This window comes from Cupressus sempervirens, chromosome 1, assembly GCF_028749045.1.
Source record: "Cupressus sempervirens isolate cs-2001-9-10 chromosome 1, ASM2874904v1, whole genome shotgun sequence".
Classification (NCBI taxonomy): Eukaryota; Viridiplantae; Streptophyta; class Pinopsida; order Cupressales; family Cupressaceae; genus Cupressus; species Cupressus sempervirens.
In genome coordinates, this window is record NC_143118.1 from 518,275,472 (window position 1) to 518,347,560 (window position 72,089).

The window sequence follows — 72,089 nt, forward strand, 5'->3', positions numbered from 1 at the left end:
CTCATCTTCATCAGATTCATCCTTCATGGCTACATAGACTACCTCATCATCATTTTCATCATAATCTTCTTCTTCAACAATGTAGCACCTTTTACCTTTATCTTTGTAATCTCTACCATCATCTTCTCTTCTGTTCTTGTTCTTGTTGCCTTCTCTGTAGTTCTTTTTCTATGTGCATCTTTCAGCAATATGCCCTACTTCATTGCAATTAAAACAAATTATAGGAAGCTTAAGCTTACCTTTGAATTTACCTTTTCCTCTATGAAATCTTCTAACTAGTAGTGCTTCCAATTGTTCCACATCTTCTTCATTTGTGTTGTTGTCACTAGATGCATACTTTACCTTTTTCTTCTTTTTCTTTGGTTTCACCTCCTCAGTGTCTTTCAATGATAGTTTGGCCTTGAAAGTAGATTCAAGGTTCTCAAGTCTGTAATTATCAAAATTGGACAACTCAAATGCAATGAGTCTTCCTACTATTCCTTTAAAAGTTAGTTGGTTTCCTGGTACACACCTTAACTCTTGGATGGCTAAAAATCTAATAGCATAGATAGGGAGCAGGGTTCTTAAGTTCTTAAGTATTTGCTATTAACAATGTCATCTTCTAAATGACCACCCAAACTTCTTATTGCACTTACTACTTCTTTCATTCTGGAGGCATACTGAGCAACATTCTCACCTTCCTCAATTTTCATGTCATCAAGCTTTCTTTTGAGGCTTTCTCTTTTTTCTCTTTAAACATTTTGATCTCCTCCATAGATATTAGTTAGGGCTTTCCACATCTTGAATGCAAAATCACATCCTTTGATGTCATCAAATTTAGCATAGTGGAGGGCAAAGGCAATCTCCAACATTACCTGATTGTGCTCCTTTTTCTTCATATCTTCTACAATGGGTATAGCTGGATCAACATGTTCTACTTCAATTGAGGTTTGTGCATGGTCACTTATTAATCCAAGGTGTAGCTTTATCAGCTTTTGCCATGTAGTGAAGTTATCTCTGTTGAGCTTGGGAACTTCTCTCTTGGACATCTTGATCTTCCTGCTTCTAGTACCTTTAAACTAAATCAACAGATGACTCTGATACCAATTGTTAGAAATGATTTAGAATAACTGAGAAGGGGGGGGTGAATCAATTATTCAAGGTCCACATATACAAATAAAACCTTTTCATCAAGTAAAGTGAGCCCATTGAACTGTTCATGCATCCAAGCTTTAACCTTCCTACTTAGTAAGTTATTGTAAATCAACATGCAAGCATAACACATGAAAAATTAACACATAACACAGTGATTTATGTGGAAACCCAAATTGGGAAAAACCACCAGTAACATGCTACTCAATTTTCACTCTTTTGAAGTGATGCCCTGTGAAAGGCTACAACACACTGTTAAATGTGACCTAGTTAAAGGATTTAACCACCCTATTAGAAGTGAGCCTAGTTAGAGGACTTTAGAACATTCACTTGGAATGCCACCTTGTTAAAGGATTTACAAATGGTTGTTAAAATAACCTAAGTCCATAGGATTTTACCCTAGTTGACACAACTGCTAAAGAGTAACAACAAGGGCTTTTGACCTAATACAACTCACAACTTAACTTGTAGATTTCAAATCTCTATTTAGCTCTTCACAATTTGCTTGGCTTTCAGTCTTTGTAGCTCTGATAGCTTGTCCTCCTTTCAAGCTTTCTCTCCTTGAGTCTTCATGCTCGATATACCAGTGTAATCTCCTATATGGCCACTTATCAAAGCAGAGTCTTTGTGCTCTGTTCTTCCTTCTCAATACCTTCTCCTTGACATCCTTTAGCAACTTCACATTTGGGCACCCCAGCTACTCTAACTTCTTGGCCTGTGACTCCTTAAATAGAAGTCTAGAATCCTTTTTCATGCTTAATTCTTTCCACTTTCGATTTCAGTTCAAATGGATTAGGTAGGATTCAATGAATCTACCCCATATCTTGTTTCTTCTAGAAACATTATGAAGAATCCTCTTGAATTTTCTCAAAAATAGTTTACTTAAAATTCTATGCCACTAGCTCATCATCCTTATCCTCCATCTGGTTCACAAAATTTAAGGTAATAGACTTGTCGGCTCAAATTTGGCAAATCTTTGACTTTTCTCATAATGCAGCAACTTAGCACTATTAAAATTTGGGTGCTCAACACATACTATGTTACTCAGCACCAACTATGTTTTACTCATGCTCGACACCTACTGTGGATTCACTTGGCATCCATGAAGTCTTCTGATGCTTGACACTTGAAGTTTGTTTGGCTCCTTCTATATCACTCAGCACACACTAGATTTTTCATTTTCTCCGCACTAACTGAAAATTTGCTTAGCATGAACTAGCTTGCTCGGCACCCACTAATGAACTTATTTAAGCTTTGCAGACAACCTTGTTATAACTTGTTTTTCTAAAGTTTCTAAGTGTGGTCAACCTTTGTATCTTTGAGTGTATTATCAATACATCATTTTACCATTATCTTAACTGATCTTTGCACTTCATTACAAAACCATAACTCAACCTTTCCCTTAGGTACTTTTGTTACATCTTGTTGATTAGATCATCTTCATCAATCAACTAAGTGATAGTGCTTGGATCTTATAAGCAATTTCCATTTCAACAAATAGCAACTTTGACATCAGTGACAAAACAATGATTGAAAACATTCTATCAACAATCTCCCTCTTTGTAAAAAATCTTCTTCATTCTTCAACAATGATTTTTTCAATCAGATTTCCAACATCATTTTCATCTGTTGTATGCAATTCTACATCTTTGCTATATCCATCCTATGAATTATTATCTCCTTCATCCAATACCTCTTGAAAATGCACTGATCCATCAACTTGCTCACCATGGTGAATTGAAAAAAAAATTGGACCATTTTTTTCTACATGCTTCTAATACTCTAGATCTAACAAGGATGAGATTTCTTCCACACTGAGAGAATACTCTTCCTTATTTTCACATTCACTAACATTTGAAGTCATACAAATATCATCATGGACTAATTCTCCTTCAAAATGTTCAAAATTTTCATTTCCATTTGAATCTTAAACTTCATTTGACTCATATGTTACTTCAGTCTCACATTTATTTTCTTCTCCAACTAGTTCATTATCCATGAGTTTGAGAAAGCTAAGAAACTAATGATCATACAAGAGACCTAGTTCTCTCACATCATGTTGAGAAGAGAAAATGATGGAGGTCTGTATTCTGAAGATATTTCCTTATAAGTATTAAACATCCTTATAAAAAATTGTGTTGCAGATTCATCTTCTTGCTTTTCTAAGTTAAAAAATGCATCCAAAGGAGATATATAACTGGGACTTTCATCCAATATTTGGAAGAGAAGCATCAAATTAGAATCTTTTGGTGAGATTTCCAACTCACAAAACTTTCTTATCAATTCCTTTCATGGAGATATGATGTCTAAAGGGACCTCCCGTAAAATATTCACCATCCTTATGAAAAAATATGTCGATGTCTCACCTTCATATCTTTCTAGATTGAAAAAGGCATCAAGTGGGTGTATATCTACTTCTTCCATGGTGTAACATAGATCCATTTCCTGATCATAGTACATATTCTCCATAGTACATGATCAAATCACTTCCCTCCGAGTCTTCTCCCTTAGCAAAGTTACCAACTGAGATTTTATTGAATAGAGTCACCACCTCTTTCAAGGAATATGTCAAGATCTTTTGGGTTCCTACTTCTAGCAGAGTACGCTTCCAATCAAACTAATGGAACTATCTTTTGATTTTGGTCTTACAAAATCTAAAACTCTGGGTAATTTTACAATGACTATTGCAAGAAACTCTCCCCAATAGAGTCACTAACCTGTTGGTTCCCAAAACTGTAGATTGAAAATCCAAGAGCCTGCCACTTCTTTGATAGGATTACACAATTAGTTCTGACCAATGAATGAGAATCACCTTGATTCCCCTACACTTTAGGCTCCACTACACCTAGGTTGGTAGACCTTCTTGAACGCGATCACTTGGTTCAAAGATTTTCTAAAGAAAATTTAAGCTTTGGAGTTCTCTGACTGGTAAGGTCCTTGAACTCGATCAAACTAAAATTGGATGTTGAATGTGAATTGTATAATATTTTAATAATAGATCTAATGCTTGTAGAAGGAATATATATATATTTTTTGACTTCAATAATAGAAACACCAATGCCTCTACTCATCTAGGCAATAGAGTCAACTTCAGTGAATTTTCACATACAACTTTATAAAGTTCTTATACACTTATGCTATCAACAATTAAATAATCAAGATGCGACAAATAAAATATTTATGCAATCTTAAATTAGTCTAGATTGAACTTTAACTCCTCTGGTAGGGAGACAAATTGGTCACAGATATGGAAACATTTAGATATTTCATTGTATCTATGATGATTGAATTTAAAATGCTAAATGACCATGTCTACTTATCTAACATTTAAATTGTATATAGAATCCCAAATAATAATTACAAAGGATGATTCATCTATAGTTTAAATCTCCATGTCATTTAAAAATTAAAAGAAGACTTTATTTTATCATTAAAATAAAATAATTGAATCTATATTAAAAAGCCATATTGATCCCTTATTCCTCCATACAAGTAGATATAAAATGCTTTTTTGTTGAATGTTTGAATATGTCTTACAATGTCCTTTTTCTTGGTTCTATATCTACCTTATATATCTAAATAATATGGAAGACATGACGTTTCAAATTTAAAAATCACATCTCTTCAATAATTCATACATTTTTTTTAAAAATAAAATGAATGACTCCCGATAACCAATCCTTTTTTAATATGCCAATCATTCTGATTGCAACTTTTAATCTTTTATCAATGTAAGTCTTAATACAATCATCGGGCCTCATCAATATCAATTATTTACGATATCATTCGAATGTCTTGACCTATGACTTGGAGAATAATTATAAATTTATATGTGCATTGGATATCCATCAATTTGCATATGTTGTACTATGCCAGTTAGTTATAAGATTTAAGAATACTTCCATATCTTATTGTCATGTCTTTCTTGGACTTCATGGTGCACTCTTTGTGTTTCATTTTGAAGGGCCTTTTTTTGTACAAGCATAACAAATTATTTTTCTCCTAACTTAGAGTACATTACCTTATGGTTTCTCATATCGTGTGCATTATTGGGAACTCATTGGTGTACATCAACCATATATTAATTCTTCAAACATTGGTTCTGAGTCTATAAATCTATCTTTGGTATTATGGTGTAACATTATCAATTTTCTTCAGAATCTGTATGGCTCCTCCAATCTCTGTTATAATGGATCCTTCCCAATTTTGGCTTAAGATATAAGTACCCTTTGATTTATATGATGTTTTCCTATTACTAATGATCATCATTCCATCTTTATATCCTTTTGCAAATGCATACTGGTAAAGAATACATTTCATTTTAAATAGGATGAAGAAAAAGAACTTTCTCTATGCTCAATACTGGACCTGTACTAAATCCATCTTTTTATATTTTCTTTGTATGTTTTAGTAGCCATCTATATATTCTAGTAAAAACTTGTTTCTTATCCTCCTTGGTTCTTCCTGATGTTGATGTCTCAACATCATAGGGAAAAGATGGTAAAGTAAAATCATTCACATAAGAACCTTCCTAATGATTGCATGGCTTCACACAAATATGAGATCCTGGTGAATTGGAATGATTGCATTCTTGATGGTATTATGCTTCAAAACATATATACTTCTCTTGTGATTTTTATATCTACCACAGTTGCACTGATTGCAAGAGTATTAAATATATGCCACACAACCAACAAGAAGGTTATTGCATATGGTTATGATCCAGTTGGCAAATGTCAAGCCTAAGTACCTCATTTTCATGCTTTAAAGCCAATGGCATAAATACAAATGACAACAAGAAAAATCAAATATATTAAATTAAATATGTGCATTTTTGTTTTGAGTTTTCTACTTAGATAGTTGGTATTAGCTTCTGGTGAAACTATGACAAAGAAGTCCTTTTATGATGCCAAGGTATTGAGTGCACAAACTACTAATGTATTAATTTGAGAGCATTAAACTTTTCATGTTGATTCAACTTAATTTGGCCAGTTATCAACATCGTTTGAACCTACTATCGACATTTTCTTGCTTGCACAAATTCAACTGCTTGTGATACTTTGGGATGCCTAAAATTATAGAAATGTAAATGATTAGTAGACATGACATAAATGGTATAAAGGATGGAAAAATGTCAAAAAATGGAGACTAGAAATTTTAGGCTCCATCACCTTTATCTGCTATTGAAACTATTGATTCGAATGTTGTCCCTCTAGCAGCTCTGGTTCAAAATGGTGTTGTTGTCTCTTCTTCTATTGTTGTCAAGAAGATGGGTATTAGTGTTGTTTCAACTATTTTATCTCCTACAATATGTTAGAGTAATTAGATATTTCCTAATTAACTCTAGTTGCTTAAGCTAAACTTTAGTCATCTAATAATTAATTTCTTTTATTAATTATTTTGATGCAACCTAGGTTAGTTGTTGTCATTTTTGTGCCCTCTTCCTTTTTCAAGTGAGCATCCCTTCCACAACATTAGCCCCATGATGTGTGACATGTGCCTTTATAGGTGTTTGTACCTCTTACTCAGTCTCACTATTCTTGGTTCCTCCTGCAAAGTTCTTGGGCCGACTTTCTTAGTTGCTTGTCATCTCACCCCATCTGCATTAAGGGGGGGTTATTCTATTGTTCTAATGCTTCCTTGGTTTGATGGTTCATTAGCATGAACTATGTATTTAGTACCTGATCCTATATATTAGGCGATTGTAGTGGCTAGCTACCTATACATTTCGGTGAGATGGATCATCTATCATATAGACACACTTGGTTCATGCCTTCTTCTTCCATGGAGGTTCTTCAAATTAGTAGTTTCTTTCTGATGACAAAGTTACAGCTTCTTCATGCTTCAGTGATGCTCTTCATGATCACTTTTTATTCTTGTTTTTTGGGCATCCCTCTAGTTGGAGGCTTCTTCAGTCCTTCACTGGATTTTTAGTTATCTCTTTTTGGAGAGGGGTTTTTCCCACTGGGTTTTCTCCTTTGTCTCCTCTTTACAGATATTTCCTTTTTCATGGGTTCCTAACATGGCCTCGTTGTCGGGACCCATTCTACATTTCATCTTAGATGTTGTGAGCTTAAGACATTTTCCTAAGTTGCACTTAAGGGGGGAGTGTTAGAATAAATAATTAATTTATTAATTATTTATTCTTTTACTTAAGTTTACTTAGATAAATGCATTTATTTATCATCAAGGATATTCCACCTTTTGTGGACATATGCTTAGTGCATCTTCCAACTTCTTCTAGAAGCTTCCTTGAGGCCTTTATATTCAAGCTCTCTCATCATATTGTACATCAATTCATTCTTTATAGAAATTTCTTGTTTGCTCATCAAAGATGTCTCATCTATGGATCTGGCAATTCTTGCCTCCATAGTTTTTTGCCTCTCTTTTCAGTGATAGGTGTTTGTAGGGAGATGATTCTTGGGAGTTTTGGGGTTGATCATTCATTGACTTCAACACAATAAGGGTGTTGGGGGTTGGTTGTGGGGCTGAATACCCTGATTAGCAGAAGGCTATTGGGAAGGTGGAGGAAGGATGGACATCAATAAAAGGAAAAAAAGTCAAGTCCTCCAAACTTTTGTTTGATATGTCTTTATGCTCTCAAAAGACAAGACCAAAATGTAAATCTTGATGGTCAGTATTGTATAAGGTTTTAGGTCCTTTCAAAACATGTTGCTCACCTACTCTTTAAAGGTTGTCCCTTTTTGTATTGCTCTCCTAGCCTTGTTTGGCCAATTTTTTGTTTGTTGTTTATTTTGATTCCAAACTTAATGCCTATTTCTTTTGTAAACTGATGGGTTTCAGGCAACCGTTAAAACCTATTTTACTTAATCAAAAATAATTATTGTATTTCATTATAATTGCCAGACCTAAATCAAATATATACATGAGTATTACCCATAAGCTTCATTATGATCAATAGGACATGCTTAAGATATTAAAATGTTTACTACATATTGTCGAAATAGGTAGAATGCCACACCCAAGACCAAAAGATGGAAACCCAAAATATTGATACCACTAATGAAATCGAAGCACCACAACACATTGTGGCTAACACAACTAATGATCTGAAAAATAGCTCAAATATTAAGGACATCTATGTATGCACTTCACAAGCGTAGTACCAACAAGGATAAGTAGGTGGAGTCATACATGACCCATGAATAAAACCATATATGTAGATCTATATGTACCAAGAAGTATGAGACGTTATTTTAATGAAAGATTCTTATATGTAGGCAAAAAAAATTGTCTTGCTACTAGCATTGAAAGTTTACTAAATACAATAAAACTCCAAAACCTATAAAGAACCAACCAATATCAGTAAAGTTGTATGAAGGTTTTGACATAAATGAAAACTAATTCCAACTCCAAGAAGCCAAGTCTAACAATTTCCTCCTTTTAATTTGATGGTAAATTTTTAAAAATATAAAGATAAGAAAAATTGTCTTGCTAAAACCTCCAAGCATAGATCAACACTCCCTAGACTAGATGGTATCTTTTTGTTTCAACCAAAAACTCTCCCCTTTTTTTGCATAATGGAAAAGAGTCAAGAAGAAAAACTAGAGAAATATATCTATGAAAAAAAAAAAAAAAAAAAAACTATAAATACATTATTATACTTTTTCTTCAAGACTTGAAATTCATCTTCCATTTTGTAGCAACCTCCTCCAAGAGAGCACATAGGAAATCACACTCCACTAGTTTATCAAATGATCCTATCTAAATTGAAACTAGAAACCTTTTGTCAAATATTTTGACATTGGCAATTATGCCAACACCATGCACCATTCTAATCTTCATTGCATCCTTTACAATCTAGAATGTCTTGATCGAGTCTTCTCTCTACCTTTGTTGAGATAACAACTCAACTTGGAACTCTCATACTATTATCCTTTTCTTGCCTTTATTGTCTTTGAATATGTCATATATTTTCCCTATTTCATCAAGTAATGTCTCAATATCATCACTTTGACCTTAGAAGTTATCTACTACAAAAATTCATCAAAGGCAATATCGATAGACATTGGTGATTTTTCCAAGAGAGTTCTTGTCTGACTAACAAGAAGAGACAAATTTTGTTTGTCATTATCACACTTCTTTCCAATTTTCTCTATGTAGTCTAATAATTGATAGTAAACTATAAAAAGATTCTCAACTTGTTTGACCAAAACACTAGGAAGCATACCAAATATATTGGATACTACAATTATTATGTTAATCAAATGATCAATAAGCATGTTCACTAAAAAGTTTTTGTCAATTGAAGAACACTTAGTCCACAAGTTTCCTAAGCTATTAAATTCTATGACATCCATCATGTTGGGACTCAAAATTGCAAGAGGATTTTGAGTACCAAATTTGAAAAACTTTTCTAAAATACCCCTATAAATGTTTTTAATATATGTGTACCTAGCTATCATTTTGAGGCTTTTGATATATTTTAAGTGTTCCATGCATTAAATTTAGTATGTTTCAAAATCATTTCATGAGATGCCATTTTGAGCACTCATTGAATCTATATTTTTGTGTAAGTGTCAAACAATGCTTGGAAGCCTACTTTACAATTGAATATCTTGCACTCAGTTTATTGCCATGACTCACCACTTTGGAGATGTTTAGTATGGATATCGAGAGCCTATGTTATAGTTTTTAAGTCATTATAGTATGTTTTGATAGGTTTTGTATCTCCCCAAACTTGGTTGTTTGTTGTCATTCTATTGATGCACTTTGCCCAAAAATCTGGAAAGCTTGGTTTGACCAATTATAACTTTGACCTAATTGACCCAAATGAGAACATTCCTTCACCACATTATTCTAGGGGTCAAAGAAAAGTTATGTTTCAAATTTGATCTTATGAAGAATCTGTTTGATTAGTTTGTAAATGTGATTCCAAATGCAATTTCTAACATGTTGATGCAGATCAGTTTCACAAATTGATTGATAGCCCTATTTGGGATGTTATAACTTGGAAAGTGTGATAGAAATGCCTAAACTCAATGAACCCCTATGTTCTATGCTGAAAATACTCCATGTATGCCAATTTTTAAGTTTTCACCTATCCATTTCTATACTTTCCCAAATCCATTCCATATGCAAAAATCATTGTTTTGTCAAGTTGTCCAGTTCTGCAAATTTCAATAGCCATCTTCGAGGACTTTGCATATTTTCCCAGTTATTTGTGATGAGCCTAAAATGAAAACACAATACTCTCCACATCAAAATCTACCAATTCTCCAAGGTGTAGATTCCTAAGTGACCATTTGACATATTTTTTAAGCCAAATCCAAAACTATTTTGTTGTTTTCTGACACATCACTTGAGGGAAAATTTTAAAAGAGTAGTTTCAACATTCAATATATTTTGACGTAGATGTCATGATGAGGTGATATTTTGTATACAAGATGTATGTAGAATAGGGATCAAGTGTGCCAAGTGTCAACTCCCAATCAGGTGCTTTGGTCAATTTTTAAGGCCTATTTAAGAGGTTCCTGGCAGGAAATGAACAGTTCTCAAGTAAGGTAAGAAATGAGTTTAATTGATCAAATAGTGACCAATTTTGAATTCAATCATGGAAATGGGATCAATGGATCAGATTGACATGTCAATTGCATGAAAATGGAAAAAAAATTAGTCAAACCTACTTTGGGGCCGACTGATTTTATCATAATGCTAAAGTGATGTCAAGAATAATGGTTTTTTAAATCAAGAAGGTGAAATCATTTTGGTCATGCAAAAAGAGTTTAAGAGTGTGCACATATCATTCATGGATCAATTGGATGTGAGGATTATAAAAAAAGTGAACAATAATGGAATGAATTGAATATACCAAGGAAGTCCTAAGGCTCACATTTGTTGAAGTTCACTCTAGCATTGGTTCCTTTATAAAGAGGTTGTCTAAAACCTATCTCATGAGGTAATGTATAAGACTTATTATCAATGGAAAGGAACTTGAATAGGAGAGATGTATGTGTTACCCTTGTTGTGACTGTAACCAAAGTTAAGAGTCCATATTGAATTCTCTTCCCAATTTTTTCATCGCTGAAACAAGGAAAACAAAGCGAACATTTCGAGTGGTCTCCACTTTTGTTGGAAAAACTTTGATGTGAATGACATGGGAGACTCAGTCACCATGCCCATTGAAAAATTCAAACAAACCTTCTACTAAGTAGTTTACTCCCTATGTGGGACATGCATTGATAAGTATGAAAGACACAATTCAAAGGTGAAAATACAAGAGTTGACTAGTTATAATGGCTAATTTTCAATTGAAAAATAGAAATTGAGAGAAATATTTTCCATTCATTGTATTCACATAAAATTGTATAGGTACATATACAATTGTGTGCCAAATGCATAAAGCTACAGGAAAGGAAACAGTTGTAGGAAAACTACAGGAAAAGAAAGAATAGTTTAGGAAACAGTTGTCGGAAAGCTACAAGAAAAGAAAGAATAGTTTAGGAAAGAAAGCTCTTTCAATATTAGAAACAATCTAATATTACAACACTCCACCTAAATTTGTTGCATAGATATCCCATATGCCCAACTTACCCAAAAACTTTGAGAACACTCGACTTGAAACCACTTTGGTAAGAATATCAGCCAGCTAATCTTCTGATTGAATCTTAGACAGCTCCACAATCTTCTCATCCAACTTCTCCTTAATAAAGAATCTATCTACCTCCACATGCTTTGTACAATCATGTTGAACTAGATTATGAGCAATATCGCATGCTGCTTTATTGTCACAATATAGTTGAATTGGCCACCTAGGCGAATAGCCCAAATCTCTCAGGAGAAGTCTTAGCCACAACACTTCACACACTCCAAGTGCCATACCTCAAAATTCTACCTCCACACTTGATTGTGCAACAAAATTCTATTTTTTTCTTCTCCATGTAACAAGATTACCTCCTACAAAGGTAAAATAGCCTAAACTAGAATGCCTATCATATATTGCTCTAGCCTAGTCAGCATTAGTATATGCATCCACACTTTGATGATCCTAATTTTAGTGAATAAAATTCCTTTTCCAAGAGAAAACTTAAAATACCTCAAAATGTGCATAATTGCATTCATATGTTGCTCTCCAGGATTATGCATAAACTAGCTAACAATACTTAATGCATAGGCAAGGTATGGCCTTGTGTGTGATAGGTACATCAATCTTCCTACGAGTCTCTGGTATCTTCCTTTATCAACTGGTACCTGATTAGACTCAATACATAACTTCAATCCTTCTTCCACGGGTGTATCAGTGGGTTGACATGCTGACATACCAGTTTCTTGTAACAAGTCTAAGGCATACTTTCTTTGAGACAGAAAGATCCCTTTATCAGATCGAGACACTTCGATCCTAAGGAAATATTTCAAGGGACCTAGATCTTTCATTTGAATTCTCTGAACAAGTAATCCTTGAGAGCCCTCCTTTCTTCAGGATCATTTCCTATAACTATCATGTCATCCACATACACAATAAGTGCATTGATCTTAACTGTTGATTCTTTATGAATAAAGTATGGTCTGAATTGCTTTGATGGTAACCAAAGGCTTTCATTGCCTTTGTTAATCTTCTGAACCATGCCCTTGGAGATTGTTTCAACCCATATAGTAACTTCTTTAATTTGCACACCTTCAGACTATGTATTTATGGTATCATGCAGCTAGGTGGGAGTTCCATGTAGACTTCTTCAGACAACTCTCCATGTAGAAAGGCATTTTTCACATAAAACTATTATAATAGCCAACCCAAGTTCGCAACTAGAGACAACAAGACTTGTACTATATTAATTTAAGCTATAGGTACAAATGTCTCTGTATAATCGATCCCATAGGTTTGGGTGTACCCTTTTACCACCAGTCTCACCTTAAAGCATTCAATTGTACCATCTTCTTTGTACTTAATAGTATAAACCCACCGACATCCAACTGGTTTCTTTCTTGGTGGACGGTCAACAAGTTCCCAAGTATTACTTTCCTGTAATGATTTCATCTCCTCATTTATAGCGTCTTTCCACCTTGGATCAGCTAAGGCTTCCTGTACATTGTTAGGAATAGATACATTAGATAATTGATTTACAAATGATTGATTTGATTCTAACAAATTATGGTTAGACACATAATGACTCATAGGATATTTAACTTTACTAGAAAGTTTGGGTTCATATGTGGATTTAGGAATGCCTCTGGTGAGACGTCGAGGTAGTAGTTTTCTAGATGGTTCAAGAATATCCTTGGTAAGCAATTGGTGTGGTGTCAGGGACTCAGATGGAGGTGGACCCACAGCTTCATTTTCTAAGTGTTCATCACTACTTTGATCCAAAGTTTCACCTACTTCTTGATTAACAATATCAGTTTTTGGGTGTTCATCACTGCTTTGATCCAAAGTTTCACCTACTTCTTGATTAACAATATCAGAGAGTTCCCCTTCTTTAGAGATTTCCAAGCTACCCACATCTTCAAGAATGTGAACATCCACATTTTCAAAGGTGTTATCCACATCTTCAAAGATGTTCAAGCTACCTACATCTTCAGAGATGTGATCATCATAGTCTAAATTTTGAATTTCCTTCTGGTACTCCCCTTGAAGTTCAAGCTTAGAGGAAAAATACATCGAGTCTTCATGAAAAACTACATCCAATTTCATAAACATTCGTTGAGTTGGAGGATGATAGCATCAATACCCCTTTTGATAAGCAACATATCCTAGAAAGACACATCGTAGTGCTCGAGGAGATAACTTGTTGCACTGATGCTTATGGAGGTGTACAAAAGCTACACAACCAAAGATGTGAGGAGGTAAATTTGGGACAGTAGGAGCAACAACTGCCTCAGCAAGAGACTAAGATGGTCTCTAGAAATCAATAGTGTTGGAGGGTACCCAATTGATCAAATATGTTGTAGAGGTAAGTGCTTTGCCCCAATAGGATAATGGCATATGGGCTTCTATCAAAGAAGCACAAACAAGCTCCAACAAGTGACAATTTTTCCTCTCAGCTACCCCATTATGCTAAGGTGAATTGGAACAAGTAGTTTGATGAATAGTTCTGTGTGCTTCCAGATACTGCTGAAGTTTAGAACTCAAATATTTGCCTCCATTGTCACTACGAAGAAGTTGAACTTGTGCATTGTACTGAGTACGAATCATGTTATAATTTTTTTGAAATAATAAGTTCACATCACTTTTAGACTTCATTAAGCATACCAAAGTCATCCTAGTACAATCATCAACAAAAGCAACAGACCAACATGATCCACCCAAGGTAGTGACTTTGGATGGACCCCAAACATCAGAATGTATGATCATAAATGGAACTGGACTTTTATTCAAAGTTAATGGAAAATAAGCACGATGAATTTTTGCAAGTTCAAAAACTTCACACCAAAAGCTAGAAACATCAAATTTTGCAAATAAACTAGGAAATAATTTCTTTAGATAACCAAAGGAAGCATGTCCCAGACGTCCATGCCATAACCAGATTTCAAATTTTTGCTTGTCCCCCTTAGAGCCATCCATTGCTAGAGCTTGATGTAGCTTGTATGAACTCTTTGACTCCAAGTCCAAGTAATACAACTTCCCTCGCCTAACACCAAAATCAATCATTTGCCTCATTTGGATGTCCTTAAACACACAAAAATTAGGCCAAAAAATTACAACACAAAGTAAAGTAGTGGTGATTTGGGAAACTAACAACTAATTTCAATCCAAAGATGGAACCACTAAAATAGAATGTAGATTCAACATATTAGTGAGAGGTAAGGATCCTTCTCCAATAACTGGGGTCGGAGAACAATTGGCAGTGGAAACAATTTTTTGTGAGGACAGTTTAAGGGATGAGACCTGTCTAGAATCAAATGTCATATGATCTATAGCACTGGAATCAATTATCCATGCACTATTAGAAACAAGTGTAAACATATTTAAAGACTTAGCACCATTACCTGCCACTGCTGTTAATGCCGAGATCTGTCCAACAATAGTTTGATTGCAATGGGTGCATTTGTAGGTGGATTTTTTGGAACCATTAATGATCCTTGCCTTGAACAATGAACCTTCAAAAAGAATAATAATGGGAGCATATTTGCTCTCAAATACTTTCGAATCTAAATCAGCCATAGTTCAATGAAGGGATACAAATAATTCAAGCTTCAAAGCTTTGATACCAAATTGAAAAATAAAAATTCAGAGAAATATTTTCCATTCATTGTATTCACATAAAACTATATAGGTACATATACAATTGTGTGCCAAATGCATAAAGCTACAGGAAAGGAAACAGCTGTAGGAAAGCTACAGGAAAAGAAAGAATAGTTTAGAAAAGAATAGTTTAGGAAATAGTTGTAGGAAAGCTACAGGAAAAGAAAGAATATTTTAGGAAAGAAAGCTCTTTCAATATTAGAAACAATCTAATATTGCAACATTTTCCGCATGGACTTCCTTTTCCAAAATGAGGAACTCATTTTATAAGAAGAGATGCGCATATAAAGAAGAATATGCACCCTCATGCAACTAGTTTGAAATATATTCCCTTAGTCTGGAGATGTACATATGTGATAAAAAGCATACAATGAATTATAAGAGGCATACAATAATTCTTGTGAGTTGAGCCAACTATGCATCACTGTTGTTGTGTCTAAACCAACAATAAGTGCTTCTAGCATTTTCAATTCTCTTTGCAATCTGTTCACAACGACACAAGAAAACAAGAAGATTATTCAAGATTTCATTATAAACCAAATCAGTTCAACCTAGATCAAGTTGTCATGTGCAAGTTTGGCGTGTTGCAAAACATGATCTACGAGTGGTTGGGAAGTGTTGTGTTGACCTCTTATGAGTTTTTAACTACACATGGAAGTATAGATTAAAGAAACAAAGATGAATCTTATTGTCAATATGAAGGATATTCTCATTATTTGGTGTAGAGTGTTAAATAATGAAGAGGTTGCATGAGTATGGAGAAGCACCATATCAAAGATGAATGGTTCATGCAAGCCGTAGGAGGCATGTGTGTTAGATTTAAACAAGAGTGAAGTTGTTTCAAGATAGGGCTAGTAGGTATCAGAGTGGATAAATTGTGCATCACCCTTATCGTGAATCAGTAAATGCATCCAAAGTTAGGAGTCTCCATTCTTTGAATTCTCCACCCATTCTACTCACACAATGCACCAGGAAATAAAGTTGTAGATCTTGCAAAGAACATCGTGAAAGCATCATTTATGTGATCCAACCAATGCCAAGTTGATTGACAACAGTGACGAGTCAAAAGTGCAAAAGATTCACCATTTCTACTATGGGTAGGAATGTTGGCATGAGAAATAGCCCTAGGATTTATCCCACATTCCTCACGTGCAAAGCTTATTTTGTATTTTTATATCAAGGAATACAGTTTTCAAATGTCTTTAGCTCTTTTTTCATGACAAAGAGATTCTCATGCATGTGGTGGGCCTCGGGGTCTAATAGAGTGATTGACTGAGTACATTTTGAATGATAATGCGCATAACAAGGATGGTGACATGAATCTAATGATGAATAGAATGGAATGATAACAAGGATGGTGACATGAACCTAACAATGAATAGAATGGTTTCATGTGGAACATAATTCAAGGAAATCACACCAAGGCTAGTGATGTGGTTACTCTCGTGATAAGGTTGCAACATCATTGGTCACATTGTAGTTGGTAGATGTATTTACCACATACTAGTCAGATTGGAACATCATTGGTCAAAATTGTAGATGTAATCCTCATGTTTGCTAAGTTTTTTAATTGTTGTCAAGTTGCAATGTCTTGCATTGCCAAGTTCTCTACATTCGTCAAGTTCTTAGTTGATGCTGATTTATCCTTTGGTTTTCGAGTCACAGTGGTTGTCGAGTTCCTTTCATTGCCGAGTGTTGTCGAGTTTGTTGAGTTGCAACATTTTCTTGGTCCTTCATGTACCAAGTTGTCTGTGTTTGGTTTCTTGTTGAAACTTATCTTTGCATTTAATTTTGTGATAGCTATTTCCTAAGAGTCTACTTGTGCCTTATTTTTGCATTTAATATAAGGGTTTAATTAGTTGGTATTTGCAATAGGCTGACTTGTGGCCATGCATGTATTTAAAGGGGTTTTGAGTAGAGTTTTAAGAAGAATAGAAGGTAGAAGGAATGGTAGAGTAGGAAGAGTAGAAGCAAGTTGGGAATGTGAAGTTTATCATTGTGAATGAATATGAATTGTAATGTTGGTCATAACTCAAAAGGCCTTACAATTGAGCATGTATTTTCTATTTTGATGAATCTCTAAAGCATTTTGCTCCTATATCTCCTGTGATTGGCTATTATTGGTATTTTTTTATGCTATGTTTACTCTTGCAAGTGGCTTGGATAGTTGGGTGTGCCTTTGACCATGGTTATTTCATCCCTCCTTATGTCAGGTGGTATCAAAGCTTGAGGTTCATCCTTGTGAAGATTCGATCATGTAGAACTCTAAGTGAATTTGGTTGTAGGTTTGCAGTTCTATAGATTTGACTTGTAACTTGCAAAGAGTTGCAATATTATAGGAATCTGATTGTAAAGATGGTTTGAGGTAGAGGAAATGTTGGCAATGTCATATTAGATACATTAAGACAAATTATAGCCAAATTAGATGATGTAGAGACAACCCAGAGAAGAGGAGTGCATCTTGATGATGTGAGTGATGATGAAGAAATAACACCAAACCCTAATCTGAAACTTGAAGAAGATCAAGATGAGGCAAGGTTTTTGAGAGTATTGTCTAGGGAAAATTCAAAGCCTATTGTAGAAGTTGTTCCTCATGATGGAAAATTGGATATCAATGTTGTGTTGGATTTGATCTTTGAAATGGAAAAGTTCTTTGACTGTGAAAACACTCCTGATAATAGGAAAGTGAATATCACAGTTACTAGGTTGAAAGGACATGCCTCACTGTGGTGGAAGCATTTACAAATTGATAGACAAAGGAAAGGAAAGGAGAAGATCATGACTTGGCTGAAAATGGTGAATAAGGTAAAGAAAAAATTCCTTCCTATTGACTACCAAGTTATCTTGTTAAGAAAGATGCAAAATTTGAGACAAAGAGACATGACTATGAAGGAGTATACAGGGGAATTTTATAAATTGGACATTAGATCTGGACATGGGGATGATGATGTTGAAAAAATTGTAAGGTACATAAATAGATTGAGATCTAGGATTCAAGATGAGATAAATTTTGTGAAATTGGAAAGTGTGGAAGAAGCATACCAATATGCCTTGAAAGCTAAAGAGATCTTGACAAAGAAGCATGAACAAAGACACAGAGGTGGAGGTGGTAGATTCTAGAGAGGCAGAGGTAGATCTTATAGAGAAGGTGGCAGATCTGACAATTTTATGCAAGATAAAGAAAAATCTAAATGGAAGAATGATGATATGGGCAAGACTGAGTGGAAAGGTGGTGATTCTCAAAACTCACTAAGTGAAGAGGCATGTTACATTAATTAATGTATGAATTGAAATATCTAACGAGTTGATGCATAATTGTTCACACTTTGGGAGCATTTTAGAAGTTGTGAAGTTGAATGTGATGAAACTGATGTAATCAATGTGTCCAAGGTATAAGGATAAGTACAAGGTTTTATAAGTTTCATAATGAAATTTATAATGACCTTTGGCATTTTTTCAAACAAGGTGAGAAATAGTGATGAGAGAAATAGTGAAAAGGAGGAGAAGTGTACATTTTGTAATGTTGACAATGCATACATTTGATTATCTTATGTAATATTTTGCAATGTAAAATCATATGTTATGTGTTGCCATCAATGCCAAAGGGGGAGATTGTTATCCCCAACTGATCATGTAACTAGTAATGCTATGAATGTATGAAAAATATTCATATCAGTTATTATATTATCATTGATGTCAAAGCTTTAATTGGCTAGACATTATGCTAACTCAGTAGAGTATCATATCATTAGATTGATGAAGAGAATTTAAAGAAAGAATTAGTAGGTATTTAATTGGTACTTCAATGAGTTGGGTAGTGATAATGTATTATTGGCTTGATTATTTTACAATCATAAATTATTGCAATGTATTTAAGAACATAAGCTTAACTGAGTGGCAAGGTTAATGAAGGGAGATTGTATTCATCATGTGACTGTAGTATTGCCATAGTGATTATCAAAGCAAAAGAGAAACATAGTGTTTCCTGAGAGAGTTAGTAATGATTGATTTCTATACTAACCAAGTAAATTTCATGCTTATCGAGTAACAACTAGATAAACAAGTTTGGAGTACTGGAATCTATGACTAACTTTTGATGGAAACTTGGAAAGCTCAAGATGGTCTAAGCCATGAGCCAAAGTTTGTTACAAGATCAATGACTAGGAAATTTCAAGAAGGATATGATGATGGAGATTGAAGAAGGATAAGGATGTGAACAAAGTTCTCTGAAAGTTATATAAATATGAGTGTCTAGATTCATTATATGAAGTTTTGAGTTTGAAAATTAGGTATGAACCTAAGATCAACGAATGTGATTAAGAAACAAAAGATAGAAGGATATGGAAGCTTGGAGATGACTATTTAAGGAGGAGATAAAGATAGTCTTCATTTTATTATTGGTGTACTAGTTAGATGTTGATAAGGAGTGGTATTTTTTTGTGAGTGTGAAGTTGAAGAAGGTGGAAGAAGATTTTTGAGCCAGGAGAATCAAGTAGAGTTGGAGAAAGAAAAGGTGTTAATCAGCCAACTCAAAAGTACATAATGAAAGGAGATCCAAGAGAGATATCATATAGAGAAAGAGAAAGGAATAGAGAGTTGAACAAGCAAAGGTAGTTCCTATTCTTAATAGATCATTTCTACTGTTATTTTTTAACCATTGTAGAAAAAAATCTCGAAAGTACCGAGTGGACCTAACAAGTGTGTGAAATCCTATATGGTAACAATGATTAGTGATGTTTGTAAGTACTTTGAATTAGGTCACTTGTTTGTTAGGAACAAGGGGTGATAAGGTCTAGATGATCTTTTGGAGAAATCCTCTAACAAGTTCACATTAATAATGTGTATGTAACCTTTAACAATGTTGTCTCCTAACAGATCTCACTTAAGAAGAGTAAAAATTTTGGGTTGTCGGTCCCAAGTGGTCTTTCCTTTCATAGGGTTGCCACATTAAAATCGTGGTGTCAAATGTGTGAATGTTATTTGTGTTGAAAGTTTTTTTACATGTTCTACAATTTACTATAACTCAATAATAAGTAAGTTTATAATCAATAATCACTGAGTAATTTTACTGACAGTCAGTAATGCAAAGAACAATAAGTTAACAGTTTGGAATAAAGTGAATAAAAAAGTTAAATGATAATTTTAATTGTTACATTGAGTGATTTTTTGTTAAAGTGTATGAAGCTTATTTGGTACTGAAATAGTTTGAAGGGACAATATGATAACTCAACATAAGTGGTTCAACCCCCTATCCCCCCCCCCGCCCCCACTTATCTAACAATGACTTGGGAAGCATTTTGTATGGAGCTAGTGGAAGGTAGGGTCAAGGTGGCAAGATTTTTTGGAGTGGAAGCTACCAAAGATGATGAAAATATTACATACTCTATGAGGGTGGATACATTAAATGAAGGAGGCAATTTTCCACCCTTTTGCACAAGTTTTATAAGGTATTCATTAAATATAAAAAGAGTATACAATATACCGATTACAATAATTATCTATCAAGTAGATTTGTGTTAACAAGGTTAGTTATCTCAGTGACCATTTATAATTCTATTGTAATATTAGGTGGGTTATCAATTATTGTTCTCTCATGTATCAACATTATTTTAGGATCATTATAGTTCAGTGATAAAGTTCTCAGTGTAAAATCCATGTTGTTAGGTTGATATTGACTAGGAATCATCCTATCTTTGGTCAAGGAATAAGAAGATGACATATTCAAGACTAAGGAATCTTTTCTTTTTGGTTTTGGAATATTTGGATGCTAAAGTAATAAATGACTAAGATGAAATCTAAGGTAGAGATATTCTGGGGCTTCAAAAGAAAGTTCTTTGCAAAAAATCCTAAAAGGTATTATGGACTATCTTGATTTCAAGAATAGGACATTAAGGTGCTAAGAATATCTATGAAAAATAAATTCTACGTGTCTAAGTCAAGGCAAGTGAATAAAAATGATGCTATGAAAATCAAGACAATATGTAGAATCACTAAAGGAATACCCTAGATAATTGTGACTTCTACTTTGGGAAATATGCAAGCTATGTTTTGTATTACTTTTCTAGGCTAAAATTATGACTGTGAAAAGCAAGTAAAGGTTCTAAATATGTGATAATGATTACCTATGTATGTCAACCACAAGGAACTAGGAAGAAAGATTAATTTATTCTCAGTAGGATAAAGTACTCTTTAGTTTTTCTATTTTGGAAAAATGTTGGTAGTTCTCAATTTTTTGCTAGTAAGAATGTTCAGTTTTTTAATAGGATTCAATTTGTAAGTACTTAATTTTGGTTATGGTGTTCAAAAAAAAAAAATCACAATTAGTGTTTAAATGTTTGTGTATGTTCAAAAAATGTTTTAAGATACAAAGTTTCCACAAGGTTAATCACAAATGAAGACAATTAAGAAAGATCTAACCAAGGAGTCAATTTAGTCATCAAAACCTTTTCCCACAACTTGGATATCTTGATATCTCACTTAGAGGGTGCCCATGTTTTTCCCTTATTTGAGAGATAACCAAAATATAGTCAGGGGAGACTATGAAATGAGACCTCTTATGTCATATTAGTCACCTTCAAATGCTCAAGGGGATACTTATGGTGAGAATCTTTACTAGAGATTATTTTGCCTCCTTACACAAAGATTATGATACATTTTATAGGTGAGTTGGGTGGGCTACTAGTTATCAAGGTTCTAATAAGATTTGTGGCATCTCCCCAAATTGTTTGTATGTATGCAACTCATTTAAGAACCTAATTGACCATGTTGGATAATTAGGGATAATTCACCCAATCTGAACTATTGTCAATGCAGCTCGTTTAATCATAAGGAGATAAGGCCAATATTATACATATCCTTTATGTATATACTAACTAAAGGGATTTGTTGGTTTGCGATAATTATTTTGAGGTTAAATGTATCTTAGCCACATTTTTAACTTGGCCATATTTAAAATTTGAAATCCTAACTTTCAAAATTTTCTAACTTAGTGACTTTCAAAAGTCTCTCACTAAGAAACTTTAACAAATCTTTCACTTAGCAACTTTCAAAAGTCTCTGACTAGGTGACTTTCAAAAGTCTTTGATTTCTCAATAGTACTCATATAAGCCCAAAATGTATCCAAATAAGAAGTTACAAATTTCTATGCAAGAGCCTACAATGCAACAATAAATTGCGAGCCTCTCATTAGGGAAGTCTTGGGTTCGAATCTATGCAAAATTCACATATAATAATAATTAATCTTAACAATAATAATAAAAATCCAAGCTTCAGTTAATTATCGATCAAAAAAAAGTTACAAATTTCTTATAATTGAGGAAAACCCACTTAATATGTTAGCCTCAAATGTTCCTAGAAATAATTTTATGATCACAATATGATGAGTTATATTAATATTTTCTCAATGCAACAATATGATTGGAAATGCCAATTTACAAAAGAAGTTCCCTCAATTAATGAGTTGCTAAGAATTCATTAAAAAATTGCTTGCAGTTTCAAATATTAGAACTAATCACAAAATTTCATGGCCCTAGGATGCACGGTTAACCTATGGTGAATTAGATAAAGAGTGGTCACATGGGAATTTAAAGGTTTTTACACCCATTTATGTGGAGTAATATTAAAATTTATTTTAAAATGTTTTATATCATTTTGAGAACATCAATTAAAGAGAAATAATTCTCTTTATAAATAATTATCAAAAGGAGAAAGCCATCAAGGATGAGATAAAAGTGGAAAGATCTTAATTAAGAATATTCCCAAGAAACACTTATGAAAATTGAAAGAAGATTCTTAAAAAGGGAGAATTTTGGCAAGAGAATGACTTCTTCTTATTTTTTTGGTAATCTATGGGCTACAGTGAGGGGAAAATTCTGAGTTTTTAATTTTATCAAGGAAGGGCATATTTTCTTTTTATGTAGTAGGAATATACAAAAGTTCGAGTTTGTGAACTTCGGGTACACAGTAATGCCATGCCTTTGCAAAGGAGCCAACTATAGTATTTTTCATATTGAAATAATGGAGGAAGTAGTTATGGATCTTTGAATTCATTATCATTTCACTCAGATTTTATCAATCTTTGCCCCATCAAAACCATTTTCAACATCAGATTTTATCATTTTAGTTGTGCATGTTCTTAACTTTGGAACTTTGTTTTTGGATTAGTCACATTTTGGAAATAATATGCAATCTTCATCTCACTAGTTGTTGACTATAAGTTTGAGGGAAGAGGGCTTTGTATCATTGACTTTATTTAATAATCAATCCTTCTACATCTACTTGTATGGAAGGGTATACTTTAAGAACCCCCCCACCCTCAAAAAAGGTGTAAAAATGTGGCGAAAGGTGTAAAACTCCTAACTAAAAAAGTAATTTTTTTTGCAAAAAATTTCAGTTTATAGAGAAAAAATAATAATCTCCATTGGCAAATCATTCATAGTATCTCAAACAATGTGTAAAATCTGGACAAATTGTGTTATATTTTAAACCACAAAGATATATCTATTGGCAAATTTAAAAAAATCATAGTAAAATATTAATGTTGTGTGTGAATTATTTCATTGTACTAGCCATAATATATATATATATATATATATATATATATATATATATATATATACACATTGATTAATCATTTTTTTTCTTCAAAATTAAACATTAATTTTGTAGACAAATTAATTCATTGTGCTAGATAGAAAATATATGCATTACAATTATATGGTTAAATTTATAATAATAATACAATAAATTAAATTAAATTAAATTATTATAAAATTAGTAAATTAGAAAATTTATGATCTAAAATCAAATTCAATGCACAAACATAAGGCCTTATGTGATTAATAGCAAACCACATCAACAGTTTAGCTTATCCACGATCAAGACCTAACATGAAAGGAACCATGGGGTCAACCCTATGATCTTTTCACAATCATAGCATACAAGGGACTTTGATCAAGAGAAGATAATTTATCTCAATATTTTTATATTGTTTGGTGGATCACAAAAGGCACATCAATACTACCATACACCATTCCCACATATTCTCCAAAAAGATAATATACTTATCACTTTGTGCACTCCTACAAATGACCAAGTCATAAGTTGTTGATAAGACATTTGTAATACCAAAAATATTCAAACAAATTCTTATGAAATATAGCTAAGACCATACTTGTGGTTTGTCATAGCAAAGACAACACTCGTGATTTATACTCAAAATCTCACTCTAAAACACACCAAAGTCTCAACACAAAGAGTAAAACTTGAGTGTGGTAAAAAAATACAAGTTATCTTCAATGTTACAATTAATATTTGGTAAAGTTAAAGAACCCAAAATATGAAACTATAAATTTCTACAAGAAATTTATCATCTTTGCAACAAAATTGGGCATTTTTCAAGGTGTAAAGGACTTGGGCATAAAATTGAAGGTAAACATAATAAAGGCATTACCAAAGTTCTTGACTTTTTTCAAAAAATAAACACTCAAATAAACACCTTGTTAATAATTGAAAGAATATTCATCCTACATAGAATGAATGACAAAACATCCCTATCTAGAATTGGTCCAATCAAAGGTATCCATGTTATTTTCTAGATATATTTTTTGTGGAGAAGAGTGTAAGAAAATATATACATTTAAATATGGTAAAGACTTATCTATGGAAGGAAACCACTACTATTACCTCTATGAAATTGGAAAGAAAATTATATAAGAGACACAATGCCACTCAAAAACATATTTCGCTAATAGTTTAAGGGTTTTGAATGAAAGAATTCTTTAGGATCCCCACAATAAGAAGGGGAGAATTCTTTCCTCAACATGCCAATCACTTGTCCATAAACAAGTTAGTTATTCTTAAAAAGTTTAATAAAAATTACCTACTAGAAGTGTATGGATGGTATTAGATGTGTTAAAACAATTTTATCCAAATTGTGCATAAGCATATTGAAATTCAAACTAGTAGCATGTATTACCAAACCTTCAACCATGTTAGAAAATAATTTTTTTAACTTGAGAAAAGAAAAATGAATAATTTCAAAACAAAATCTCCACTTGTAAAACAACCACCGCTTTTATAGAATTCCCAAAAGAAGACTAAAATACACTTGCAATGCAAACCATTTTAAATTCATTGTAATTTTCATTTGTCATAAGAAAGGCCTAAAGCACCTTATTCCTTGAAGAGCTTATCCTCTAAGAGCTTCTACTTGAAGAGCTTGATTACAAATGGTCATAAGCCTTGCTTAAATAGGCACTTACCACCCAAAATATTACAAACACAACCAATGTGATAGGAACTTACCACCCAAGATATTACAAACACAACCAATGTGGGATAAAAGGTAAATGCAACTACCTTAAAACAAATATTTAATTCCCACCCAAATACAACTAAGCACCACCATGTGGCCCAATTAGAAAATTACATTTCTTTTGTGGATCACAACAAATATTAAATGCATGATTTAAGGAACTTTCCACAAACTTCTAAGATGCCACCTACACACTTCAATAAATGGAATGACAACTATTTTCTTATTTTTCTATTTATGCCACCTATGCACCTTGAAAATAGAAATTCCTCTTTCCCCTCTTTTTCCCTTTTTTTATTTTTTTAATTATTTTTCTTTCTATTTTAGTCACTTTCTCTCTCCTCCTGTTTTTGTTTTTGTTTTTGTTTTTTGTTTCTTTTTTTTTTATCACACCCCCTTTTTGATAATGCAAGATGCTCTTGCATTAGGCACCCATGGTAGGAAAAATTTTGTGGATATGAATTCACAAAATAAAGTAGCCACTACTAACATTTTTTTTTTCCTCTTCTTCTAATACATATTTAGAATAAGTATCTGCTACTGATATATTTCCTTCTTTCTTCTTTTCCAACACCTAGCTGGAACAAACATTTGCTTCTGAAAATACTCCTCTGCAATGAACTTTGTCCAAGTATAACTCTCATCCTCCTCCAATCTTATTGAATTAAACTCAACAACACCATACCAATATTCATTTTCATACCACACATCACTAACAAGATTCTCATGCAAACCATCATTAATATCTTTCAAACTCATCTCAAAGACAACATCCCATGATTTGTAAGAATTTACCTCTTTCACATCTTCATATTTTATTTCTTCTTCCATGTCATCAACAATGCATGTAATTGCTTCATTTGCTTGATCTCCAACTAAGCCATTATACTCTTCCTCCATTTTTGCAATCTTCAAATCATCTTGATTTACTTCAGGTTAGCAAATATTTTCATCTTCATGCTCTTCCTCTTCATCTTCTTCAACTTTAGGTTCACAAATATTTTCCTCTTCATCCTCTTGCTCTTCCACTAGATCATCTTTCTTTTCTACATCCAAAGAATTATTAGCATCTCTTTTTTGGTGACATGCTCTTCTCTTGCATAACTCTACTTCAAATTCATTTACTTGCTTCTATAAATCAAAGAATTCAACTCGCAATGCCTCTTGATTTCTTGCTCTAATTTTTTCAAGTCTAGGAATCCTTAGAATCCATCCAATCACAAAAGTCATCTTCTTCTTTCTCTTGTCCATGATCAAGTCTTCATAAGACAAATATTAGCCAACACAAGTAACACATGAAAAATGCCTCACAATTGGTGATTTGTCTACACAATCAAGAACTCCTTCTTGACAAACTTCACCCAACCCAAGGTCTTGGTGCAAACTACCTCATATTTGGCAATCTATACGCACGCTCAGGAACTCCTACTCTAATACCACTGATGAAGGGCCACACCACCCTTAACAACTCACAACCAAGAACACAACAATATGGAGACAAAGAGAAGATAAAATGCTTCATAAAGCATGCTTTTATTATACTTGAAAATCCTTACAATATTCTCCAAATGAGAGAACTCAAAACTCTTACAATATAAGAGAGCTTCCACACTAAGAGCTTCACTACAAAAGCTTACATATGAAGAGCTTATCCTTGAAGAGCTTCTACTCAAAGAGCTTGATTACAAATGGTCATAAGCCTTGCTTAAATAGGCACTTACCACCCAAGATATTACAAACACAACCAATGTGGGATAAAAGGTAAATGCAACTACCTTAAAACAAATATTTAATTCACATTCAAATACAACCAAGAATTACCATGTGGCCCAATTAGGAAATTACATTTCTTTTGTGGATCACAATAAATATTAAATGCATGATTTAAGGAACTTTCCACAAACTTCTAAGATGCCACCTACACATTTTGATAAATGGAATGACAACTATTTTCTTATTTTTCTATTTATGTCACCTATGCACCTTGAAAATAGAAATTCTTCTTTCCCCTCTTTTTCCTTTTTTTTATTTTATTATTATTTTTCTTTCTATCTTCGTCACTTTCTCTCTCCTCCAATTTTTTTTAAAAAGTTTTGATTACACCCCCTCTTTGATGTAGGAGAATCTTGCATCAACATGTTGACACCCCTAAGACTCTAGAAGCTGAGCAGTCAAGGCTTACAAATAAAGAGGTATAAACTAGGGCAAAAGACACAAGTACATATAGTAAGATTGTTTTAGCATCTCATATTGAGGAAAACAAAGAAATAAGTGGATTTGAATTTAGTGCAACCATTTTTTTCTCGAGCATCGATGCACAAGCTTTGCCAACTCCCAAAGTAGTTTTGAGTAGTAGCACTCCTTCATCAAGAAAAAGGAGATCAATAAAAGATGTTTCACTAGATATTGAAGTTAGTTTGGATGAAATAATTGAGATGCCGCAGTTGCATTTGGAAAATCTCATCTTGGAGAAAACAATTTTGTTGTAAGAAGTTTTGGCAAAGAAGAAACAATAAGAAGAGTTAATAAGAGAGCTTAAGAAAAAGCTAGTACTTTATGATGTGAAGCATATTTTTCTTGATGCTTTTGATATTCAAAATTTTGATGAAGAAATTCCAATTGTCAACTAGCTTGTAAATATAGTTGATCAAATCAATGCTGGAAATATAGAATCGACTAAAAAATTGATGGATTGGATTGCAAGAAGATTTGAGAATAAGGTTGTGGACAAGGTTTCCATAACCATTGTTGAGTAGAAAGTGCAATTGCAAGAACAAGTACAGGTTATGACAAAACTAATTCATAAGGTACAACATTTTATCATATGGGCCAAGATTCACAAATGATATTTAGGCACAAGTAAATCAAATTCAAGCTAAGATGAAAAAGATCCTACAATATTATTTTAGAGTAATTAGGATCAAGCATATATCATTACAATAATCTACTAAATGCAGAAGGCACATTGGTTGAGCTTCAGTCAGCTAACAACAATATGTGATCCAAGTTGATCTCTATTCAAGAAATGATGATACCTCATTTGGAGTTCATGCAGAGGGAAACTTAAGCAACCTAAGATCTTATCAAAGAAGATCATAATCTATTAGTGGCTTACAGTTTAATTGATTTAGCTACAAAATTATAGTTTTGGAATCATATTTGGAGGTAGCAAGAACCACATGGGATCATAATCTGTCCATGATCACCTGAGTTCATAAGACATTCATTGAAAAATATGGATTGCTTCCACCCATTCCACCCGAGGAGCTCTGACATAAGTGTTCAAAAAGAAAGGGGAAATTATTTTTTTTAAGGGAGAAATAAAGGGAAATGAATTTTTTATCATTCATTTTTACATTGTTTATTCATTATACATTGGCATAATTCATAAGACTTAGGGGGATTATCAAATTGTATTGTAATGATGTAAATATGACAAAGTATTTTTTCTACTAATGTCAAACGAGGATATTGTTGGTATCTCTAACTATTGTTGTTTATTAGTGTCAAACACTTAGTCATGTACAAGGAAGAGTTAGATGGTCCTCACTGTGACCGAGCTATCTATATAGGTTGAGTCATGTACATAAGTAACTATGTACCAAGCCCATAGGAGTTGAGTAAATTAATGGTCACCAAGTATTTTCTATGCGAGCCAAGCTCAACATGACCAAGCAAGTTTCAAGCATACAAGTGTCAAGTTACATAGTATGTGTTGAGCATAATACATATCAAGTAATAGTAATGTCGAATGTCAAAAAATAGTAAACATCGAGCAATGTAGAGTTTTCATAAAAGTCAGGAATGGAACAAATTTTGAGGTAAAGCATTTTCAAGCCAATATGGAAGGAACATTGAATGTTTGTTGAGGTTATTACAGAGAGTTTACGAATGAATGGCATAGATTACATATCCCTATGTTGTGTGATCAACTATTTAGATGGAGAGGCTATTATGGAAGGATCTGCAAAACTCTTTACGAAACTCTTTAAATAGAAAAGATCTTAACCTAGATCAAAGTGTGAGAGAAAGAAAGAGTGGAGAAGAGTATACATGTGAACAAGGAGTAATATGTGAGTGAATAAGAAGTCAATGAAAAGGTTACATTATTACTTAACAAAAAAAGTGACCTATTCAAAATAGTGATTGAAAAGGGAAGAAAAGTATTATCAGATCAAACGAGAGGATCAGTTAGTAAGGAGAAGACTTGAAATCAACTTATAGAGCAGACTGAGAGTCAGGTGCTGAATTAGTTCTAACCGACTTAAATCAAGGTAAATCTCTTAACAGAGTAGCCTTAAAAAATCTTTTTAAATCTCATAACAAAGTCTTTACTTTGTTGTAAGTGTTAAATCCTCTAACAAGGTGAGACCTAGCAATCTCTCAAGCTTTTAACAGGGTAGACCCCTCACAAGGTATATCATTTTTATGATCAAACATTGTAACCATAATAGGTTTAAATTTATTATTGTAGTAGTGAATATTTATGGGTGTCATCCCCACCCCAATTTTACCTCCACCTTGGAGGGTTTTTAGGTAACAAATATTGTGTTATATGTTTATTTTCATGCATGTGATAGATCAAATTTACATGTTACGGTAAGCTTATCATTAGAAGTTTTACATGCATAGGATAATGTGTGAATGTGTGATTGAATTAGTGAAATTTTTTAAGTGCTTAAGATTCTAATTCACAACCCCCCCAACCCCTCAATATCTTGTTATCCTCTTTATACCTTCATCGGTCAATAGTTTGCCTTTGGATTTTGCATTCCTTTGTTCTCCACTTTTGGATGATTCTCTTTCTTTAGTGGATGAAGATTTCTTGTTTTATCCAAGTCTGGAGGTGTCTTTTTTTCTAGGTGACTCCATCATGTCTTCAAAGTGCTTGATTGCTTCATTTGGTGTATTCAATCTCTCCATAAGTTCCCTTTTCATGTCTTAATTTACTTTTCAATTGCTCATTCTGTATCTTTAGATTTGTGATCTCCAAATATTTTCTATTTACTTCCTAATTAGTAATTACTAATTGATTTATCATGTACAAATGGTTATTTGCAATATTTTATACCTGAAATGATCTTTCTTCAAGTCTACTAGCCATCTATATTTTGTCTTCTTCAACCATGAGCTTGTCTTCCATCACTTTCTTCTTTTGTTCGATTTCTTCACAAAGTGTAACTAATTTAATTTCTTGTTTTTTCTTGAGATATTTTAATTCTTTCACTAGGTCACTATTCTTCTCTAGAAATTATGTCATTGCTTCATCATTTTTACCAGCCTTTCCATTGTCCAATAGTCCTTCTATGTCAACTTCTTTGTATTGAGTATCATTTAGCTGAATGGCTATCTCTTTTCTTCTTTTAAAGGTTTTCCTTAACTCCTCTTTTGTTGCTTCTAATTGTTACAATATGATCTAGATTTCAATCATCTGATTCTCAATGATCATACCCATCTCATACACTTCCATCTTCATGATCTTATCCTCTCAAGTTGTTACGCTTTCTGACAAGAGAAATGGGCTCTGAAACCAATTTATACAATAATTATATGGGAAACAAGATAATAAGGGGGGGTGAATCAAGGACTTAAACTTTAAGCTTCAATACCAATAAGATAAATCTACACCTAATTCATCTCATAGATCTATCAAAAACTAAAATATTGAAACATAAATGAAATAGATCACATCCGTAAATAGTTCAACATATAACACAATGATTTGCTTACCCAAAAACACTTCAAGATAAAGGTAAAACTAGGGTGGGGATAAAATCTACAAATCTTCATTGTTGCAACAATAAAGTTAACCTCTTAGGGTTACAATTTTTCATCATAAAATATTATCAAAATGTACAAGATACCCTATGCTTCAAATGTAGGAAACTTGATGTATGTTATGGTATGTACTAAGCTAGATATTGAACATGTAGTGGGAGATGTTAGTGGATTTATGATTCAGCCAAGGCTTGAGCATTGGAATGCAATTAATTGGATTCTCAAATATTTAAGAGAAACATCTAGTACGTGTTTACATTTTGGGGGCTCTATTATTGATTTACAGGGCTATGTTGACTTGAATTTGGTAGGGGATATTGATACCAAAAGAATTAATTCAAGTTATGTATTTACTATTGGGAAACCTCCTAAGGTGTCTTACCAAGGAGTATGGGCAGAATTGGAAACAATTCATACCTCAAGTAGAGTTTGCCTATAATTATAGAAAGAACAGAACAAATGGTCCAAGTACTTTTAAAGTAGTAAATGCCACACATCTTAGGGGCATCATGGAGTTGAAATACCTACTAGCACATGACACCATCAATGGTCATTCTAATGATTTTGTTCAATCTATGAAGGAGATACATGATTAGGTTAAGAAGAACTTGATGGATGCAAATCAGAAGTTGAAGGAAAAGAGGGATGAAAGGAGGAGAGAGTTACAATTTCAAATAGGATATTTGTTCATGGTCTACTTGAACAAGGCTAGAGTACAAAAATTTATTCCAAGAAAGTTTCAAATGAAGAGAATCGAGCCATGCAATGTGTTAGAGAAATATGGTTTTAATGCCTATATTGTTGACCTACTAAAAGACATGTCTATCTCTCCTTTTCAATATTAAAGACTAGAAATTTTACAAGGGTCCAGATATTGATGAAGAGGAGTATCAAAAAGAGCTACAAAAAGATATCTCAGACTTGCAGGTACTTGAGAAGAAGCAACCACAAGTGGAGAAGATATTGGATTCTAGGGTGAAAAAGACCACAAGAAAGAAGGTGTACAAAAAACATCTAGTGAAATGAAAAGATACTCCTGAAGCTGGGGCAACTTGGGTGGCTAGGATTGACTTCAATAAGCATGGAATCACAAGGATTTCCTCTCCCCATAGGTTTCTTAGGCTTCTTCTTGGAGGGGGAGTAAGGTGCAAGAGCAAGAGCACCTTGGGGTAAGGCAAAACCCTAACACAATTTTGGCTTGTAAATGCTCTAGCCAACCATTTAGTGAATAAGGAATAAGTATAAAGTCTCAAGGTAGGTTTAGAATGTATGGTTAAGTAGGAGTTAGGGTTGAGTTATGTTTTAAGCAATTAGGTCATGTTAAGCCTAGAAATGCTCAAAATTGCTCTAAAGGGAAAAATTTGGAAAAATGCCTAAAATGGGACAAGAAGTGATTTGGAGAGATCCTTAGATTTTCTAGGATCAATTTATGTTGGTTGAAACCAAACTTGATAGGTTTGGAGGCTTAAAGTGAAAAATTGTAAAAAGTTGTCAAATTGCTCAATGACAACTTTGCAATTTTTGCAAAGTTGCACTGGCAATTTTTGCACTTTTCTAGGAAAAAGGAAGGTGGTTTTTTATAACTCAACCTAAGGGTATGAGTAATTTTAATTCTATATAATCATGTTCCAACTCATTGGAAGGGGTTGGTTGTGTGGATGTATGGACAATTGATGAAATAATAAGAGATTAATGATAGAAAATGGGTTTTTGAAGGATTTCTTGGATAGTTTGATTGGTGTGCTTACTATTTTTGATGGATTAGTTGGTTTTTATCATGTAAAGATTCTATGAAAACTTTTTTTGATCATTAGTCTCCATTTTAGTAGGTTTTCAAAATTATTTAGTTTTTTTCTTCTTGTTGTCTAGTTTTGAGCAGTTACAACAAATATGGCTAAAAGCTTGACTTCCCGTGGTTAAAAATCCATAACCTTTGGGAATCAAGTAATGGTCTTTGTATACTATGTATATACCATTTTTTTAGGTTGGCAAAGGTGGTCTACTAATTTTGCAAGCAAGCCCTAGGCAAGCTAGTAGAAGTTTGGCAAGGTGCATAGATGCTTGCAAGTGGATTTAAACATGAACAGTGGATTGGCATGTGCCAATATTGAATGGTCAATGGTAGATTAGGGTATTAGGTTTCCACAAAGTAGAGTATAATTTTAATGCAAGTTTTATAAAATTTGGTAAGTGTTTTATTACCATTACCCTTGAAACCCCCAAAATAGTGGTTTTCTGAAAACATACTATATGGACATCATGGAGGCATGAGACCTAGAAAAATCTTGAGCTAGGTCAATTGAAAATAAAGTCTAGAAGGAGTCAATAGGCCTTGTTAAGAGGTTTTTCAAGTTAATTAAGGTTCCTTGTTTCTAGGAGGGCTAATAGGATCTCTTAGGGTTGGAAGGAGAAACAAAGCAATATTGGGTTGTGGGTATGTGAAACTTAGCAAGATGATGCAGAATGAAATGGAATATGTCAAGAACCTAAAAAGGAAGGTTTAAACTTGATATAGACCTAATATTAGCATTTGGTGGAGTTTTGGCTTGATTAGGCCAAAATATGCATAGTTAGTGTTCTTGGAGTCAGAGGAGTGGAAATTGAATTGATTGGAGAGTTTCTAGGTGAATTCTAGGTTAAAGAGGATTAGGAGAGAGTCCTCTAAGTTAGGGTTAGAAAAGAGACCCTAATAAGGATAAGAAGTAGCCTTGATAGATAAAAAAGGCTCTAAGTGAAGAAGCTCCCCATCACAACCTTAGGTTGAAGGTGGCCAAATATGTGATCTCACAAGGAATGTTGTATAAAAAAGGAATTGATGGAACTCTCCTTAGGTGTGTTGATACTGAGTAGCAAGGGGAATTTTTAAAACTTTATCATTTTGATGCTTGGGGTGGACATTTCTCATCCACGGCAACAACTTTCAAAATTCTCAAGAATTGTTTCTATTGACCAAGGTTGTTCAAAGTCATCTGTCATCCTCAACTCACAACTCTATGTTCAAAGTCATCTGTCATCCTCAACTCACAAATCTATCTTTAAAATTTGTGGTAATAGATGAGCCTTTCAGGATAATGGGGCATAGATTTCACAGGACCTTTGAACCTAACCTCTAGTGTCGATCATGCTTACATTTTGACTACGACTAGTTAATTTACTAAATGGATGGAGGCAATTCCTATGAAGAAAGAAAACTCTCAAGTGGTGTGTGATTTCCTGATGAATTTTATTTTTGTTAGCTTTGGGATTCCTTCAAAAATACTTGTAGAGAATACTTCATATTTTTCTTCTGAAGAGATCTCAATGTTCTGTTATGAGCATGGAATATCTTTGGCCCACTCTTTAGACTACTTTCCTCAAGGAAATGGATAGGTAGAATCCATCAATAAAAATATGATTGCAATAATGAAGAAACTAGTGAATAACAATGTCCAAAATTGGCATAAGAAATTGTATGAAGCCTTATGGGCCGATAGGATTACACCAAAAAGAGCTATAGGAATAGCACCTTTTGAACTCGTCTATGGAGTAGGAGTACAAGTGTCCTTACCTTTGGAATTATCAGTTTCAAAGTTACAATCAGTGATTGAAGATCCATTTTTTTAGAGTTCTTTAGAGAAAAGAGTAATGTACATCAGCAAACTTGAAGAGGAGAGGGAAAAATTAGTGGATCATATTACTAAACATCAGATGAAAGTCAAATAGATTTTTGATATGAGGGCCTGGGCTCATAATTTCATAAAAGGCTATGAATTTATGTTATGGGATAGAAGAAGAGAATAAAAAGGAGAGCATGGGAAGTTTGATTCTTTATGGAAAGGCCCTTTCATTATTTTAGAAGTAATTGGCACAAATTCTTTCTACTTGAGATATCCATATGGTACTTTCTTGCTCTTCACCTACAATGAGCAGGATCTGAAATTATTCAATCTATAATGCTTCTGTCAGGATCTTCCCTCATATTTAGTAGTTAGTTTCTTTTCTCTTTCTACTTTCATGTCTTTTCATTTTTGTTTCTTTTCCTTGTGACTAATTTATTTTTCCCAGTGATCTGAGTTCTCAGTGCAACTCATGCATGTAGTCCCCAGTTAGAGCCCATGTTAGTCTAAGTTTTTGAGTCATCATTATTACTCTTTTCCCTCTTTGCTTATCTCTCTAAACTCATTTTTTTTTAGTTTTATCACCTCGTCTATATTATTGTCTCACCTGCCAAAGTTTATATTTCATAAGTCATGTTGATTCCTCCAAGTTGTTGTGTTGTCCTAGGTGTATAGGTTTGAATCTATTGTGAAATTCTTATGATCGAGTCTTTTGAACCACTTTGAATCTTTTCAAACCTAGGTTTAAAGGAATTTAAACTGATTCCATCAAAGGTTTTGGACTAACCTTTATTTTTTAGGAGGGATCTATCAAATATGTCATAGCATGCACCCAAACCACTTTGTACCAAGGTTCAAAGAGGTTCAAATGAGTTCCATCATTAAAATCAGCATTGGGAGGTGAAATCAATGGTTGATGTAACGCTTGTACTTAAAGCGTGAAGGGTGACATCCTAATGATAATGTAACTCCTTGTAATTAGTACTACCAAGTACATATGGTGAGTTGGCAGTGTAAGCCAAAAAGCTAAATCTTCTAAATGAAATCTAAACCCAGACTGTTAGAAGAATATTAATGATGATTAAGACATTTTTATCAAGTGAGCATTTAATGAAAGGACATCATAACTTCTTGAAGTGTGTGTATTGCCTCGAGATAATCTTGCCATTAAAACCCAAATTTTTAGAAGTACTTCTCTCATTATGCAAACTATTATAAAACCTATTCTAAGCTTATTTTCATTCTATTTTTCAAAGTTGAAAGTAAGCAGCAGAAAGAGAAAGGGAGGTTTTTTTGGGGTTTTAGCTATTTGCAGGTGAGGGTTGTAAGCTTTTCTTCCTACTTCTTTTATGTCATTTTTCTTCAAGAATGAAGAATTTGGAAAGTCCATGTTCTTGCTGTGAGTATGAAATATGTTATGCATTTCTTTGGAAATACTTCTAGTCTTGAATGTCAAAGACCAATAATTTCTTATACAAATTTAATGGGAGTCAAGGTTGAGAAGTTGCAAAAAATGTTTTTAGAGCAAGAAGAGGTTAAAGGATGTCTCAAAGTTTTGACAAGTGGGCTCCTTGAGGATATTGCTTTCCCCCCTGTACTACAAATTCTAGAAATTCTTCAATACTCTATTAACCATTATGATGTCAAATCTAAGAGCATACTGAATAAAGATGGTGAACCTTTACTGTCTATTACCAGAGAGACCATTTCATCTGTTCTAAAATTATGTGACTCCTCCTTTGCTAGTTTTAGCCCCAATCAGTCCTTGGTCTAATTTAGAGAAGACCCCCTAAAGAATCATAACTAGATAGCTAGAAAGTGGACTGAGACCTTTTACAGGGGAGGTTCAAGGCTATCAAAAATACTAACTAAATATCATATGAAGCCTCATATACATGATCTGATGGTTTGGTTGCATAGAACTAAAGGTCTAGTTGATGTCCTTATTTTTGAAGAATGCATGTTTCATTACATAGATATCATTTTGACTAGTAAATAATTCCTTGATTTGGTTGAGTTGATAGCTAGCTCATTAAGAAACCAACTCAAGTATTCACAAGATACTAGATACAAATTTTATATGTCCTCCTACTTAACCTATTGTCTTGCATGCATGTGTAATCTCATCGCAATTCCTCATGAACCTTAGAGTGAGGACATCATATTGTATTAATATTGTCCTCTACTGAGAAAAGACAAAGTGTTGGAAGATTTAAGGAAAGTGCATGATGCTTTCTTGGGAAATTTACATCTCAACCTTGCCAAAACCCTGATGTAAAGAATGGCTTCAAAAACCCACATTTTAGTTAAAATCTGTGAGATTTTCTACATCCAATTCCCTAGGTTTGCCTACTTAAGAATAGGGGGTTTTGAGGAGGAATCAATCAAGTTGCTAAGGTATGTGTTAGATTGGTTTTTTCTTGTTGAATTATGTAGGCAGATATTTTTTGTGATCAAAGACAATCTCCCTAAGGAAAAATAGGAGTCCATGTTCCCCATTAAGCTTGGTTCTTTGGCTTGCAATACAATGATTAATGCTTCAACAATTGAAAGTTATTTATTAAACTTCAATTTGGGGTTTTATCACAAAAGAAGGAATTTTGACAACAAAAACTATTCAAAACTGGTACTTGGCCTAGGGGACCGGATTCAATCAGCACCTCACCTTGAAGACCTATGGGAAGATTGCAATAGAGAGCAAGAAGTCACAAAAATGGATCACTCAAGGTTGACCATTCCTCAAATCACATTGCTGAAGTTGAAAGTCAAAACATAAGGGCTTCTTGAAGACAGTTTAGAAGTCATTGAACCAAGATGGAAGGGAGAAATTAAATAGGTCATTCTAGAGATTGATTGGGATAGAAATGAAGAAGATGACATAAACCTTAGGTCCAGATTCATATTAGAATGCACGAATAGTTGGTTGCAAAAAAAAAGGATCAAATCAGCCAGGTCAATGCAAATTGAAAAACCTACAAAGGGTGTTTCTTTCTCTAAATCTTCTCCTTCTAACATTTCCCTTTTATTTGATGATGTAGGTAACAGTTCCATAGCTAAGAAGAAAAAGATAGTAACCTAATGTAAACCAGCAACCAAGGTACTACCATTTCATTGGATGACTCCTAGGACGAGATCTAAGACTAGGTTTGAGGCACTGATTTAGACAATAGTTCAAGAACCTGAATTTGTGGATCTAGAATTGGATTAGGAGGACAACCTTATATTACCAAAAAATCAATAAATGGATACAAAAGTGGTGGTAGTACAAATGTGATTCAATCAAGTTTCATGACTCCTACTAAATAGAATGAAGGGGTGATAGTTGCAAGCACTATATCTCCCTAGTTATCTAGCTTAGTGAACAAAAAATGTAGCCTAGAGCCAGTCTCTTTGCTAGTGAAGGACATAGTCACTAAGTACACTTCATGTGCCCCAAATATAAGAAGATGGAAAATAATGCTCACCTAACCAAGGATCCTACTACGGGGAAATTGACTGCATAAATAGCCACTTAGAAATAGAAAGAACGTGTACATGAAATGTAAGTTGAAGATTTTGAGGTCAAAACTATGGATTTGGGAGTCCTCGATCGGGATACTAGTAATCATCTTTTTTTAATTTTTGGTCAATCATATGTTAAATCAATCTGAGAAAGATAGCCAAGAGAACAGGGAACTAAAGCAATTGGTCATCATTATGGCTAAATATATTGGCTTCCTGATGAACATTGGCACATTTCCCTTGATATAGGCCCTTCAATCATTTTATCCTAATTCTTTTGGCAGCCAATAGTTGGTCAAGGAAATTCAAAGATGAAAGTTATTTTTAGAGGCAATAAATAGTTGGATCAATTATGTCATAGAGGAAGGAAGTAAGTACATTATGGAATTTATTACTATGTATACAAAAGGGGAGGTGTTGCTTGGAGAAATCTAGATCCTTATGCCTATGTGGGAAGAAGATGAAGCTCGATGCCATGCAATATTTTTTTAGGTACAAGAAGTTGAGAAGTATGGAGTGGTGAACTTAGTTATTGAAAATCCTGTGAAGATTGTGAGCCCTTGCATGCTTTTTATACTGAAAAGCAATATGAATTGAGAAAAATCCTTATTTAAAGCCACTTTACAAGAAATACAGGCAATTGAGAATAAAATAAAAGGAAAGCATGAGGAGGTCCTGAAAGACATACAAATAATCAATCCCACTAGTATTTTGTAGTTTGAAGATGGAAATACAAATTCAAAAACTTTAGTTAAAAGTTTCTAAGATGCCATGTTTAAGATCATAAAGAATGATACTCCAACCCCTCAAAGTTTTACCACGATGGCCCATGTGGAGTCTATGTTGTATTTGAACTAGGAACATCTACCAAGGCAAAGAAAAATAATTAAAGAACTCAAGTGGCAAAAGGACACCTTCAAAGAAAAGTTGTTAAGTCTGAAGAATTTGCATCCTCGTGCAGTCAGGAATTTGCGAGTGCTTTTAGGAGTTGGAAGTTGGTCAAGCAAATCACATCAAAAGAGGACAAGCTTGATGGAGCAAATTAGTTTCATGGTGGTTATATTTTTGAAAAATTTCATTCCAAAGATTGTTTTGTTTAGTTAATTTTTATAACTGCTTCGTAACTGAGATGGCTAGGTTTTGATGGAGGCCTCTCGGGATTTGAAAGTATATATGCTAGAGCATAAGACTATTTAGGGGTTAAATTTTAGACAGAGAAATTAGCCTAATAGTAGTTTGAATTAAATATTTACCTTTTAGGATTAGTTAGAAAAGAAATTTTTGATAATCCGAATGTTTATTTTGAGACTTTGAGCTCAAAAACTTATTTATATATACATAGCGTAATTTGAAACTTTGTATTTGAACTTGGATAATAGTAACTTTGTGGGGTATAATATTAGTTGCTTCATGATATTGATTTTTGTTCATCTCAAGTTATCATTCTTTCACTATATTTTGTAGTATCTCTGAATTTTTTCCTATTTTTCAAGTATTGTATGATTTGAGAAAAATTTGCATTTCTCAATTTGTTCAAGATTTTGTATTTCCTAAATTCTTCCTTCATACCTAAGAGTATGTGAGTGTTCCTTTAGTACTTTCTGGTAAATGTATGCATGTATGTTCTTCCTATTTAGTAGAAATGCATTAAAATTTTATCAAGAGGGAGTTGTTTACTTAGAAACTCTATATTTAGTAGAAATGCATTAAAATTAATATATGTTTACCCACCTATTGTGAACTTTATTTATTTTCCAACCCAGATATAGAGTTGTTCTTTTCAAAAAATTTAAAGGAAAACAAATATGTTCGCCAACACTGTAGTAATAAAGTTGGCCTCTTAGTTCTTACAATTGATCACTTCTGGTGCTCTACTTAGTTGTGAGTATCAAGGACTATTAGGTCTACCTTGTAAAAGGATTTTGCAATACAATGAAGTATCTACTCTATTAAGAGATTTAGAAAAGGACTATTAGATCCACCTGGTTAGAGGATTTGACTAGTGCACTTGTTAGGATGAATTTAAAAGAATGATCTCTTCTTTGCAACTTTATTTGCTAAATTAGATCCTTTGAATAATATAATCACCTAAATATGATCAATGAGTCTCTACTCTGCCCTTTATATTGCTTTGTAGCCTGATTACTTAAACTGCACCATATTCACTTTGTGTCTTCATATATCTCACATACTTCTCTTTTTATATCACATTTCTTGTCTTACATACATAGACAAATGAATTTATCTTCCTTATATGCCCTTCAAACAATAACTTCATCAAGTCAACTCCCACAATAGATATCTTCTTTAAAAATCAATTATACCTTTAAGTCAGCTCAAGTACTGATGCTCAGGAAATACAACACTTTTGATGATCTACTAATTCTTGGACAATACAGTGAGCTCGGGTGACACTATTGTTTGGTTAGCACTGATTGCTTGGATGGAACTATGGAAATTGGGTGATATAGGATCTCAGTTCACATAGTGGAATTGGTTAACACTGTGAACTCAGTTCAGACATGTAACTTATTTTCGACTAATGATGTTGAACAACTTGGTTTATAATATGAGCTCAGTTAACATAGTACACCTTCATCTACTCGGGCTACACTAAAATATACTCCCTGATGGAAAGCTTAGTTTTAGTATAAGCCAACCTTCTTGGAAAGCTTAAGTGGTTTCTCAATGTATTGCCATAGGGTCAACACTTAGCACCTAACATTATAAGTTTTTCCTTCACATCTCTAATTATGCAACCTACCCCACACCTCACTCAACTTCCTTTGGAGTTCATATCAAAGTTTACCTTTAACCATCCCTTGCCTAAGCATTCCTCCAACTCAAACTACTCATTCCTCTTGGAGAAAGGATTAATCCTTATAGGTCCATGAAGGTGCCATGAATGTCAATAATATTATTGCATATGAGAAATAAGTTATTTTTTAATGTCTATAATTACTGATGAAAATATACATCATCTAAACAAACAACATATTGTTTCCTCAATTGCATTTGAACTAAAACAAAAAAGACAAAAACCTAAATAATTTAAAGGAATGGTTTTATTTTTCATCGCAACTATAACTAAACTATAGCTCAAAAGATAGACACACAAAAGATATAATTAGAAACATATAAATTGTTTAAAGATGTGGTTAAAATTTTTACCACGAGTTACTGTTGAAATAATTAAAAGAGAATAATTGATTTTTTGGAACTTAGCCAAAGGAGCAATCCTTAGGTGAAGTTGACCGAAAAAAATTCTTTACCACGTAAATTAAGTGAATCATGCAAATCTACAACAAAATTGATAGAAAAGTGCCACTTCAGTGTAGAAGGATGTCTTCAATGCCAAAAGAGATGCACTTGTCATTGCAACCATTCTATAGGAACAGGTGCATTGGTTTCACAAGAAAGGTGCAAGTTCAAGCATGCAAATCAAGAAATAGTATATGGAAAAGGATAAAATTGTGTAATTTGTAAGTAGACGGCTTCCACAACATGACCAACTCCTTTTTTCGCTCCTTACAATTACTCCTACCAAATAAATGACATGGATTTACTTCTTGTGCAAGATCAATTTTGAAGGTTCTTAAATGTTTCCTCCATTATTCGCTCTTTCTCCCAAAGTTTTCTCACACCACTTTCTACAAAATTTCTCTAGAAAAGATGTCCACATCGCTAGAAATTTTAGCCAATCAAAATAAAAATAATTTATTTTTAAACTTACATCTAGAGAAATATTTTTTAAAACATATGAAGTCTCATTTGTCTTTTATATATGTTAATTATGTTGAAGGCATTCTTCTTTATGAGATGGAAGACCTAATTATGTCCATCAATGACTTATGAGTGTTTAAAAAACTTGGACGACCATGCAATACATCTTGGTCACTTTTCTTTACTCATCAACACTGTAATATGGGTGAATGTGTGTCATCACTGTCATAGAACAACCCTTGATGTTCATCATTATTTGGCTCTTCCGCCATAGTGGCGATGAGGAACAAGTGTTGAGGTCGACCAGAATACCATGTTTTGTGTAGGTAAGAGTTTAATGAAGAAGATGCCAATGTGAAATACAATTAGAGTTTCTGAGAAGTCAAACTTGTGGGCATTCCAGCTCAGCAACATAATCACAAATCAGAAACGATGGTCTTGTTTCATGTAGGTTAGAGTTTGGAAAACTAGACACCAGTGTGTAATATAGTTATAGATTTTGCTCCCTTTCTCTTTCTTCCTAAGTTTTTAGAAACTATTTTCCCTGCTCACAATTTTCCTTTTTTTTATCTCATTCAATTCGTCTACATTTTATTTTCTCAATCTTTTCCAAATATTAAAACATTCCATTGATATAATTAATATAATTTTTTTGATTTTAGAGTTCACAATCAAATGATATCTCGTCAAAATTGACTTAATTAGGAGTATTTTGTCGCAAACTGATGAAACCAGAATCAGGGAGGCGTGGGTCGATAATTTAGAAAAGGAGACTGCTTTGATCTAGGAGATAGTAGACAATTATCCTTATGTTTCCATGGATATAAAGTTTCTAGGCATATTGGTAAGACCTACAGGAAATTTTAAGCCTACTTTAGACTATCATTACCAAGCTTTAAAGACTAATGTTGATATGCTCAAGCTTACTCAATTGGACCTCACCTTTTTGAATGAAGATGGAAACCTTCCCACATGGATAACTGATAAGTACCGTATCTAGTAATACAATTTCAGAGAGTTTAATGTTGACGTAGATCTGTATGCCAATGATTCTATTGAACTTTTGAGATAGAGTGGTATTGATTTCAAGAAGAATAATGAGATGGATATTGATGCACAAGTCTTTGGAGAGCTCCTAATGTCATCTACTATTTTCTTAAATGATATTGTGCATTAGGCTACTCTTCATAGTGGCTATGACTTTAGCTCCATGTTGAAGCTTTTAACATGCCAGAACATGCCCTCAACTCAGGTGGGATTTTTTAATTTGATCAATATATATTTTCCAACTATTTATGATATCAAGCACCTAATTAAATTATGCAACAACCTATGCATAGGGTTAAATAAAAATTTTGATTGATAAGTAGGAGATAATTTCCACAGTAAGTCAAATTGTGATAATGCTTCGCCCCTGTGAGCATCACCTAGATCCAATGAGTGCTAAGTGTTCCATTTATTCTCATGAGAGATGGATTCATGTTGAATCACTACTCATGAAACTTGGGTCAATGAGTTTGACCCAAAATCACATAGTTAAATCCTGATAGCATTATCATAAAAATTTTGAGTTATTGGATGTGACGAGAAATGGGATGTACCATCAAGTCGGATCTGATAGCTTGTTGACATCTTGTGCATTCAAGAAATTGAGAGAGAGTTTCATTAGTGGGTCCACTTAAAAGTGCAAGCATGTTGTATGTTTTGGAATGTAACAAGAGCTCAGTGGAGCTAGAGTTCCGTCTTAAGAAGTTCTAGATGGAATAAAAGACAACCAAACATGATTTGGTGTAAAGGTTTGTGGAAAAGGAGAAAAACTTAACATGATCTACTTTTTAATTGCTTATGAAGTTTTTTTCAATTAATTTCAAGTAAAGATACATTTTTTCCTATTTTATGAAATTTTATTTTCAATATGGAGATACAAGTTGTAAGATCAAGGGAACTAGATATAGTATTAATGTATTAAGGAAATTTTACTGCATTTTGATCAAATGATGACAGATAGAAAAATGTATTTTCAAGAAACTACTACAATAAACTAATTAAATCGACATGGGGGATTGAGAAAAAGTTCTAAGTGCCACATAGAAGTCAATTTAGCCATTTGAAAATTTGCAATGGAGTAACTAAAATCGTAGGAACATCTACAAAATAACTCAAAAATGTTGATCATTTTTGTATGCATAGGCAATCAATCTCTACATAGCTCAATATTTTATGAACCAAACTATGCAATTAAAGTGAGTTGGACCAAAGTAATGTGCATTTGCTACTATATTGGATCATTGAGATATCCTTATTGCAACACAAAAAATTAAATTAAAATAAATAATATTTATATATTACTAAAAATAATACACATACTTGAAAAGATTTTTCTTAAGAAACGATTCCATGTTTTGCAAAATTGTTAGTATTTTCCATAGGCTTAGTATTGTTGCAAACATTTTTTCTTATATGGTGATTAAATTCTTTTTATTTGGCTAATACCAATAAAATATTTTTATTTTTTAAAGTTTTTGATATTTTTATAATGTATATATGAGTAATAATCCAATTTCTATCTATAATTTTATAACCCACACACATCTAGGGTTAGGGATTTTGTATAATCAATTTCCAACAAATGAAAAAATGTGTACTAAATTTGTTTTCAAAAAATGAATCAACACCTATTTCCAATCTAATTGTACCAACTCAACTTAATTACAATAATATAGTTTTTGTCCCTCTCAAATAGGCTTGCATGAATCTTCATCCATGATTGATTTGATTATGTAATAAGTTAGATAATTTGAGTGAGAATGATAATATCTCGAAATATTATAAATAGTATCATTAATATTTTTAAAAAAAATTAAAATAATTTTGTATATATATATTCTTTATGTTGAAGAATAATTTAATCATAAGAACTAACTTAAATTTTTAATATAGAATATTTATTTTAATGTGATATCAGGAAAAAAAACAAAAACAAAAAAAAAAACTAGTTAAGTAATTTTTTTAATTGAATTATTAAATTTGATTGTGTAATTTTATTAATAATCAAATCCCACTATATGATCCAGCATCATCACATAAGAATCAAACCCTAAAAAATACCTACACTCTCCAAACAAAATACCACATTATCAACATGTATATAAGTTGGTACACATTTCAATGTTCCTTGATTTTTTAATGAAATGCTTTGCTTACCTATTTCTCACCACTTTCCAATTCATCTAAATTCTACTCTTCAAACAAGTACTTATCTATTTAGCTACATTATATAACAATCTCAATCATAGAAGAAAAAGATGAAACAACAATAGAGTGAGAGATCGAACCTTGAATGGATAATCTCCCTTGCATTAAGAAATTTTTGTTTTATCATTCCATCAAAACTTTCACTTCAAACTTTCTACGTGCTTTAGAAACAAAAACATAATAGAAAATAACTTCTTTTTTTAAAAGATATTACAATATATATTTATTTTGATTTTCCTTTCCTTTCATTAAATTTTAAAACTAAATTTATTCTTCATAGAAAAGTCATTGACAGCAAGAAAGATTTTTTTTAAGATTAAACAAATTTCTACATTTTTGCCTTAAGTTAGAGTAGAAATTGCAATAGAAATAATTGAGAAGTTTCAATTTGTCAAGAAGCTTAATAGCAAATGTGTCACCTATTTTTTTGTGTACTGTTGGGTATACATTTCCCCACCCGCTTCTTTGATTATTTTCTCTATTTGTTAGTTGCCCATCAGAATTTGACCTTGTTCCATTGCTCCCTTCGTTTTAATTCAGTTATTCGGCTCTTTATATCAGTCCTCCTCATTTGGCCCCTAAACTTGGGAGACATGTCACGAGGCACAGATATGGGAGATAGGTGGTAACGAGGACATAACCTAATTTGAATGTATTTATATGTGTTAAATGGTAACAGGGACGTATTTAATTCATGATTTACAAGTGCCTAATTTCAATTTATTGGTATGAGTTAGTTAACACCTGAGATATCAGATTCTCACATTCTCACTATATAATTAATTTTAGACATGATTTAGAAACATATTATGATAATAATTAATAAAGTATAGTGACAGTAAAACAAAAATTTAAAAATCCTAATTTCAACAATCTTTTAAGAAGATTAATATAGGATTTATTAAAAGTACAATCCAGACAAATTTTAAAGTAAGAAAAGTAAAATTCAATTATCAATCTAGAATCAATTTCATAAATACTTTATGAAAGTAGTAAATTTTGAGGTGTAAGTACTCTAGAATGTTATCTCTATGACAACAATATTTTTGAAGCTAATAACACTGGTGAATTCTAAAAGAAAAATTAACTTTTAAATCAATTTTAGAATGTAGTGTGCTACCCTAGAAGATAGTATTTGCAAGGATCTGTGTGTGTGTGTGTGTGTGTGTGTGTGTGTGTGTGTGTGTGTGTGTGTGTGTGTGTGTGTGTGTGTGTGTGTGTGTGTGTGTGTGTGTGTGTGTGTGTGTGTGTGTGTGTGTGTGTGTGTGTGTGTGTGTGTATGTGTATGTGTATGTGTATGTGTATGTGTATGTGTATGTGTATGTGTATGTGTATGTGTATGTGTATGTATGTGTGTGTATGTGTATGTGTATGTGTATGTGTATGTGTATGTGTATGTATATGTATATGTATATGTATGTGTATATGTATGTGTATATGTGTGTATATGTATATGTATATGTATATGTATATGTATATGTATATGTATATGTATATGTATATGTATATGTATATGTATATGTATATGTATATGTATATGTATATGTATATGTATATGTATATTACATGATAAATATATGATTTATTTTTTGTTGAGGTTCATGGAATTTATTTCATTAAGCACTAAGAACTAAAGTATCTATTTTTCTACAATCCACTCTAGCCATGAGCCTAGCTTCATTCCTTATCATATGGGAGTCATACACTCAATAAGAAAAAGATCTTTATAAATTTTAATTTAAACTTGCATGATAATGCATGGATTGTATATGAATGATTTTAAAGACTGTTGCATCTATTGAAAATTACAAATAAACTACAAATCAAATGCAACAGGACCAGAAAATTGACCGCACAAAGATCACTCAGATGGAAGTTCAAGTTGGTAATATACTGGATAAACTAAAGGAATATGAACACAAACTTTGTTTATTGATCAAAGAAAGCGGCAACAAGATGGAGCAGGTTACTTCCAGCATTTGTGCAGTAGCTGCATGTTTAGGGAAGAGAACTAATGAAAAAATCATGTCTCCAAGCGAACCAAGTAAAAGAACTAGACAGAGCTCAAGGAAAAAGGCAATCGAGGTAATTGGGGAATCTACTGCTAATACCATCTAAAGCACTGTGGAGGTAGGCAAAGAGGTGGTGAAAATGATCAAAGAGTTGCAATAGCAACTAGCAATGTCATTGGTATCTAGTCTCTATTTTTGTAGTGGTCTTGGTAATTGGTCGCTGATCTTGGTTTTTTATCTGGTTTCTGTCTGTTGTAAAAACTAGGTTCTAGGTCCTTGTAAAACCTAGTTTTTTTAAGGTCTTTTTTTGTGGTTTCAGGTCCTTGTAAAACTTGATTTTATAATTGTTGAACTGCAGGTTTCAAGTCCTTGTAAAACCTGGTAGTGCTTCATGGTTTATCTTTTGCTTTTCTGTTAAGGGTTTTGGGTCCCCTTCAAAACCTGTTTTTACCTTAATCTAAAATTACAAATCAAAAATATGTAATCAATGAAAGATTAATAAATATTTATTATGTATACCTAATTAAGGTAGTGTTCTTAAACCCAGTGTAATTGCTATTATAATAGCACCAAGACCATTTTGTATTAGCAAAATTCTCAATGATCTCTTTAACGATAATGACCTTTGTTCGTGTGCAATTCATAGTAATTCTGGTCTTGAACAATATCCCTAGACCAAAGCCACTTCTTCCCATTCTTTTGATCAACATTGTTGGAAAACCCAAATGGAAAGAACTCCACCAAACTGTACCAAAATAATTAGTCGATCATCATTGACATACAGAGAATAATTGAATTCCATAATCTATCTGCATTGTGAAATGGAATAGATCTTAAGGATGTGTGTTAATTGTGGAAGCTCCATTTTGCGGGCCATGTTTTTACACCCTTTCTTCTTAACATGCATGTAACCACTCTATGGGCATGCATGCGACCACCTAATCTTTCATCCAATCTATTGTAATGTTGACATATGCCACAGCTCAAGTTTTTTGAATTTGTTAAATGAGAAATTAAAAAGACTACTACTAAAATTAACCATAAACAATCATAAAATAGAAATAAAAGCACAAAATTGTGTTTTAATAGAAACATTTGAGTAAACCATTACTTAAAACACTATGCATTATTCTCAAAGCATAAATTAATTAGATATGAGACAGGTGAAAATTATAGTCTCCACCTATAAATAGGTGGGACTAACAATGGTGACAATGATCATTACTCTTTTGAGGTCAGAGAGTGAGATCATTCTCGAGCATCTCTTTTTTACGGTAACCCAAATAACTTAACTTATTAATTGTCAAGTTGTATTAATAATTTCAAAAAACATTTCTAAGAGAAAATTGATAAAGTAAAGGTTGTTGACTAACTTTTTCCTATTGAGTATATGCAAAGAAATACTAATAATTTGTGTATCATACGCTCTTTGACAAATTAGGCATTGAGTGAGGTTTTTGTGACCCAGGTCTAGAGTTCTCTCATATGGGCAACCAATAATTAATGTTTTGACTGGAGGTTTGAACTTGGCCAATGTTTATAAATTCATTCTCTTTAGTTAAGATTTATGAAAGAAACTAAGTCATCATTCTCAAAATAGAGGTTTAAAAAGTATCATCTATTCTCTTATAATTAGAATGTTAAACTAATTTATTGAAGAAAATAAGTCATCATTCTCAAAAAAGAGGTTTAAAAATTATCATCTATTTACTTATGATTAGAACATTAAACTAAAATATATAAGTAAAGGGGAGAGAAAATTAATATATAACTTTTTATAATAGATTACAATAAAAAAAAGTCTACTTTGTTTAAAAGTAAATATCTTTGAGTTAAAACAAAAACCTTATTTTCTCATTTTGTATAATAAGTTTTATATTAGAATTAACTTTTATCTTAAAGAAACATTTCATGCTTTAAAATATTAAAAGTATATAATTAAATTAATTTTTTATCAGTAAGAGGCTAAAGCCAAGATTAATTATTATTAGATGATGTGATTAATTATTATTTATTAAACTCAGAGTAGTCTCAAATCCAAAACCACCTAGATAAGAGGCTCACAATTTATTGTTGTGTTGTAGGCTCTTGCCCAATATAAATTTATTCTTTAATTATATAGATTGTATGTAATTTAATATGCAATATAAACATATAACTTTATGCTTAAATGTTATATTGACAAAATATTTAAAAATTTACATATAATATATGTCTATAGTAAAATAAATTTATATCTAACATAATTTGACAAGTAAAAAATTATTAAATTATTTATTTTAAATTTTATTTGTAGTTTCCTTTTTATAGATATTTTATTTGTATTTAAATTTTAAATTACTTTAACTCTTTTTTATACATGTATTTCAAAAATATGAATGCATACAAATATAGTGAATAAAGAGGGATAGGATAAAGGTATATATAGAGATGGAAGAGAAAGAAAATATATACAAAGAAGAATAAATGAAAGATATAGAAAATAGAAAAGAGTTGATATAGAAGGGGAAAGAGAGACAAATTGAGGAAAGGAGATAGAGATAGAAATGAAGATAAAGACAAAAATAGAGATGGATATCAAAGATAAAGATAAATAAAGAGAAACTTGATAGATAAAGCTATGAAAAAAGACATAGATAGAGATGGTAGAGAAAAAAAGAGAGATCTAGAGGAAGATATAAAAAATTCAAACAGATCAATATAGAAGGGGAAAAAGTGAAAGAGAAATGGGTAAGGATATGGAGATAGAAAGGACGACAAAGATATATATATATATATATATATGGGAGACATAAGGAAATAATGAGAGAGGGAGAAATATAAAGATGAAGATAGAGATAGGTAGGTAGATAGATAGAGTAATGAGTATTTATTTTTCATCTACTAATCTTAATAAACACATATACAGTCTTTATAATGTCATGTTGTTTTCTAACTTTTAAACAAATATAGATGGTGAGATAGACTAATAGAGACATAAGAACATTTATAGAGGATAAGAGGGAAAGATGGAAAACTAAGGTAGAAACTATGACATGTGATCACGATCTTGCCAACTTCTTGTATTGACATGTGACCATGGGTAAGGAAGGTACAATTTTTTAGATGGCCCTAGTGGAACCCTTAGTTTTATGTTAAAACTTGACATCAAAGCTTCATATAGATTGTTTTTTCTACTTCATTAGGACAAGTGTAAGAGGTCAGCAAAATAATGAAAGTCAAAATTTCACAAGCACAATGTAAAGAGTGGTGCAAAATGGCAATTTTTTTTCCAAAATGCAAGGATAAAACAAGGCATGGTCCAAAAATGTGTTTTTTATTGTTTTAGAAGAAGCTTCATAAGGGTGATGTGAATTCATGAGTTTAGAAGAGAAGCTTGTTAAGACTTGCGAAATAGAGATTTTTTTGGAACTTTGCAAGGGGTGTTGTCAAAAGCTTACAAATTGGTGAATTACAAGGTTTTGGAGAGCATGATTAAGGTGTTGAGTGAAATGGTGATTTTTTTTTTTTTACAAATCACGAGTATCCAGGGCATGCTTTAAAATGGAAAAAAGTTTTCAAATGCATTGATGGCCATCACAATTTCAGATAAGGTGGCCAAATAAGCATGTAGAAGTATGAAATGACTGTTGTCAGGATAACTTAGAAAGTACAAAGCATTTTTTCCACTTTTAATAGGAAAAGACATAAATATTGTACATCTGCAAGCCAAACATGTATAGAATGTTGTCAACATAATTTTTGAGTTAATGGATCATTAAATGCTATTGTTTTATTAGGCCTCATTGCAAGTTGATTTTGCAAGAAATATTTTAGAGTACAATTCTCCAACAATATTTTTAAGTTGCTGAATTTTTAGTTGTAGGTGCAAGAATGGGATTGCTAGTGAAAGAACATCCAACAGGTCGCGAACCAAAACCAGATGCACAACTAGATCTTTCTCTTGAAGAAGAGGACCAATTTGATATTATTAATAACATGTACATGGTTGTGTAGGATCTCATAAAGAGTTATGTCAATTATGTAAGTGACTCCCATGAGCTTGAGTTAGAGGAAGATAAAGCCAAGATCAAGCTGATATTAGCTAAATGAGGAGAACAATAGGGTTTTCATGCTTATCTTTATGACATGCTAGGCATATTATGTGGCCTTCTTCTATGATGATTATGAAAAAAAAAATTGTTAATATGTAAATATTATTTCTGGTTGCAAAAGTTATGCATTTTTGAAGGGTCTGAAGCTTTTTGTTGCACCTCTTAATTACCTATAAGAAGAGGTAGCAAGACCTTAGATAGATATGGATAGAAGAATATAGAAAAATACATGTACAAATTAGGCTATATCATAGAAACATAAAATATGTGCAAATTTTGAGTTGATATTGCAACTAGTCACAACTCATTTGTACTCCTTTTTGAAGTTAATAAAAATACCGTATTTTCCTTTCCAAAATTATGCATAATAATATTTATTTACACTTAATTTATTTCCCTCTCATATTTGCATTTTCATTGATAGATTAAAGTTTGATACAACCTCTTGATAATAAAAATTCACAAGCATTGTTATTTTTGTTCAACTAGTCTTCCAAGTTTGAAGTTTAAAATAATTGAACTAGGGTTTGTGTTAAAGTTCTTTGTCTAGTGAATAATGGTAAGCACATGTTGTCTTTGAAGAGTTTTTATGATCTTGAAGTTGATATTAATTTTATTTTATTTTAACAATTTAGAATAGGGAATCAGTCCGAACTAATTCATTAAGGTTTGTTCTTAATTGAAGTTGGTGGAGTTCTTTGTCATACTCAAGGGTTTTGCATTTTCAAAATACTCATTTAAGCATTATAAGCATTCAAAAGTTTTATTTCTCCTTGGAAATTACTTGTGATCTTAAGGGCATCAATTAAAGAAATTGACATAAGTAAGATCATATAGTTTTCATAAGGTATACCCACCTAGGTTAGCAAAGCTTGAAGAGAAGATTTGATCATCAAGTGTCAATCCTAGTCATTAGCCAAATTGTGTTGAATTACCCAACATTGGGTAAGCAAGGCTCATAGGTCTTTCAATCATAATTTTCAGGAACCAACAAATTAGTGACTCTACTAGGGAGAGTTTCTCACAATTAACATTGTGAAGTTACCCAAAATCTTTAGTTTCACACACCTGAAGAAGTGGAAGCTTTATTTTTAAGTGTACTCTACGAGAAGAAGCCAAAATATTTGATGGAATATTTTCTTGAGATAGAGGTGGCAACTTGATGTTAAGTTTTATGAATGATCATACTTTTCATTTTGAGAGGAAGGGAAATTATAGGCACTAGTCTATAAAGTGTATGTGGGGTAGGATATCCACCCACAAAGGGAAATAAGTTCTAGAGTGGACTCCAAAAAAAGGATTAGAAGAAAAAAAATACCCAATCATTAGACATGTTGTATATTGGGCATAAGAGATTTGCTAATAGGAAAAATGGAGCTTTTACTAAAGATGGTGAACATTATGGTGATAAGAGTTTGGAAAAGGAGAAAAATCATTTTTATAACATAAGGACCCCTTGATGATGAGAATCAACCAAAAACCTACCAAGTTGAAGATGAAGTGGGAGGAGATGATGAAGAAGATGCTCACAAACTAGATGTAACCTTTCAGATATTGTGTACTATTTCACCCAGGAATGTAGCCAAGGCCTTGATATGAGTTCCTAATGAGATGCTTGAAATAATTGACATAAAACGAGATGAAATGGATACTCCTTAGAAAGGTGATGACATTACGAATCAAGAGGCCAACAAGTTTTCTAAATATAACACACCTAATTAAATAAAGATTTTATTTATAATAATCCACATAAAAAACCCCTTTATGAAAGAAATATAAGAGAGGAAACTAGTGGACAATCGAGACAAGATCAAAATAATGAATATGAGTGTTACAATAATAGAAAATACAATGATATGAATAGAAATATGAATAGCACTAAGAACAATGTTCAGAACAATCAACAAAATGTAGCAAACAATCAAAGGGGCCAAAATCAATGCCAAATGAATATAGGACAAGGGGCTAGAGATCCTATGGTGATTGAAAGATATAGACAACTTGTTTTCATAGAAATTGTAGGATACCCAAATCCTATAGCAAATGAGTTAGAAACTACAATCCAAAAATTTTCTAGAAAGGAGACTCAATCTATTGAAGTACATATTATCAATTTGAAAATATAATTGAAGAATCAAAAGAAAATCTTGAGGATGTGTTTAGGAAATTATTTGTGTAGTCCCTCATGATGATAATTTTTTACTTGAGATCTTTTGATAGTAAAATTCACTACGAGATAAGGTCTCATAGGCTCAACACATTGCAAAAAGATTTTAAAGTTGTAGCTATTGGAAACTACAATTGGAATAATTGTTATGTTGCCATTGATGTCAAACCTACTAGAGAGGCATTTACTAGTAGTATAGAGTCTAATATCAATTGATTGATGTAGAGGATTTGAAAAGAGAGATAACTAGATGAACTAGTGAAGTTGTTGCATGAAGAGGAGAAATTATGTTGTAATTATAATGGGCACTTGATAGGTTAGTGTTTGACAAGATGATGTATTGTTTAATTAGAGTATAAAGTGATGAGGATAATTATTGCCTCTATTTTATGATAGTTTTAAATACTCTATTTTATTTCCACCAAAACATTTGTGAGCCTATGTTTGCTTGAATTGATGGTTAACCCATGGGTAGATAGTATGTTATATTTTACCAATATTATATATATAATGTAGTATTTCATATAACTATCAGAATGTATGTTCTCGTATTTGAATTTAATTTTATAATGCTTATTTGCAAATATCTCTTCATAATAACTAACTTAATTAGCAAAGGGAGTTGAACATGGTCAAAAGCATTCAAAGGGAAATAATGTTGAAGACAGCCAATAGCATTCGAAGAGAAAAGACGTGAAGCCACGGTGGAAAGAGTCATAATGGTACCAAGGGACATAGCCACTAATATGGAGGAGCTATAAAGAACTAGTATATTTCTTTGCATTTATTGTGACAAAGCAGTTGTGTAGACTTTATTATTCTTGCCTTGAGATGTTATCTTTTCTTCCCACCTTAAGCTATTGTCTTTTCTTCCTTTTTCTCTGATGGAATTAAAGTTAGTTTTTTTTGCTTTTATGTTGCTAAATAAGAATTAATCTTCTATTTATAGAGATTAGACCAATAGTGTTAGGGGGTTAGAAGAAAGTTTATGACAAGAAACTGTTGAATTTTACAGTGAGTTGTTTTTATAGTTTTTTGTATTGTTCTCATGTAAGGAATTTCTGGAACATAATGAAATAGCTTCGGGTTTACATTCTATGTTAGTAGATTAGCAGAAGCCAACCAAGGGGGCCCACTTGGGAGGTGGATTAGAATAGAGTAGCATAGATTTGTTTTCAAGCATTTTTTACTATTGCAAGTAGAAATTATAAGTTCCTTCCTGTAGCATCATACTTTTTGAATGTTCCTGCAGCATCTGTAAGAACAATTATAGTAGATGAATTGAGTTGGAGTATATGTTAGCATTTCATTATATTTCTAGTATTCATTACAGTAAAGAGTTAAGTATGTTAGTTTCCTACAGCACTAGTGTAGGTTATTTCCTTGCATTTTACTTTCCTACAGCATAAGAATAACGACTCATTAAGAAACCTAGTGCACATAATGTGCCAACCATTTCAAGTATACGTCCCTGGGTTGACAAAATTAAATGCACCTCATGGTGGGAGAAATGGTCCTTAAATTGAAAAAACTATTCCTAAGTATTGCCTTTGGCATGATTATTATACACCTATTGTGAGGCAGACCATGAAGTATAAAAGTATTGAGTTAAACACAAAAAAGGACTAGTGAACAGCAATCATCAATGAAGGAGTCAAAACAAAAGATTAAGGAACTTAAGAGATAGCTAAGTAAACAATATTTAGCCAAGCATTAGTTATGGATGAGCAAAATGAAGAAGAAAATATTAGTAGTGACCGAGTGTAGTGAAGATCAAAAGAGCTAGTGAAAGCCGAGAGAAATAGAACAATAGTGACTGAGCTACAAAGTGATGACCAAGAAAAAGAATATAGTGATGACCGAGTGTCAGCAAAATTATAGTATATGAAAGAATTGAACTTCAAGTCGATATAGCTAAATTTTTTGATTAGTCAATATGCATGGATGATAAAGATTGATGAGATAGCATATTTAATGCATGAATTGAGTTTGTTATGCAACCAAAGGAAATGATTTAAGGAGAAGTTTCTAGAAGTATCAAGAAAGGAGTAGAAGGACAAAAACATGGATATATTCATTGAATCTAACCTAACCCTGAGATATATGATGATGTTTAAGTAGTAAAATATCAAAGCTACCTATTTAAGGAGGCATAAGAGATGTTTTCTAAGATTGATTTGTTGTTGATTGGCAATTTTATGGAGAACTTGTGAAGAAAAGAGTAGCAAAGGTAAAGTGGAGAGATTGGTGAAGTGTGATTGCTTGAAGGGTTGCCAAGCATATAAGTGAAGGACATGATAATCAAGTCCAGACAATGAACCAAAAAATGAGCCAAATGGAGATTTGAATTTGCAAAGTGAATTGTGCTTTACATACCAAAACTTTTGTTACCTTCTAATCATTGTGGAATTCAAAATCTTTAATCAAGGTTGACCTAACAATTAGTTTATAAATTCTTTAATCAAGATGACATTATAATGGAATGGTCCAAAGTTCTCTAACTAGGACACTCCTACAAGGTGATTAATCATTTAACAGGGTCACACCTAACAGTGTGTTTTGTAACCTTTAACAACATTAACTCTTAACCAAGCTCACTTCAAAAGAGTGAAAAGTAGTAGCATGTTACTTGGTGTTTTTTGCCAATTTGGGTTTCCATGTTAGATCATGGTGTCATATATGTGTGAATGTTATTTGTGTGATGCGTACTATTTATTGTTAGTTGGCATATATTGAATAGAGAGTTAAGTGATGAATGAATATGTTAAGTTGCTCATGAGTTGCTATATGGATTGAGTTCTTTTTTGTGTTTTAATAAGTTATCTAAAGTTACTAAAAGTTGAATTGGTACGTTTGGACATGAGAATAACTAATTCACACCCCCACCCCACCTTCTTAATTATTCTAAATATTCTAATAGTAGTAACCATTGAGAATGATAGGAAAGTTGTTGGTAAAATTGGAAAATGAGAGTATCCCAAGTTATTCAATCCCAATGTTCCAAAACAAAACAAGGATGAGGATAAGATTGATAAATTACTAAATATGATCAAATATTTAGAAAATAAACAAAATAAAAATGAAACTTTCAAATCCAACAAAAACGATAGGGCTTACAATTTTAGATTGCAAGATATGTCATACAATACCAACTGGAAGATGTTGAAAAGAGATTGTTTTGAAGTGAAGAACCTATAATGGAACAATCATTATTTTTTCAATGATGTCAAACTTGCTACCTACTGGTGAGACAATTTCTTTTTGGTCTGAATACTATCATGTGGTTGACTGATGAAGAGGATTTGAAAAGAGGAGATAACAAGAGAACCTAGAGAAAGGTTGAGTTATTTGGTGTATAAAAGGAGCACTAAGACCAAGTAAGACATTGCTACTATAGTGTATCCTTTATCTACTTAAAGTCTCAATTGAAAGATTACTCAAGTTAAGACTGAGAGAAGATCAAGTAAGAAAAGTGTCTTCCAAGCCTTGTCGAGCAGTCAGTGCAAGTCAAGAAGAAATTAGTGGAAGTTGAGTGAAAATCAATAGGTGTCAAGAAAAAGAGATTAAAAGTGCAAGCAAAGTGAATGTTAGTATATGCTAAGTAAAATTTAGTTGGTGTTGAGCATCAGTAAACTTTAGTGTTTTCCAAGTGAACTAGTGTTGGTCGAGTGACAAAACTGTATAGATGTCGAGTGATAACATATAGTGTTAAATCAAACATTTGACAAATTTGAGCGAACTAATTTGATTTCATGAATTAGTGAAGCGTATGGAAGATAACTATGATAAGCTAGTGGCACAGTATTCAAGGTAAATCATTTTGAGGCAAATTCAAGGAAGATTGTAGAGGAAGTTTCTAGAGGAACCAAATGAAAAAGTGAGTGGATTCATTAAATCCTACCTACCCCTAAAATGAATGATTGTGGTTAATTGACAAAAGATCTAAATTCTTTATTTATAGAGATAGTTGATTAGAAGTGTATGCACCCTAAAATGATCACCTAGACTATGGGCCCCCATTATTCAATTTATTAATTTCATGAATCAATGATTTTCAATATTTTATTAAATCAATTTCTTTAATCAAATTGTAATTAATTTAATATTTCAATATTTCCTAAGGTTTGATCATTTTATCCTAAGTCTTATTTAATTAAAAGAAAATATCTCTTTTAATTAAATAATCAATCCATATTTAATTAATTAAGAGAAAAATCCCTCTTTTAATTAAATTAATTATTTCCTATTTACTTAAAAGAACTTGCTCCCTTTTAATTAAATAAAATCCCACATGAAAAAGGAAATAAATAAATAAAAATTAAATAAATTATTTTTTCCTCTACACTTAAATACACATATTTCTAAGTGGGATTCCATTAATTTTTCCTCTTCTTTTCTCATTGGTAGAATTTTGTCTCGCATGGATCATTTTTTCTCCACCCTTGATTAAATCGTATTGCCTCTTAATCATAATCGTTCATTCTTCTTTATAAGAGAGAGCCCTCTCCTCATTTTTGACATCCATGATTATGCTATTATTATGATGTAGGTTTGGAGAGCAATTTTTGGAGGAGTTTGAGCATTAAAGCCTTTTGTAGAGAACTTCTATCTTCTTGTCTTCTTCTCTCATGCATCCATGGCTTCCATCATGATCCATCCTTGCATTTTCATATTAGCTTAGATCTATATTTTCTTTCATAGATTAATCTTGCATTTTTATTTTCTTTCATAGATTAGATTTCCTTTCTTGCATACTTTGCATTGTCATCATTTAGATTAGTTTGCATCTTCACTTGCATTCATATTTTGATCTTTGAATCTCTCATTTTATGGTGTATTTGCATGGGCACAAACTAGGTCAAACTGAGGGCCCCCATTACAAACTCTTGCACCTTATGAATAGAGAGCTATGAGCCACCATTTGAGACCTCATTCTTGAGCAATCTTGGATATAATGACTCATAGAAGTGTGCTCACATTTTAGAAATACATTTTTGGCACCCACTATGGGGTAACCCACCTTTACTTGCTAGTTTTAGATATTTTTGGAGCTAAACCCCTTATGTAGATTTGTTTACAAAAAAACCCTAGATCTTAAAGATTTGATCATATCTCCCAAATGGCTTGGTTTTTTGGTCAAAATTTGTTTTTGTAGGGTGGAAACATATTAGAGAAGCTTCAATGAAATTTTTAAATTTTTCTGAGGTATTTTTTTTATATTTTTATTTTTTGATTTTTCATGAAAAATCATTTTAGGGCATAAATTAGTTTTTTTTTTGGAAAATTCTATATGTTTGGAAAGTTCTCTCAATTCTAAATATTGTTGGTTCTTTGCATTTTGATTTTAGAGATCATATTAAGGCTCAATAATTTGATTTGCAAAAATTTGTCTATTTTGACAAAATGGCTCTCTAGGGCACAAGTGAAAAGATCTTTTCAAAATTATGACATTTTTGTAAAGCTTTCTAATTTTTTATAGGGGTTTCTTTTCTATGTTTAGAGTTTTGGATCCGAATTCATATCATATAGGTTCAATCTTGTTGACTAGGTCAAAAATCAATATTAAAGAAAGGGCATTTAATGAATAGCTTGCATTTAGTTTTCACATGGATCAATGCATGAAGTGAGCTTTCATTTGGGTTATTTTTTGGTTATTATCACTCTTAAAAATTATATTTTTAGATCTAACCCTAGTTTTGCATAAATTGGATATATATTGCATATCTTGTGTTTGCTTGTTTTGCTTGTTGCTTTGTTCATTGCAAGCGAGCGTTCAAGCATAAATGAAAGGTATAACAGAGAAAAGATATGTTGCAAGGATTACCAATACTTTGCTAGATCTCTATAATATTTTTATTTGCAAGTAAAATTAACCCTCTAATGTGTTTGGCTTGAGTACTTTTACATGATTTCATAGATTCACACTTCATTTGGTGCTCTAAAATTAGATCTAGATTTACTTTCATGCATATGTGTTTTACATAGTAATTAGGTCCTATGAACACTATTTGTGGAGTTCTTGATAGAATTTGCTTCATTTTCTTGCCTTACATGTGAAGCTCTTCTCGCTAATAGACCCCTTGTAGGTAGGAAAGGATATTTGTTATTATCTCACTATTCTACTTGGGTTTGTCCTCAACATCCATTAGTACTTTCTCTTTTGAGATTGGTGGAGTTTTTTGTTGGCTTTTCTAAAAATTTGGTGAGGTGATTTTGAATTAGCATGTCAAAGAATCTTATTTTCTATGTTTAGGTAAGTTGAAGAGGCTAAAGGAGTATGCCCTATTCCCTTTCGGGCACATCAAAAACTTGGAACCCTTGAATCCAAACCAAATCCCCATGTGGTACAAATTTTTGAGCCTTCCTTGATTAGAGAGGGTTGACTATAGTGGACATTCCCTTTATTAGGTCAACCACGTGGACAAAACCTCAAGCGGTAATAGTCATTTTTGATATGGTAGTAGCAACCGCTATATAAATATCCTTGTGGGGGAAATCCTCACAAGTGTAGTCTTTTGTTGGGTTGTTGGATCTCCTCATTATCTCCAATTGATTAAATTCTTGGAATATGTCAAAACCCTGGTGCATCGGGATTGGTTTTTGCCCACTCTGGATTGCAAAAGCTACAGAGTTGAACATTACTAAGAACCATAGTGTTGCCAAATTTTCTTTTCTAGGACTATGTGCATGATTGGAAAATATTTTAAGAACATACACAGTGGTTTTTTTAGGGATTAGGCTGATACTATGACACTATTCTTGTTCATGTGCAAGGTTGATTTGTCTCTTGCTCATTGTTTGAAGATGTTTGCTTGAAATTCCTAATTGTTGCCTTGTGTGCCTGGTTCATGATTCAAAATTTATCACACCTAGTTGGATATTTAAAAAAATAAAATTTGAGTTCCTAAATCGAGACTTTATGATCAAATTGCTTTGCTATCTTGTTATTTCAAGTCTCCCTAGGTTGATTCGGTTTAGATTAGGCTACTTACCCCATTGTTAGAAACTTGTTTGCACCTTGGGGTATTATGCTTTGACCCCTTGAATTAGTGATCTTTGATTTTTTCAAGTGACCTTGTTTAGAGTTGGTGAGTCAGAGACCGTCCTTGTTGAGAAAGATATACCTTTGGATTCTTTGATATTATGCTTGAAGAGTCTTAGTAATTTCTTGTTCATCCACTTTCATAAAAAATTAATTTTAATTATTTATAATTTGAGGAAATCATCCTCCTAGTCCATATGTGTTAGGGTATTCACCCAAAGTTGTAGGCACCTCTATGACAGTGTTAATTTATGTCTATTGCAAAATTCTATCTTATTACATCTCTTTTGGACAAGTGAGTGCTTTTACTATCCTAGTTTGGTACCAACGTTTCTTAGGGTTATCTTATCACCTAGTACCTTTTCTTCCATGTCTGTTACAACAAGATATCAATTAATCAAGGAAATTGACCTCAAGTCATCTTTAAATAATTATCTTTAGTTGAAACTTGCCAATGACATAAGGGAAGAGAACCTGTGTTTCTTATGTTGGTGCTCAAAATTGTAGCCCAAATGTTGAGCACTCTTGAAGAAATTGAGCCCTATAAGCGCTTATAGATGAGATTGTACCCAGCTGTACCTTGGAGCCTGAAGAGGTGTTTAATGTTTCTAACACCTTTCATTTAGCCTATCCATTCATTCCATAAAGTCAAATTGACATTCTGAGCCATTTCATGAAGTCTCGTTTTGAGCAAATTCCAAATCTACATTTTCACCAAGTGTCAAATAGATACAGGAGCCTATGTTTACATATAAATATCTCACACCTAGAAAAGTTTCATGACCCGCCACTTTGGGAGTATCTAGTGTCCATGCTTGATATCCTATGTTTCAGATTTTGAGTTGTTTTGAATCCATTTGTCTAGGTTTTGAATCCCTTAAAGTTGGTAGTTTACTATTTTTATGCATTTACAAATTGTGCAACATTTTGGGAAGACCTATTTGACGTGTTATAACTTTGACCCAGTTGACCAAAATGCTAAATTTATTTTTGTGTTGCTTTGTAGAGGTTAGTGACTTGCTATGTTTCAAGTTTCAGCTTATGAAGAATCTATTTGATCAATTTTCAAACGCGATTTCAAATGCAATTCCTATCTTTTTACTAGTGTTAGCATTTGCAGATTGTTTGGTACCCCTATTCGTGACATCAGAACTTGAGATCTGTAATAGATGAGATAAAATAGATTATACCATTGTGTTTTCCTTCAAAAATACTTTAAGTGTGCCAATTTTCACATATTGACGAATCCATTTGCACATTTTTCCAGGTCAATTCCATTTGCAAAAATCACTTTTCAAACATTGTTTCCAGTCTGTAAAATCCAAGCAGCCTACTTTGATTGCTCACCATTTGTGCCCAGTAATTTTTCATGAGCCCAAATTTTAGATTTATACTCTCCTCATGACAGTGAACCAACACCCCAGTTTTTGTTCTCCCAAGCATTGATTTGCCCAGTTTTCAAGGCCAAATCCGAACCCAATTTATTGTTTTCTGACATGTTTTCCTACAGGCAGTTCTGAGAGGTCAAATTTGACTGTCAACATCTTTTGACCCTAAATTCTTCATGAGACAAGTTTCAACATGATGCAAGAATGTAGAAAAAAGAGTCAATGTGCCGATTTTCAGAGCTTGATCAGGTGTTCTGGTCAGTTTTTAAGGCCAGTCAATGGACCTCCTAGCGCAAAGTTGACTGTTTGCAAAAGGTGGTAAAATGGTTTTCAATTGATTGATCAATGGTCAAACTTGTTCTAATCAAGATGATGGATTCGATGGATCAGTTTGAAGGTTCAGTTGTTCGAAAGTGAAAAAAAAATTTAGTCGGACCCACTTTGGGGCCTGACTAATTGCACCAAATTGGATCCATGGAGGCATATCTCAAAATGGGATCACTGATTCAAGCATCTCCACTACAATTATTAGATTGAGATAATTATTCCCCTTTCTATGCCAGGATGGAAATATACATATTTTGAGAGCAAAGTTTGGACATGCAACTAATATAGTTAAGAAAACCATGAAAGGATCCTTATCGATGATTTCATTTTCTCCAATTGAATTATAAAAGAAGAAATATAGCTTCTTTCTATAAGTCTATTTCAAAAGATTGCACAAATTATTAGGGGATTGAATAATATAGGAAAGCTACTTGAACAACTATTGGTGCTCATGCTACACCTTGTCACCAGAGGATTGGACATATTCTCTACTTGGAATAAGATTCAAGGGTGCAGGATCAACCTCTAAGAAATCCATGACGCAACACAGCTGCCAAACCCTGGTAGAAATGTCACTCCCTCTAATGATTGCAATGGAAATGGAATCATAAATAGTCTCACTAAATCATAGACAGATGCATCTCAATTAATAATAGATGACATCATTGATCCTACTTTTCAATTTCCTTCAAAGCTGTTAGTGTACAAAGTGTTGGGGTATATTAAAAAGTCAGATCCTATTCCTTTGAAGCATGTTAAGATTGCCATTGATGTTTCTTATAGGATGCGTTTCAAATTGGTGTAAGCTTCTCAGAGACAAAATAGTGTAGATCAAAAGAAGAGATTAAAGGGAGTCAGCAACATAGAATGGAGGTCCACACTACTAGTAATAGAGATCTATGTATATGAAGAGCAAAGGACCTTGAAGAATAAAAAAAGATGCCAAATTAAAGAGAAAACCCACATGTTTAAAAGCCAGGGAGCTCCACAAGTGGCTAAGATCAAGCTGCAGCCTACAACAGAGGAATGGAGGTATCCATGAATGAAGGAGCCGCCAATCATTAAAACAGCAGTCTTTAGTAGAATAAAGGAGGCATCTTTTGAATGATGAAGCCGTAGTGAATAAAGAAGAGCCTACACTAAAAAACTAGTCGCCATGTTAGAGGAAAGGTGCCAAAGTTGAAGGAAATCCCATGCCAAAGATGTCCACACTTTAAGAAGAGCCATCATCAAAATAAAAGAAGCTTCATGCCAGTTCAAAGCCACCTGCGGTCAAAGAAAGTGGGAAAACTTTTCAAATAGAAGCGGCAGTCTATGAATCAATGCAGCCATCCACACAATTAAAAAAGAAAGCCTACATTAATAAGGGAAGGTGCCATAGTTTAAGGTAAAGGAGGGGCACTGTCTCCATACAAGAAAAAGAACCCTGCACAAGAAGACTTCATGCCAAGATATGATGAGGAGAACCACACATAGACAGAGAAACAACACCCTGCATTAGATCACACAAAAGAGGCTCACTGAAAAATTAGAGGAAGATGCCCAGGCATTAGAAAAAGGAAATCGACGGCAGTATACAAGGAAATCACGCAATATGGAGGTTAAACACCAGTTTTTTTAAAAAAGGGCCAAGCAAGTTGAAGCTCACACAGATGCTTACAAAGTTGCCCATGAATGCTAAGACACAGCGCCAACACAAAGGAAGAATAGTGTATGAAGGAGTCCCCACGCATTATAAAGAAGATCAAAGACACCAATTACCAAAACAAAAGGAAATCTCATGCTAGGCAGCGGCAGAATTTCGCATGAAGGAGGGAAAATATTAAAGTTTAAATCACTGGTCAAATCAAATAAGACCCAAGTTTATGAATTTTCCATTTGCTATTTGCTATTTGCATTTAAACTTTTCATAAAAGTCATGAAAAAGGTAGAGGGAGCTCCTCACACTTAGTGCAGCAGCAACTAGGCGTTAGAAGGAAGCTCCACACACATCAAAGGAAAAATCTGCCATTTTGAATAAAGCCGACCATGCAAGCAGAGTAAATGAGGAAGATGGTTAAAACCATTATTTCACATTGGCTGGAGAATGGAACTTTCTAATCTTTAAATACTTTTCTTTACACAATGCATAATGTCTTATGATAGAGGCTTTTGGAAGCCGCTTGGTGCAAGGTGGGGCCCATGTTCGGCCAAGTGGACACAGTCAAAGGTAAAAAATTTATAAAAAATGCATATCAACTAAGATGATGTCAGCAAATGCAAGTCACTAGAAAGTTTAAAAATCTGGCTAGTCGCTACCTCGCTAGCCGAAAAATCCCAAGTTTTTCGGCTAGCGACATAGAGAATCACTGGAAAACTCAAGAATCTAGTGAAAGTCAAATACAACATGGGTCCTACCTAGATACATCTTGATACAAAGTAGTGAATCAAATAGCACCAAGTGGCAGTCAGCTAGATGATTGAGTGATGATATGGCGATTGGATTTCTGAAGTGCACTAGATCATGCCACGTGGCAGATCTGATGATTCTCACTATGTCACTAAGACGAAGTTGCACACCAGTTAATATAGTGACATAGTGAGTATGATGTGGCATCTAGGTGGCACGATGACATGGCAATGACAAGGATGAATAAGGTGATGCCATGTGGTGCCAGCTATGCGGGTCCAAGCTAATCACGTCTTAACACGTGTCATGGGGCTAGTCAATAGGTTTGACCTAGATAGAAAATGGTGGGAAATTTGAGAAATTTCAAATCTCAATATTTTATTATTTCTCCCTCAAATTTACGTGCAGGTCATTTAAATAAATGTGTGAACTTCATATAGTTTAAACTTTAGTAAAAGTATAAATTTTTACAAAATAATTTGCAAAACCATGAATGGAGATCTGAACTTCAGAAGGGCATAACAGGGGCTATTTTTATCGAAAATGGGTGCTCCAATATACCACTAGAATTGAGAAGATCTGAATTATTTGAATTTGAGGTCAGTTTTTGCACAGGTGCTCACTAGTTTGTGCTATAAGTCAATTTGTGATTCCTAGGGCCTTCTCAGTGGAATGAGCAGCTTTCACCATTAAGTATCAGAGTTGGTAAGAGGACAAATTTAAAGGCTTGTTGGGATCTGAATGTGAAGAAAATCATCTTTAAACAATTTTCTTGCATTCTAGAGGTTACATTGAACTAATTTTCACTTTTTATTGTGAATTCTTTTTAACACCAAAATCAGTTACATTCTTTCATCATCAGATTTTGGGATATTTTATACCTCTAAGGCCAAATGATAGGATTTTTGATATTTAGTTATAGAGAGAAGGTAGAGAGAGTCTTTTCATGGCAAAGAGAGGGAATTTCAAGTGGACAGATGTCAGATGTAGAGCAGATCCAGGAATTCCTTCTTCCTATATCATTCTCATTCTTTCTCTTTGTATAGGTTCTAGTTTTTCACTATGAGACCATTATTGGTTCCAGTTTTGAGAAGAAAATAGCTCACTACTAAGACACCATTCTTTAGCATAATTATCTCATGTGAACAGTAGTTGTAGAGATAATACAAATAGTTCAGATCTGTTAGGTTGTTTCATGTTTTAATTTCATGCATTTGATTATATTGTTTCAAGGAAATCAATACATATGAGCAATAATTTCACTAGTTTCATTTTGGTTCTTGTCTCCTATCTCAGCAATTTGTAAGTCTTATATGGTCTTGGAACAAAGATCTGAGATCCATTTGCATCCCTTCAGGTTGTATGTTTGATGTATTTTGTTGTTGGATCAAAGGGCCAAATAAATGCTTGATATGTTTAACAAGGTTACTGGTTACTTGAGAAGGATATTTTGTGAGAATGAGATCTGAATGAACACTGATGTCTAATTCACAAGGTGATTAGATAGATCTGATGTTTGGGTATACAAAATATGTCCTGATGTCACAGATGTATGTTTTGAATTCATGGAATTGCCCAATGGATTAGGCACTGATTAGTTATAGGATCACTTGTTATACTGTTGCATACTTGAGGTTGTGTTGAATCAACATCATTAATCAAATGTTTCCCCTTTCATGTTGAAAGTTATTCAAAGTTTAACCCGCACTTAGCTTACCAGTTTCATGAGTTAGGTCATTAGTTGTTTCATGCTTATGAAGTATTGGTTAAGTATAGAAGATTTAGGGGTTTTTATCTATTATTCTGGATTCTCATTATGCTCATTGCACTGGTCACATAATTGGATCCTAAGAGGTTCACCTGCCTAGGTTTTGTAGAGCTTGAAGTGAAGAAGGAGTGTAGCCTTATAGTTGGCTCGGGTTATTGGTGAATTGTGACCATTATTGGAGATAGCTGCCCATAGATGCAATCTTACCCTGTATACTTTCTTATTAAAACACTATTAAATTAGGAACCAACATGTTCAATTGCCTAAGAATATTCTAGAAGCTTTGTTTGACCATAGTAGTGATGTTATTGAGTTGAGTACACCCTTAACATCACCTCACTTAGACATGGATATGGATTTTACAATGGCTCCACAAAAGAAGAATTGAAGTGGTGAATACTATATTGACTTTTTGAGTGGTGGTCCCGCTCATGAAAATAGACCAACCTCACCCCATATTGAGGAAAAACATTTGGATACACACCAAAGGACTAAGAAAGGTAAGCATTATACCTATTAAGAAGAGAAATCCCAATATGATGATCATAATAGTGATCCTTCTAGTGCTCATGTGAATGCAACATTTACTAGTAACTGGTTTAGATAGTCAAGACTATGTACACCACTCATGACACCTTTAGGTTATGTGAGTGGTAGATTCAAAGGACTTAAGCATGAGAGAAAAGCCCTTCTAGAGGAACAAGCTAAGAAGGAAGAACAATTTAGATTCCTAGAGGAAGAAAGGCAAGTTATGATTGAGATAGAAAGGAAAGCCCATCAAGAAGCACAAGATCTTCTCATGGCTTAACAACTTGACAATAAATTGAACAATGTGCACATTGGTGGTGGAAACAACTCTCCTCCATCCACCCCTCCTAAGACTCCATGAAATGGAAGACACTCATGATCTCCTAGACCTAGAGCAAAGAGAGCTTCAAGATATGATTATTATAGAAGACCAACATCTCCTAGAGTTTCAAGACAACCTTCACAACAAGCTCATCATGGCTCACAATATGGAGGTGGTAGCTCAAGCTCTTTGACTGTAATTCTTATGATTTCATGGCTATGCAACCAAACCCACATTTTTAGCAACATATGGAAGCATATATGGTCCAAAACAGAGATGCATGCTTTCAAAGTTTAATCAACAAGGGTGCTAAGGTACCTTACAACTTTGATGTAGGAAAAAAGATTCAAAAGCATGATCCCTCTATGAAAGAAGAAATTGACTAATTGAAGAAACAGCTGAAGCAAATATCGGCACCCAAGAGTTCTTTTTCACTTGATTCAATTTTTCTTAATCCTTTTGATAAGAGTGTTGACATGAAAGATTTTCCTAAAAAAATTGAGATCCCCCAATATGACAAATATGATGGAAATGGGGATTTGAATGATCATGTGCATCAGTTCCATACTATGAGGTTTGAGTTTCATTAGGAGGACTCATACCTTATGAGACTATCTCCAAGGAGTCTTAAGGGTCAAGCAATGGAATGGTTTACCAATATAACTCCTCCTATTAAGACATTCCCTAAGTTAATTCAGAGATTTGTTCAACACTTTGCATATAATCTTTCACGATTTGTCTCGCTATTGGACTTATGTCACACAAAGCAAAATCAAAGAGAATCCTTTGTTACTTTCTTGCAAAGATGGAGAGGACAGTGCTCTCACTATTCTAGGACTATTCTTGAGAAAGAAAGGATTGAAATCCTCATTAGTAGCATGGTGCCTGAGATGAAGTATAAAGCTAAGAAGATGGTTTTTGATTTCTTTGATATCATGGTTGAAGCCGCAATTAGAATTGAGGACGTTTTGAGAGAACAAGGTATTTTGAAAAAAAAATGGAAACAACTACAAAAATGGTTAGGATAACAACAACAATAACAAGGATAAAGGAAAGAACACATATTGGATAAGAACAAACAAGTAGTTAATGATGGAGTTGTGGATTCCTCTAAGCCTAAAGACCAAGTTGTTTGTTGGATACAATTGATTAATTGTGTATTATTTTTGATGTTATACAAATTTCATATCATTATCAATTAGTATATGTCAAGTTCACTCTTGTAGTGAAGATAGTTTTCTATGTCTACTGAGTGTTCCTGTGGTTTCCTAGTTCAGAAGGTAGTGTCTACCAAGCTCACTCGAGCATCGAAGAAAAGTATGCAAAAGATAAGTGTTAACTGAGCTCACTCAGTTAATGAAGGAAAGTTGGATGGAACCAGTGCTAACCAAGCTCACTCGGTTGCCAAAGGATTTTCACAAGTTTGAAGTGTCAACCGAGCTTCTATTGGTTAACACGAGAAATCATTTTTGAGTTACTTTCTACTGAGTTGGGTTGGCTAATGAAGTATTTTTTTATTTTGGCATATTAAGGTTAATTGATTTATCTATTGATCTCAGCCCACTAAAGTGATGAATATTAATTATTCTAAGTTGTATTTGAGCTGACTTGAATATATGAAAGATATAAGTACAAGGCCAAGTTGTAGTTTCAAAGTGTGAAAGTGAAAATATGAAGATGTTATTGGAGATTTAATAATGAGAAGAGGAAGCAAATTTGAAGGATAAGCAGAATATCCTTGTGGAGTAGAAAAGCTATATTCAATCAAGAAGGATCAAGTACAAGATAGAAGAGAGATTTGTAATCAATAATTTAGTTGCATCCAAATCAGGTCATCTCATTGTTGTTGTCTAACCATTATAGCAGTGACCTAAATCTTTTAACAAAGTTGGATTAGCGGCTATTTGCAAATCCTCCAACAAGGTGGCATTTCCATTGAATTATCTCAAGACCTCTAACAAGGCCACTCCTAATAGGGTGATTAAATTCTTTAATAGGGTCACACCTAACAGTGTATTTTGTAACCTTTAATAGGGTTGGCTCTTAACAAGGTTCACTTCAGAAGAGTGAAAACAGTAACTAGTTGCAATTGGTGGTTTTTCCCAAATTGGGTTTCCACATTAAATCCTAGTGTCAAATGTGTTCATGGTATTTTATTTTGTGTATTTGCAACAAAGTTAAAGTAATGGTAATCACAAATAACATCTAAATTTTAAATGTTAAGGATTTACTGAGCACATTCAGTAATTACCGAGTTACAACATTTTATGTGTGTTTACCAAGCATCAACAGTATTCAGCTTTCAAGTTTTATTTTGTATTGACATCTAAGGGATCTAGGATTTATTTTAGTAGTAACTAATTCAACCCTCCCCTCTTAGTTACTCCTCTTATATTTCCAACAATTGGTATCAGAGCTTGTGGTGCTTGCAGAAGGTTTGAAGGACCTAAGCCAAAGATCAGGATGTCTTACAAAAGAGAGATCCCCAAGTTGAACAGAGACAACTTTGCAGCATGGCAAAGATTTATGAGGTTACACTTAGCTACCATCAATGACTCATGATGCAAATATCTTGATACTAAATACAAGACTCCCATTGGAACATTATCAATTGAAGATATTGCTGAAAAGAAGAATCATAGCATCATGATAATTGATATTGCATCTGCTCTTAGTTATGCTAAATTTGATGAACTCAAAGACTACAGAAAGCTTATGAGATGTGGATCAAACTAAAAGAAATATCTAGAGGAGATGACAATGTAAGAAGAGCTAAGGCTAGAAGTCTTAGAGGTCATTTTGATCAAATGAAAAATGAGAGAAGATGAGAACATTGCAAAATATGTAGAAAGGATCAAAGCAAGTGTAAGTGCAATAAAAGCATCTGGAGGAGGCATTGAAGGGAAAATAGTTGTAAGAAAAGTACTTAGAACTATGCTTCCTATTTATGCAATTAGAGTGTCTGCTATTCAAGAGATGAGATGTGATCCAAATAATAAAATATATTTGGATGCTTCAGTTAGAAGATTGACAACTTTTGAGTTAGATAAATTTGATAACTATGTTCCTAGTTCAAAGTTTATTGAATATGCTTTTAAATATAAACTCTCACTCAAATAAAAGGGTAAGAAATCAAAGTCTAGTCAATCAGTAAGTGAAGAAGAATAATTAGAAGAAAGTTTAGATAGTGATCTTGAAGTTGTTGAAGCCCTACTTGCAAGAAAGTATCCCAAAGGTAGAGAAAAGTACAAAGGTAAAGTTCCTCTGATATGCTTGTCCTATGAAGAAGTTGGTCACATTGTTGCTAGGTATCCAAATAAGGAAACCAAATATGAAAAGAAAAGCAATAAGCACATAGGCAAGAAGGATTCCACGAACCACAAGGACAAAGGTAAGAAATATTGTTTTATGGCTAAATATTATGATAACAGTGAAGATGAAATGGTATATATTGTTGTGAAAGATGAATCTAATGATGATGAAGATAAGATGACATGTACCTCTCATGTTAGCAAAAAAGATATATGGATAATTGACAATGGATGTTCACATCATATGACTAGAAACATAACAAAGTTTGAGCACATGGAATATTATGATGGAGGTAGTGTGAGATTTGGAAATAATGAACCTTATACATAAAAGAAAATGATGTATTTCATTGACTAAAGAACTTGTGTGTGACAATGCTTATTGGGTTGAAGGACTAAAGCATAATCTACTGAGTGTGGCATAGCTGAATAACATTGGATTCAAGGTAGAATTCATGAATGGATAGGCCAAACTACTGGATGGAAAAAGAAATCTAGTTGGATCTAGCAAACAAACAAAAGGTAATCTATTTTATCTTGATCTCAGTGAGTGTTCATGTTTTATTGCTCAAGTAGAAGAAATTTGGTTATGGCACAATAGGCTATATCATGTAAACTTTGATAGTCTAGTTAAGCAAACATAAAGAGTAAGAGGCATTCCTAGTTTGAAGAAGCATGATATGGGTCTATGCAAGAATTGCTAAATTGGTAAGATGGGAAAAACTAGTTACAAAAGCAAAAACTATAAGTCAAAAGAAGTCTTAGAAATTGTTCATACAGACCTATGTGGACCTATTGGTATAGAGACTTATAGTGAAGAAAAATATCTCATTCTTTTTGTTGATGACTATTCTAGAATGATGATTGTAACGTATCTAAAAGAAAAATTAAAAGTTTTTCAAAAGTTCAAGTGGTATCTAGCAAGAGTAGAAAAAGAAATTGGAAAAAGGTTGAAATGCTTAAGATTAGACAGAGGTGGTGAATTTGTCTCCAATGAATTCAATAGTTTATGCATTGAAAGAGGAATCAAAAGACAAGTATCAACCCCTGATACACCACAACAAAATGGTATAGCTAAAAGAAGAAAAGATCTATCACGGATTGTGCAAGAACCCTAATGATTGAAAAGAATGTTGCTCTCAAATACTAGAAGGAAGCTATCAGTATTGTGGTTCACAACTTGTACAGAGTATAGTTGAAGAAAGATTCAAACAAAACTCCTTATCAACTATGGTATGGCAA

At 33.0% G+C, this 72,089-nt stretch overlaps 1 pseudogene; it reads left to right on the plus strand.

Annotated features, from left to right (window-relative positions):
- The first annotated feature begins 42,590 nt into the window (after positions 1 to 42,590).
- Positions 42,591 to 43,926, plus strand: LOC149578509 (putative CCR4-associated factor 1 homolog 7; annotated as a pseudogene).
- Positions 43,927 to 72,089: the final 28,163 nt, after the last annotated feature.